This window comes from Taurulus bubalis (assembly GCF_910589615.1).
Source record: "Taurulus bubalis genome assembly, chromosome: 2".
In the NCBI taxonomy this organism is placed as follows: domain Eukaryota; kingdom Metazoa; phylum Chordata; class Actinopteri; order Perciformes; family Cottidae; genus Taurulus; species Taurulus bubalis.
This window is the reverse complement of record NC_136590.1, coordinates 9,075,966-9,147,217: the sequence shown is the minus strand read 5'-3', so window position 1 is coordinate 9,147,217 and position 71,252 is coordinate 9,075,966. Positions and strand designations below refer to the sequence as shown.

At 40.4% G+C, this 71,252-nt stretch overlaps 8 protein-coding genes across 8 annotated transcripts in view; 6 read left to right on the top strand and 2 right to left on the bottom strand.

The window, feature by feature from the left end:
- Positions 1-7,387, top strand: part of chatb (choline O-acetyltransferase b) — a gene marked incomplete at both ends in the record, with an annotated part of 9,296 nt that extends 1,909 nt beyond the window's left edge. Inside the window, 11 exons of the mRNA XM_079234899.1 lie at positions 1,370-1,423; positions 1,577-1,757; positions 3,266-3,443; positions 3,537-3,706; positions 3,783-3,883; positions 3,971-4,099; positions 4,553-4,675; positions 4,764-4,905; positions 5,166-5,228; positions 5,942-6,079; positions 7,121-7,387. Coding sequence (XP_079091025.1) covers positions 1,370-1,423; positions 1,577-1,757; positions 3,266-3,443; positions 3,537-3,706; positions 3,783-3,883; positions 3,971-4,099; positions 4,553-4,675; positions 4,764-4,905; positions 5,166-5,228; positions 5,942-6,079; positions 7,121-7,387 — 1,546 coding nt within the window. The remainder of the gene's footprint in view (positions 1-1,369; positions 1,424-1,576; positions 1,758-3,265; positions 3,444-3,536; positions 3,707-3,782; positions 3,884-3,970; positions 4,100-4,552; positions 4,676-4,763; positions 4,906-5,165; positions 5,229-5,941; positions 6,080-7,120) is intronic.
- A 14,581-nt stretch (positions 7,388-21,968) lies between these two features.
- On the bottom strand, positions 21,969-41,975 carry LOC306753449 (poly(ADP-ribose) glycohydrolase; the record flags this gene model as incomplete). The annotated part of the gene is made up of 17 exons (XM_079237314.1): positions 21,969-22,854; positions 23,142-23,270; positions 24,306-24,411; positions 26,177-26,285; positions 26,770-26,848; positions 31,356-31,503; positions 32,648-32,723; positions 32,894-32,954; positions 33,056-33,135; positions 35,125-35,279; positions 36,280-36,372; positions 39,550-39,624; positions 39,877-39,963; positions 40,484-40,606; positions 40,899-41,572; positions 41,676-41,764; positions 41,860-41,975. 17 exons carry the CDS (start codon positions 41,973-41,975, stop codon positions 22,679-22,681), a joined length of 2,376 nt encoding a protein of 791 aa, XP_079093440.1. The 3' UTR covers positions 21,969-22,678.
- Positions 41,976-42,841: 866 nt separating this feature from the next.
- Positions 42,842-50,406, top strand: adam9b (ADAM metallopeptidase domain 9b; the record flags this gene model as incomplete). The annotated part of the gene is made up of 22 exons (XM_079237313.1): positions 42,842-42,908; positions 43,220-43,326; positions 43,413-43,489; positions 43,602-43,680; positions 43,831-43,907; positions 44,163-44,352; positions 44,470-44,532; positions 44,869-44,940; positions 45,046-45,215; positions 45,319-45,409; positions 45,962-46,095; positions 46,458-46,629; positions 47,161-47,250; positions 47,356-47,557; positions 47,826-47,937; positions 48,113-48,293; positions 48,420-48,506; positions 48,597-48,702; positions 49,282-49,414; positions 49,521-49,620; positions 49,801-49,838; positions 49,948-50,406. The coding sequence occupies 22 exons, from the start codon at positions 42,842-42,844 to the stop codon at positions 50,069-50,071; spliced, it is 2,472 nt and encodes an 823-aa protein (XP_079093439.1). The 3' UTR covers positions 50,072-50,406.
- Positions 50,407-50,999: 593 nt separating this feature from the next.
- pstk (phosphoseryl-tRNA kinase) lies at positions 51,000-52,966 on the top strand (the record flags this gene model as incomplete). The annotated part of the gene is made up of 6 exons (XM_079214350.1): positions 51,000-51,221; positions 51,515-51,770; positions 51,993-52,194; positions 52,302-52,377; positions 52,468-52,561; positions 52,659-52,966. The coding sequence occupies 6 exons, from the start codon at positions 51,000-51,002 to the stop codon at positions 52,874-52,876; spliced, it is 1,068 nt and encodes a 355-aa protein (XP_079070476.1). The 3' UTR covers positions 52,877-52,966.
- Positions 52,967-53,582: 616 nt separating this feature from the next.
- LOC306733027 (zinc finger protein Pegasus-like) lies at positions 53,583-55,907 on the bottom strand. Its single transcript, XM_079214212.1, has 3 exons — positions 55,514-55,907; positions 55,223-55,411; positions 53,583-54,701 (listed from the first exon to the last, which is right to left on the bottom strand). The coding sequence occupies exons 1-3, from the start codon at positions 55,647-55,649 to the stop codon at positions 53,779-53,781; spliced, it is 1,248 nt and encodes a 415-aa protein (XP_079070338.1). The 5' UTR covers positions 55,650-55,907; the 3' UTR covers positions 53,583-53,778.
- A 367-nt stretch (positions 55,908-56,274) lies between these two features.
- Positions 56,275-60,904, top strand: acadsb (acyl-CoA dehydrogenase short/branched chain; the record flags this gene model as incomplete). The annotated part of the gene is made up of 11 exons (XM_079214312.1): positions 56,275-56,307; positions 56,644-56,809; positions 56,879-56,979; positions 57,094-57,300; positions 57,500-57,670; positions 58,125-58,250; positions 58,357-58,449; positions 58,567-58,656; positions 58,764-58,901; positions 59,524-59,623; positions 60,136-60,904. The coding sequence occupies 11 exons, from the start codon at positions 56,275-56,277 to the stop codon at positions 60,210-60,212; spliced, it is 1,302 nt and encodes a 433-aa protein (XP_079070438.1). The 3' UTR covers positions 60,213-60,904.
- A 2,755-nt stretch (positions 60,905-63,659) lies between these two features.
- Positions 63,660-64,804, top strand: hmx3b (H6 family homeobox 3b; the record flags this gene model as incomplete). Its single annotated transcript, XM_079214062.1, has 2 exons — positions 63,660-63,939; positions 64,215-64,804. 2 exons carry the CDS (start codon positions 63,660-63,662, stop codon positions 64,802-64,804), a joined length of 870 nt encoding a protein of 289 aa, XP_079070188.1.
- A 1,894-nt stretch (positions 64,805-66,698) lies between these two features.
- On the top strand, positions 66,699-70,795 carry bub3 (BUB3 mitotic checkpoint protein). The gene is made up of 8 exons (XM_079235300.1): positions 66,699-66,827; positions 67,787-67,981; positions 68,065-68,134; positions 68,272-68,423; positions 68,715-68,873; positions 69,053-69,230; positions 69,466-69,702; positions 70,385-70,795. Exons 2-7 carry the CDS (start codon positions 67,787-67,789, stop codon positions 69,684-69,686), a joined length of 975 nt encoding a protein of 324 aa, XP_079091426.1. The 5' UTR covers positions 66,699-66,827; the 3' UTR covers positions 69,687-69,702; positions 70,385-70,795.
- Positions 70,796-71,252: the final 457 nt, after the last annotated feature.

Below are 71,252 nucleotides of genomic sequence, written 5' to 3'. Positions count from 1 at the left end.
ACTGAGTGGAGCAAATAAAAATACAGCCTTATCCTAAATCGCTTCAGGTTATAGTGACAACATGTAAAACAAACAAAAAATGTGCAAGTGAAACAAAAGGTTAGCATTTTCAGAAATGATTTCAGTAATGTAAACTTCAAGAAAAATATGTATCTTGTGACTGCAGCCAACAGAACAGTATACGACTAATAGAACAAGTATCTGCATTACCAATTCATCTCACAGTTACCAGTTTGTCCAAAAAAGGTCAGGAAAAGGTCAGGAAATGGTAAGAAATGCGAGTTCCAAGAGTCCAAGCTGACGTCTTCAAGTTGCTTCTTTCATCCAACCAAAAGTACATAACCCAAAGATATTAAGTGAATCATCACTGGATGAAGCAGAAACCTATACAAAAAAAATGTTGCATCATAATTGAATTAAACAACTGATTGATTATCAAAAGAGTTGCAGATAAATATTTTGTCAATCAGCTATTTATTTCAGCTCTGTTGGAAACCTTTATGTGTGCTCTTTTCAACGTTTCAGTCATTTTGAGAGCTGGAGGCAATCTCAAGTTTTAAGTTCCACCAAAAAAAAAGACAAACACAATACTTCACATCACATAATAACTCCCAGAATGCACTGGACATCACAGATTGGTTGCAGATTGCTTGAGAGTCTGTGACAACCACAGTTTTCCAACCACGATGCAATGCCATCACTAACAGTACAAAGTACACAATATATCACTCAGTTCTGCAGCCAATGACAGGGTTTATGTTCTTCTCAGCAAGCACAGACTCAGATTAAGATCTGAATCACTGGCATCATCTCTTGGTTATATCTCTGCCCGTTATTAAATGAGCCGTGCTCCACCAGACATTACACCAGTCCACCCAGGCCTGTAACTCAACATTAGCTTTTGTCAGCTCTTGCCGCACTAACTGAATAGTTCCAGAGCACCCAAGCTGGTCATCTACGGACACAGACACTTACTATATTGGGAGTGACAGGGCTAAGCTCACCGCAGAGACTGCTAGTCAGGCTTCATTTAGGGGTGTGGTACACTGCGGCCGCCTCCTTTGTATTGATCTGGCTTTGAACGTAATAACACCAAGACAAATGACATTCAACATGAGACCTGACAGGGCTCTGTGTTTTCCCTGTTTGCCCACACCGCCCACTCACACATACAGACCGTCTCTCTCTCTCACAAACACAGATAAACACACACAGCTCGCCCACTGTATCCTAGTAATTTGCCATAATGTGATTACTGTTGGGCCTGTGAGAGATGAGAGCAGATATGATTATAATCACCAGCCAGTTCGCTGTGTATGTTCAGCGTTTCATGTTTTCTTTGAAATTTCAAACTTCTCACTCTTTTAAGATTTGCTGCTCGTCTCATCAGAGGAGTGTTGGACTATGCTGCTCTCATTGATGCGTAAGTTTAACCAGTAATGGATTACATGCCACCCTGCACCTCATATATGTTACTCTCAACAGAGTAAAGAATGCAAAACAAATGAAGTAAAATAATAAGTAATAAAGTGAGAGTCTAGATGTAATTTGATGTGTGTGTAATAATGACTCTCAGGCGAACGCTGCCAGTGGATTATGCTCGAGGGCAGCTAGCTGGGACTCCTCTGTGCATGGAGCAGTACTACCGTCTCTTCAACTCCTACCGCTACCCGGGGTTAAAGACAGACACGCTGGAGGTCCAGATGAAGGCAGCCTCCTCAGCGCCACAGCACATCATCGTGGCGTGCAAGAACCAGGTCAGCACGCCAGCCTCTGAAAAACATTTTACAGGGAAAAAAGGAAAGAAACCTGAGGGAGAGCAACAGAGGAGGATCCCTCTCCCCGGATGCACAGAAGCAATAGATGTCATGCAGTGGCGGGCCGTGGATTGTGTACCTACGCCTGCTATAACAGCTGATGCCTGAGGAACACAGGAGCTGTGCAATAAGAAAATAAGCTAATAGGGAGAAAAACATTATAATGCATGTAGTGAATTTGTGAAAAACAATTAAATTATAAAATAGCTATAACTTTTAATTCTAAAATATATATGTGTATATAAATTAAAAAAATTAATACAAAATTTAAATTTAAACTTATTATTATGTGGTTTTATGTGACCAGAATGAATAACGTAATGGAGTTACAGCACATTCAATTAACAATTACGACTGTATGCCACACCTACTCCACATCTTCCACACACTTTGAATAAAGGACAGGCCAAACAATGACATCTTTTAATAGGTATTCACTGACAGATTGTTTCTATAATTTCAAAAAGTCAAAGCCTAATACTATCTGGGTGACTATTTGAATATTTAAACTGGTGAGAATATGAAATTTGTAACGAAATCTAAAGAATACAATCATTGACAAACACTTTAGATACTAGATGACTAGATGACTCACATCCCAAAAGTTGCTCTTCAGTTAGACATTTGATTTCTTATTGCAGCTCTGGTCTTAGTTACTACTCTGATCAAATCAGGCAAAAGATTGTAAGTAATCGTTGACCATATAATCTTATGCACATACATGGTCCCAGTCTTATCTTATATTGTGTGTTTCTCTACTGATCATAATTTAAAATTTAGGTTTTACTCTAGTGTTTACAGATGTTGTGGTTGTCTTTCTTTCTTTAAAACCACACCAGCCAACTTCCCATGAGGCCCTGTAACAAGCCAGCCTGCCGACAATTTGTAATCTGTTCCATGTTCCCCACTTTATGTTTGAGTCTTACTGATAATCCTCTATAGAGATTCCCATAAATGCATAAACCCCACACCACTAAGATGCAGGTCTTAGGTCCAAAGCTACTATTTTGATTACATTTAGCTCACGGATTGTGCCTTTAAATAACCTCAGAAAGCGGCCCAGCAGGAGCTCTCACCTGGAAATGGTTCTGGGATGTATCAGTCTGTGGCACATAAGGGCCCGTCCCCATGGAGATACAGGCGGTTAACTCAATCACTGTTGATTGAATCTGCCAGAGCTTCTTGAGGCGTGTGTTTAACCGATCGTAGTGGAGGAGCCTTATTTTAGGTAGCACTGGCCCATTTTCAGCCGTAATTACTAGCATCATATTTATCTCAGCTGTTTAAGTACCGTACCATAGTAGCAATAAACTCAGATATGAAGGACTTTTAGCAGACAAGGACACATGGAAACACACATATTCATCATTGAAGTTGCATCATGCGATGCAGTAACCGATGAAATAGTGAAGAAACACATTATTTCCATAATATCTTTTTCCCACTAGTTTTTCGTGTTGGATGTAGTCGCAAACAGCAAGCAGCTCATCGAGACTGAGATCTTATCCCAACTGGAGAAAATCACGACAATGGCAGAAAACGCAGCAGAGAGACTCCCTCCTGTTGGTATCCTGACATCTGATGGGAGAACAGAATGGGCACAAGCCAGAGATGCACTAACAAAAGGTCTCGACTTCAAACGTTTCCCTAATTTTCTATCAGAAGTTTTTGAGACAAACAAACTAAGACATATCTCATCTCCTTCCGTCGTCCATCCAGATAAAACCAACAGGGACTCGCTGGCCCTGATAGAGAGCTGTCTGTGTGTGGTGTGTCTGGATGAGCCCAGTGGCCTGGTGCCTCGGGACACTAACAGGGCCCTGCTGATGCTGCACGGCGGCGGCCGCGAGAAGAATGGGGCAAACCGCTGGTATGACAAGTCAATGCAGGTAGGGCAACATGCAAGGCACTTAAATCCTCCATGAATGTAGCGTTTGGGCTGTTCGCTCATCCACCTCCTCTCAGTTTGTTGTAGGAATGGATGGCACATGCGGAGTTGTGTGCGAACATTCGGCATTCGAGGGAATAGTTATGGTGCAATGCTCTGAATACCTGATGAAGTACATGTAAGTCAGCCCATCGCGGCAAGATATAAACACACACTGAATATTGTTGTCAATGAGTGAGGGATACACACGTGTTGTCTTGAACAGAACAGGGAGTCCCTCCAAGATGGCGAGAGCATCCAGCATCAGAGAGCTCCCTCCTCCAAGAAGGCTGCTCTGGAAATGCAACCCACACATCCAGGGACTTTTATCAGCTTCTGGAGACAGACTCCAGAGGCAAGACCATCACTTTTAAATAAATGTGTAAATAAATCACTGTTATATAAAACTGTAAAAGCTTGTTTTATGAAGAAGAAGAAAAAAGAGAGAATGTTCACATATTGTGCTATGATGTGTGTTAGAGTCAGACCTTACAGCTGCATCATTCCAAAGAAATAATCATCCTGAAAGTGCTTTTTTTCTAGGCAAACCTGAAACCTTTTCATTTTTGTTGTGTCATCTTCATTTACTCTTAACCAGTAACATATAGACTGATATGTACACATATGTAAACACTTTTATTATAATCAAAATTATTAAAATAGCCTTAGTGGTTGCAGAGATCCACCCTTTTTAGTTTGGGTATGCAATTTTCAAGCAGAGGCCTAAAAATAGGTTTATTTTAACATATCTACAAATAATTCCTTCTATCGACATCTTGTCTCATGTCTTCTGCACTTTCTCCTTCAGGCTGGTGAATAATCTTGACATGGATGTTTTCAAGTTCGACGTTTATGGGAAGGAATTCATAAAAAAACAGAAGATGAGTCCCGATGCATTCATACAACTTGCCTTACAACTTGCATTTTACAAGTAAAGCACATTCAGGATCTCGATCTTCAAATGTTGGCCACCAAAATGCCCTTTGAAATATACTGATATTGTCTTGATCGTGTCTCAGATGCAACAGGAGGCTTGTTGCCACTTATGAGAGTGCGTCCATTCGGCGTTTCCAACAAGGTCGGGTCGACAACATTCGCTCGGCCACCCCTGAGGCCCTGGCCTTTGTGACGGCAATGACAGATGAGAGGGCCACTTTCTCCGTGAGTCATTTTTCTCACTTTGACCCCAATTACTGAGTGACTCCCACATTACTGTTTATCACGCCTGCTTAAATGAAACAGGTGCGACCAGCCACCTCGCCCTGCCAATCCCAGTGTACTCATCCAAACAGATGATCTCCCTCTAGATTTAACCGCTCAAGGAAAATGGATTTACTGGCTGCACTGCTCTCTTTTTGTACAATGTAAAAATGCCTTGTGTTTACATTTTTTCTCAAAATAATGTTTTGCTTCTCCAACAGGATTTGGAAAAAATGAAACGATTGATTGATGCAATTAATGCCCAGACAAATTATACAATTGCAGTAAGTATTTTAAAAACAGCCTTTGTCAGTATAATTAATGTGTAAACTTTATATCTTTATCTCAAAATATATTTTGAGTATCAAACATTCACTCCATGGACACTTAAAAGAACAGTTTGACCTTTTTGTAAATGCACTTACTCGCTTTTTGCTGAGAGTTAGATGAAAAGATTGATACCAAGCTAATGTCTGTATGGCAAATAATAAACTCCAGCTCGGGCACGGCAGCTTAGTTAAGCATAACGACTGTAAGGTGAGCTAACTGGAGTTTCATATTCTACAGACGGATATGAGAACAGTAACGATACTCTGATTTAACTCTCAGCAAGAAAGTTAATATTAGTATTTCCCAAAATGATTATGTGGAGTTTGTTTAATCATCTTTTCGGGAGGGTGGCAGCTACGATCAGCTTAAATTGATGTTTGTTACAATACTTTCCAGTAGTGACCACCTTCAATGGCAGAAAAACTGAATAAATGTATATACTTTTGGGGTATAATTTAAAGAAGACTGACTATATAGGTGTTGAACTTCTATTCCAAGTTAAGATAATTCAGTGAACATGGTCTGCAATCTAATGTGATGTGAGGTGGTTGAAAAGGTGCTGAACACAAAACAAGGACTGGACTGGAAATAACTCATTTTATCATATATTCATATTGAGATCTTATTGAAAATACTTCCTTAGCACTAAATAAAACATATTTCTCAGGCTATTACAGGAATGGCAATAGACAATCACCTCCTCGGGCTTCTGAGGATCGCAAAGGAGCTCAACATGGAGAAGCCAGAGATCTTCTGTGATGAGACGTATTTGGCCAGTAACCAGTTCATCCTGTCCACCAGCCAGGTAACATGAGATCCCACTATTCTAACATAACGCTCACTTTAAATGATTGCTTCTGGATGAAGATAGAGAACACAGAGGAGATACTGTTGGTGCATGAATCCATCCTCACTTCCTCCTCTCTTGAGCAGAGGTACTTTGACGTCACTGAAACCAAAATAGTCACATACTAATTGCAAAAGGAGATATACTGTTGTTGTCCAGGAAGATCAAGTTCATCCTTTTTTATGACCCGGCCACAGATCACAAGAAGGTGCTCTTGAACGTCCTTACTGAATTTTAAACTAACCGGCTAACGTTTCCTGCAAATTTAACACGTTTGTTTGGATATAATTCAAGGTGAGAAAAAGAGCCCAGGATCCACGAGCAAACACTGTAAAGTCAGTAAATGGCTGAGGCAGAGGCCTGCTATACTCTAATGTAGTCAGTTAAATAGAGATTGGGGCTACATAAGTGCACTTGCAACGCAACAAAACTTCACAAAATGCACAAAACTAAATTAAATATAGGTTTTGCTGGTGTTTGGGATGCTCACAGAGGACTCTGTGCTTGCTGCTATATTACTTTATTATTCAAACATTGAGACATTATTTAATTAGTTTGACTAATCTCCATTGCTTGAGGCAAAAAGTAGGCCCTGCATGTGGTGATATGTAAACAGACACCACAGTAATACAACTCTTACTGGTTAGAAAATATTTTTTGTTTACTTAATTCATTGATCAACTAAAAAAGTATTGATTCATTTAATGATCCATTAATCATTTGGGTCACTTATCAAGATGAAATGGCTTGGTTCCAACTTGTCAAATGTTAGGATTTTCTGTTTGCAAACTCAATATCGTTATGTTTTGGACTGTTGGTTTGGTAAAAAACATACAATGAAGATGTAATCTCGAGCTCTGAGACCTTGTGATTTTCTGCCAATGTATAAATGAATATTCCAATAAAAGAGTCAACTGATTAAGCAATAAATCATGAATCTTCCCGTGCTCTTGACGAGCTGAACTGGTCTAACCCCGACGGTGCTCTCTTGTGTATCAGGTCTCCACCACAGTGGAAATGTTCTGTTGCTACGGCCCGGTGGTGCCCAACGGCTACGGCGCCTGTTACAACCCGCAGTCAGAGCACATCATCTTCTGTGTGTCTAGTTTCTGGGAGAACACAGAGACGAGCTCGGCCGTTTTTGTCAAAGTCCTGAACGAGGGCCTGCTGGAAATCAGGGACCTGTGCAATAGAAGCAGTGCTGCGGCTCCCAAACGGGCCGATGTTGGCCAGGGAGCTGGCCAGCGTCCCAAATCAGGGAAGTAAGCCACACTGGGAGAGCACGCCCACTCAAGCTGCTCCACTCAACACTCTTAGACTTAGACTCGGTAGTTGAGATGCATTTGTGTGTCTTTGTTGTCTGTGCAATAGTGTTCCTTGAAGAACAAAATACAAAGCCTTAAAGTGCATATATAAATGTGATGTGAATGAAAACTATATATATATATTTTTTGGGATGTGTGGATAATGATTTTGGGTCCAACAATGACCCTGTTTGACTCGGCAGACTGAGATTAACTGGTCTGCTGCCTTTAGGAAACTGAAGCCATGCCCGCTATGTAGCACTGATGAGAGGCAACTCCCCTATCAGAGCGAATCAGCTGAGCGATCCCAATGTATATTTTACAGACATAGAGTAGTAATGTAATATATATATGAGAGTATTCTGTAAAAGTATTTAAAAAAACAGTATATTTAAGATACTTCTAAGAACCGTGACATCCTGTAAATGTGATCCTGTTTCACTGTGTGTGCCATCATGTAACAACAAACTAGATCAGTTATATTATATACTATACAAGATCTATTTTAATGCGTGAAAGTTATGTAATGGTTTATTCTATTGACACCATGTGGTTTCCAAAGAGGTGATGTACATGTGAAGCATGTCTGATGAGGCACTTTAAGATATTTATATAAATGAATCAATAACTGTAAACACAGAGGACTGGTTAATAATAATGTGCGTAGAGGGGAAACTGATGTGGTTTCAGTGGCACATGTAAGCTCATCTAGATGTACTTTATGTACGTGTTCCACGTTATAGCAATAGTTATTAAGTGTAGAGTGCATTACAGTGCCACTTTATAAGTATAATGCAGTCCAGTGGTGATTGAGGCAAACAACTGTGCATATATGTGCTTTTTATTTGCAATTAGAGGTAGAATGAGGGATGTATTGTTATACTGTAGTGCAATACAACAATAGCAAGTGCAGTGAGGGTATATGTGCAATTTACCAAATCAACGCATGGAGTTTATGTAGTATTATATTTACTATTTTTGATAATCAGAAATAATGAATTATGGCAATCTACATTGTGCATGCCGTTTGGGTGAAAACATATTGGATTCAAAGTGTACTGTGACTCTGTTTCTTCTCCAAATGTAAAATGTCTTTCAATCTGTGGTAGTTCATGTAAACAGATAATAGAATCAGTGATCTGTAGCGTTGAAAGTGTGAGGTTATTTGTTGTCCTGTGACAACACATATGTATGAGACGTGTTATGTATCAATCATTAGCCAAAGTGAATGTGAACCATGTAGATTTATTTCAAAATCGATGTCACAAAAAGACTATAAGTGACACACATTGCATGTTTATTCTTATATACTATATGTATTTTTTTTATGTTCACATGAAAAGCTTATATGATAGAGAAAACATACTAGTAAAGGGTACAAGTAAGTAACAAAAAGGCCTTAAAATAAAGTGATATAAACTGTTTTCCTGACAGATATAATATTCTATCAATATTGAATGTTTTACCTCTAAAGTTAATTTGATTTGTTGGTGAGTGCCGTCTAATCGGAGTGATACATGTTAATTATGTAATATTTGTCATGTGTTGTTCAGTGGGTTTTCCCTTTGTAAACCATGGGAGTGACTCTTGCTGTTATATCCATTGAACCACTGCATAGCATTAATGTGGATTAATGTTACACTCATGTTCCATGATATTTATGAATGGCAAATAATGTGTAACACATCTTTGACAGGGTGCTTTATTAAGTCATTTAATATTCAATGAATGTTCAGTGAAAACTTCTATGTTCATCATGGAAAAACAAAACAAAAGGCTGATTTATTTTTTTAGGCTACAACAATATTTTGTTGATAGAAAACATTGCTAATTTAAGATGTAATACAACTGTCGTGTTGCAAAAATACTTTATTCCAGAAATAAAATGAACTCTAAACTCTCAAGTAGTGTCAGTGTTTACTGTTAAAATGTGGCTGAAATAAGTGCTGAATTAAATTTCTCGATTTGGATGGTGACGGCACACAATTACAGTTCTGAATTCTAAATGATGTATTGCCACAATTAATACAACCACAAATTATGGACACTGACTTTTTTTAAATTGTGTCACAGTTTTAATCTTAATTATATGGAACACAAGCACCAATTTACTCACTTTAATTCTTGTTTTTCACACTATAGCAAGTTAACATGAGCATGAATTAAACTGACCTTGATGGTCAGCCTCAAGTACAACCGTAACCGGAGAAACAACTGGACTCATTTGCATCGGGTTGTCTGCTTGCAGCATGGCCACTTCACTAACACACTCCCAACAGATGGCCTCGTTTTCACCGGCATCTGATAAGGTCTTTTGGGAGAGACCTAAATTTAATCCTCCAACGGTTAAACCACTGAACCAGGTCGATCAAGTGCCCAAAAAACATTAAACATTTAGTCAAGCTCCTGTGAATTGGTCCAATTAAATTCGGAATACAAATGTGGGTGAAAATGAATCATGCAGACTCATTTGGATTAAAACAGTTCAGTGGGTCAGTGGCAACAAGCACAACATAATCCACTTCCATGATATTGCTAATCATTGTTTCTTTGTTTTATCACCATATCACTGCTGAACTAAGATGCTGATTGCACTAAAATTTAAAGAAACAGGATTACACAATACACTACAATAATTCAACAAATTAATTCCCAAGCATATGAAAGACAATGCCAGCATGCAGAAGACTCCATTCCATTTCATATGGTTATCAAAGTAGACACAAATGGAAAATGGGACGTCCTAGCCTCCCAGCCACAACCTGCAGCTCCTTCTGGAGGGTTCAAGGCCATCTCAGACAGTGGGATCTGTACTCTATCCCTATGTGTCCTTGGTCTGCCCACTGGTCTCCTCCTGCTTGAACATGCCTAGAAAACCACAGGAAAATATCTAAGAGAGATCCTGATCAGACACCTGAGCCACGTCCACCGGCTCCTTTCAATTGAAAGCAGCAGCAACTCATTTCAGACATCTGCAATATCAATTTCTCAGTCACTACGCAAACCTCAGGTGAGGGTTAGAGCACAGATTGACTGGTCTTTACAACTTGTCTTTTCTTATGAGAATAAAGCAAAAAAGTGGCATACTATTTCAAAGATCTTAAAGAAGTTTTTCCTCATACAGTATGCTTTATAAAGTAATCAATATGTGCATTTTAGCAGCAACTCAGACCAAACTTAACTTAACTTAAGCTTAAGGGACCAGTAAAACATTAGATATGACCAAGGGTGTCCAGTTTAAGTCCAGATCCTGTGTTTAAATGTTTATCAAGAGACAAAACACTTCGGAGTGATATACGTATAATGCTTACAGACAGGATTTTACGACTCTGGACTATTTTATCTTTCGTCTCGACGATGGTAAACAGAAATACGATTGGTACATTTGATTGGCCAAGGCAGCGCCTTGCCAGATGACGTCACATTGTGTTGCAGCAAAAGTCGAGCCAGGTTAACCTTTTTTGCCAAATCCCTGTTTGCAAATTAATTAATTAATAAAAGGATTTACGAGTATGTTCCTATTTCACTCTATTACAAGAGTCCATTCTAATTAAAAGAGAATAGAGATGTAAATGTTCCTATTTCCTATTGAGTGATATCATCGTCATCATCATAGAAAATGTATCTTAAATCTCATGAACCTCTGTGGCTCATTCTGTATTGAAGAGCATCGTGAGGAAAACATCTCACACTGCTGCAAGTCGCCTCGCTGCTCTCATACGGCTGTCCAGAAGTGAGTCTATTGACAGAACATTAAGCTCGGTCATCTAAAGCCAGTGCTGGCGGCGACCAGCGCTTTCATTCGGCGAGGTGCAGCTAGTGACAAGTCTTGGCCTTGAGATCAATGACGGAAGCCCACCTGGAGATGGATGATGGGAGTATATTACCACTAATAAGTGTCTGTCACGCAGCAGACGGAGACAGAGCCTTACCTGCTGGCGGCTATTGACTCGAGGCGGCAGAGCTGTCCATCCTGCCACTGTGGCTGGATTTCTACCTCAACTGGGAACGACAAAAGCAAAGCGGAGGCAGTCTATTTAAGTTAAGACCCTCATACTCATACGTAGTACGTAATATTTCACAATTTATCAATTAGTAAAAACGTAGCTACCTGTCTTGCGTCTGACCAGTGAACATGCTCAACAACCCATGAGCGCCTCACAAATCATGCGATGTGCTGTAATCACTAATCACCATGTAGTCTTAATGAGCCTGTGTAATTGAACATAACTGAACATATCTCAAAAACAACAGCTACCAGATTACAATCTGACACTGATCCTGTCATCCAAATGTGCTCCATACACTATTAATCTATTAGGTAATACAGAAGCCATGAGCAATGGTGCAGCCATCTTTGAAAATTAAACTGAGCTTGACATTTTCTCCCTAAAATGGTATAGGAAAAAAGAAGAAAAGTCCCATTGTCTTGTGTCAGATATTGACATTTAAGGAGGAAATTGAAAGATCGCACCACTGCCATTCCTACAATCTTTCAATTAAGGCGAAAGTCTATATTATAGTTGTCCGTTTTCACTCACAAAGGAATTCTGATAATGGCCATTCTGACATTCATGAGGAAAGTGCTCCCAGGGCAGACACTCCATTTACACACCATCTTGGAGCCTAATTGGGCAAGAAGTGAAGCCCCATTAAATAAAACGCCACAATATAGTACATGCCAAGAACTGAAATGCAGTATTTCAATGGAACGTTCCCCATTAAGTTAGATGTCCATAAATATACAGATACTGCTATGACAGAATTCTGCATATTTCAGCTTCGTATAGTGATTGACAGGCTTCCATTATGGCTTTTCAGAATTAAGAGCTGTGTGAAGAATTTGTTTCCGTCACATAAAAGAAAAATTGCTAAAATACAGCATGAACTATTTCAGCTTGCTGAAGAACTGCAGTATAATAATATCAAAGGCACTGCAATTATTCTCAAATGAAAACATTGAAATCACTGCAGCCGTAATCACGCGTTGTTGCATATCGCCACAGTAGCCAACTTCAAGCTCTTCACGTCGGCGACTGTCAAGAGTTTCCTCAGCTGTTTTGATATGTTATAATGAGGCTCTGCAGGATGACAATATGACACCTATTCATCTCCAGGTAGACTCCTAATTTCTTTTCCTATTTACTCCCCGCTCCGCGCAGGTGCTTGTTTTCTCATAGTTTCAGAACAATACTCAATCCTCAGGCTGCATATCAGCAGTAACACGAGCGACGCTACTGTAAACGCAGTACCTAAAAACAGTGTTGGCAACGTATGATTCATTTTTGTGATCGGAAGATCAATAAGCAATTTGAAGATGACCTGGTGGAGAGGGTCCAGATTGTGGGGTTGTGCTTCGATGTGCAGCGTAAATCTCGGGTGGTGGATGTGCGTCCAGGCCTGCCACAGCTCCTGCTCTGGGCAATGATTTATGCCTCGGTCCTGCGACATCTCCTGTAGCGTTTGGGCTCGGACCGAGTGGAGCTAATTTGAGTGGCCTCAGTGAAAGAGCTTTGCTGAATGAATAGTGGGGATGTTAAACGAAAGGGTCAGGGTGTTACAGTGAGAGAAAGTGGAGTGGAGGACAAAAATATTGGTGGTCATTTATCATTAGCTTTATCATCATAATCACTATCATAAGCACACTGTTCATCTCACAGCATCGACTCTCACGCACACACGTGGACTCACTAGATCTGAGCGGAGACAAACAAAGAGAAAAAGAAGGAGAAAGTGAGAGTTCATAACTGGATGAAAGTTGAGAAGGTAAACGGTTGTGCAATCGTCTTAAGATGGGTCGATCGTCCACAAAAGCACAGGAAAGGAAGAGACAAGCGCTTCAATGCTGTCCTCACATCGGAGTAACAACCATTCATTCGTCCGCCTGCATGGCCTCTAAGTTCAGCATGAGAGAAACTCAGAGCCGGTTGCGTAAGTGAATGTGAATGGATACAAAGCGACAGGAGGGATACAAGTTAGATGGAAGGAGCTCATTAAGAGCGCTGCGTTCTCCTTTACAAACCCCTCGGTAAAGCATAGAAATGTGTGAACTGGCCATGAGTTCTGAAGGATATCTCATAATGTTTGACAAGTGAAAACCGCCACCAGGCAGCTAATAGCTCTACTGTCATGAGGGCAAATAAAAAGGCATGAGTTTGCATAGCATGTAGGCTTTGTGGCTCTGGTCATGTGAGACACACTTTGCAAAAAGAGCGGTTCTGCTGCCATGCCAGATGTGAGATGGAGGGATTGTATTGTAAGCGTTAGGAAAAGTTAATTGAGGAGAAACAAGAAAAAAAAAGGTGTGCTTCATTAAATGCAAAGCTCCCAGGTGGCCATTTGCCCCAGTAGCATTGTCCCTGTGGAGCAGAGCTGTGTGGGGTGGAGATGAACAGCGGTGCACGAGCAGCAGCAGCAGCAGCAGCAGCAGCAGCATCCTTGAGCTCACAGCTGCCAACAGCTCCATCGCTCTCAGGACTCCAGTAACTAAACCACACGCCAAGGAGCAGCGCCCGCTTCCTGACTCCGCCAATTACAGTGACCCATTAAGAGGAACCAACGCAGCTCCAACAGATGGGAGAACGGGAGGTGTGTTCATTCGCTTGTTTGGTGAAAGGACACAAAGCTTATTTTGATGCTGATGGGATTTTATTTTGCCTCTGGACACAAATAAAGACTTTTTAAAGTTTCCATAAGAGATCGTTCATATTTGTCTGTGCATTTATACGGTTTATTGTGTTTTCCAGAGTGTGGTTTAAGTATCAGGTGAGAGTTTCGTGATTTTATCTCGCTATACAAACAGTTCGACTGTTTATACATTGCTTTCAAATAAAGACATGTAATATTAGATGTTCTTGATGTTTGACCTCACTGTAAATACACACACACCATACACAGTCCAGTTTAAAATTGCCTTCACATTATTTTATGTCCACAGATATTCCATGAAAGTTTAGTTATGTTCAACAAACTGAAACTAAACAACATACAATGAACAGGAGAGTGAAAGGGCATTCCCTCAAACTTAAAATCATACTTTTAAATACATCCACTATTTCACAGTCAGAAATCATCAAACGACAACCGAAAGCAGTTCAGTTCCCCTGCTGGTGAAGCAAACAACACACAGGAACTGCATAGTTCACAGGGGAGTTTCTTCAGAAGTAAACTTAATCCCACCACTAAGTGATGCTATGAGAAATATGGTGAGAGGCATTAGGAATGTAATGGGCCACAAAGTCGAAAAGTAATACTGTACAGCCAGCTTTCACAGGTTGGGCTTGTGTGCTTTCTGTACAACCTTGAGCTCATTTGTGTCTATTTACTTCCAGGGGCCTGTGAAGGCGGATGAAGGAGGAGCAGAGAGAAGCGAGCCGGAGCTGCAAAGTAATGGTTCCGTCTTTAATGAGCGGCTGGGGACCGCAATATGGTGACAGAGAGGCTCCCTCGGCCGAGCCTCTGTCACAGCGGAGAGGCTCATCCTAAATCTCGCTCTTATTGCTACGAGCGGCGCGACAATATCTCACTCTGGAGACACTTCAGGTTTTTATGGATGCTTGGGTAATTGAGCAGCGGCAGGAAAAAAAAAAAAAAGGTCTCATCCACTTTTCCGTAAAGGAAGTGTAGCCAACCTAAATGACCGGTAAATTGATATTGGTGTTCTCTTTTTACCCTCTCTCTATGTTGCCTTTCACTCCCAGTAGTTTATCAATGAGATTTGTTTTTTTGTGAATTGAATCATCTAAGCTACTCGTGTCCTGGTGCAAATAAGCCTGTCCGTTTAGCCACTCGTTCATATGTAACAGAGCAGCGGTCCCCAACCACCGGGCCGCGGCCCCGCTACCGGTCCGTGGGTCCCTTGGTACCGGGCCGCACAGAAAGCATGAATGAAAAAAATGTTGATTGCTTATCAAGGTCGGAAAGATGCTCTATTTTGAAAAATGACCGGATACTTCTCAGCCTTTTGACACATAAAAGGTAAAAGTATGTTTTAACTCTGCCGGTGTTCTGGATTAAAATCAAGACAGAATATCCTAAAATTGCCAAAAAAAAAGCTCTGAAAATCCTGCTTCCATTTCCAACATCCTGTCTTTATAAAGCGGGTTTAAGTTACGGAGTAAACTGTACAATGAGGTTTAAATTAAGGAGAAGACAGGACATAAAGAACACACGTCGGGTGTCATTGCAGAGAAACATGCTCGGGGATCCCACTAATTCAGCGTAATGGTGAGTTGTATTTTTATGCACTTTATATTTGTTTTTATGCCGGTCGTATGATTTTATTACGGCATATTTATCGCCCACACCGTGAAGGCCGGTCCATGAAAATATTGTCATATACAAAACTGGTCCGTAGCACAAAAAAGGTTGGGGACCGCTCCGGATAGCACTGAAGAATGGAGGCACTCTCGCCCTCATGGCCCCCCAAACCACACTAGTCAGGGAAACAGGACCAGGTGAGCAGGACCCACAAGCAGACACAAGGTGAGGCAGTTGCTTCAAAGACAAAGTTTAGTACAGGCAACCACTCACGGACATCAAAAGACAAACTGGCACAGGACAGGGAGTTGAGACAGACTAAATACACAGGGAAGGAGACACAGGTGGAAACAATTAGGGCGGGGCTTGCAATCACACAGGAGGGAGGAGTCTGGAACGAGGGACAAGGAGACTGACAGACAACACAACAGAAACAGACAGTGAACACAGAACTACCCAGGAGGTCTGGCGTAACACCCACTAGACAGCTCGGATGGCACTACAAATAGGCTTCGTCTCTGTGGTTTACAATTACCCAACAAAGAGACACACTATATAGCATTTTCAGTATCTAAACTGACTCAAGAGAAATATCCACTGACACAGACTCACTGTTGCTTTTGTCAGTGTGACAGCAAACGTTACAACAACTGTAAAGTCAGACTTTTACTTCCTCAATAAAATAAAATACTGACTGAGGTGTAGAAAGCAACAAATTGTGGTCGAGATCCCAATACGGCCGTCAAGGTGTTTAGGCCTCAATACGATACTGTTGGACATCTTGAAATTTTGCACGCATACAGTGGCTAAATATCATTAGATTTACATCTTATTATGGGAAGAACATCTAAATGTTATCCCAGCAGCAGTTAGATTTTATCATTATCACACAGGCACTGACACCAAATCATTCTTTTACTCTGTCTTTTCTTTATTGTTGCTGTGCTTTAATATATCCTCCAATCCCAAATGAAGTACTTGATCATTGATACGATATGAAAGCAGAGGGCAAAGATAAAATAATGATCTCAATTACAAGTCATTAATCCCTCAGCAATATGATTCTTGGAATCATTTTAGCATTTCTCATTTATGTTTAGATTAAAAAGGATGTCTGTGAGGACTGCAGGGCTTCCACAGATGAAAACCAATTAACATTCAGTAAAAAGGCCAGCAGGGATTTACTTTCTAACCAGGAAATCCTCAACCCCCTGTGTAGCCTTGCTGGCAAATCAACTATGCTTTCAAATCACTGTAATTACTATTTTGTCACAGGAAAAAAAAAAAAGACAAATACTAATCGGTTATTTCCTTAAATTATCTGTGAATAACAGTAAAGGAAACACAGGCTTAGGTGTTAACAGAACTCATTTGCGTGTGCTTTTCCTTTACACTCTAGATGCATTCTGTTCAAACTTCCACAAAAGGAGCTGTTGCGTTGTGTGCTGCCACCCCAACATTGACAGATCCATAACAAGCCCCGTCCACGGCAGAGCCTAGAGGTCCACTCTGCCAGAGCTACTCCGGAAAGCACTAAAGGCACATGCAGACAGCTCCCTTCTCTCTACGGACAAACGCACACAGAGTCAACCTGCGACATCTGACGGGTCCTTGCCTCAAGTCGCTCTGTCCCGCTATCCCCCACAGGCCCCTGTCACAAAGCCCTCACATACATGCAGCAAACAACATAGCAAGCACTTTGAAATGTCGGCTAGTTCCGGTTGAGGTTTCAGTTCTCCAAGTATCGACTACTAATTTATAGGCCTTTAGTTCAGATTTGATTGGATTAATCCTTTTTTTTATGATTAGGTGATTCAATGTGTTTTAAGTTAATGTCTCTGTATGCATGTTTGTTCGACTAGCAGTCCAAAACCCTAAAAATATTATTAAATTCACAATGCTATAAAACAGTTGAGTGCAAGAAATCTTCACATTTGAGAAGTTGAAAAACAGTCACTTTTTTGACATTTCTGCTTGTTAAATTATGTAAACAACTAATCCATAATCAAAAAAAGCTGCTGATTTATTTTCTGACATGTGGCTAATCAACTAATATACCAATTGATTCAGCACTATGTCCAAGGTGAAGTGAAAACACTCAAACTTATTCACTTGACTTTGTTTTTCTCCCGGGTATAATGACTGCTGCCATGTGTTGGGATCTAATCATATCCTGAAAATGATCAAGGCCAAAAGCCAGTAAAATGTCTCCTTTGAAATGTGAGGGAAGCATCTGTTTCGGGCACCTTTGAAACCCAGAGAGAGAGAGACATCTGTCGGATGTGGCAACATAGCCTAAGAACCGTAAGGTCAACATATATGCGTACATCTTTACATCTCATCCACACAACACATAGTCCTCTGCAAATAACAGTGTACCATGAAATATGTATAAGTCAAATTCCCTCAAACGTTTATTGTAGCACTATGAAACCTTTGCCAGTGAATAGAATATATTTTTATCTTTTTGGAAATCATGATTGGTCGTATGCGGACACGGAGCAGATGGTGTTATCTACCTCGTGGGTGGAAGGAGCAACAAGTGTGCAATTAAAGGCCTGAAGAGATGCCTTCAGTTCACAACACATAAACTCAGGAAAGTAAACCAATTCAGCAGTATATACGGAAAAATCATTAGATCCTACCTAGTGCATTTGGAAAGTAACATTTGACAACCAGGATCCTAATATATGGTCAAATTAAACCAGAAAGCAAACATGAAAGCTAATGAACAGTTCATGAAATTTTAAGTGGTCAGCAATATGTGGACTATCCCTAAGTTAACGGTTTTTGCATACACACTTAGTGGTAATGATCCTTCCACAATTGCCTATCCAGCTGTTTTTTTTGTGTGTGTGCTGAGGTTGTCAGTTTTGTGAAGAAAAACGTGCCGTTAGAACAAAAAGAAAATGAGAAATGATGCAGCACCAGTAGTTAGCTAGTAATTGTATCTCCTTTAAGGGCTTCTTCTGCCCAAGTTGCCGAGGCTCTTGTGTGGGAGCAACAATGGCCTTGCTCCATCTTTCATTCAAGCCCAGTCAGTATCAATCACATGACACTCCGATGATAGATAGGCAATCTAATAACACTAGGAGCAAAAATAACTTCACTCACTCAATCCTTGACCTTACGGAGCGAGCAGTCAGTTTGGTTAAAAGCTACAGCTTTCACATAAAAATTGATTTTTCTTTGGGATCAATTGCAGTGGAAACAGTTGAACTAAAATGGCCATAGAAAGCTGTCACTAATAAATAATTGCTGTTGTTAAGGATTTATACACCGCCTCCTCTAGATCAGCTCATATTAAGAGTGTTTTTCGACTGCAGGCTATTTAGACCGAATAAAGAAAAAAAAGACAATGCAAGCAGGTTTTCAGAGCATTGAAGGAACTGCCTTTGGACGAGGAACCATCTCAGCATGTGTAGACCCGCAGGACAGACCCAATTACCATCAAACGGTTGCGACCACGACACCGCTGAGGCGCCACACAGGACACGGAGGAAGTGGTGCAACATCTAGGTCACACCGAGTTCAAACATGCTAGCAGCTATACAGCAGTGAGAGCCCAGGACAATCACAGATGATGCAATATTTGGTAATCGTGATGGCCCAGAATTGATTTGAAATAAGGACATGAGCATGACAAGGCACACATCCTGTCTGCAAAGGAACATTATGCTTCACTGAGACTTGCTGATGGCTGGAAAAAAATACTGATGATACAGAATATTGTCTTTTATCTCAGTGGCTGTAATTTGTTGCAATAACAACGATTAGTGTTCAGCAGTTTGCACCTTTCAACCGTTTTTCTGAACCGCAATCACATTTTGCCTTTATGTTGCACATAGTTTGTTACTACAAAAAGGGCGTCAGATTTATTAAGCTCGATTGACTGCGTTCCACTTCAGCAAGCTAGCTCATAACAAGGTGCACCTGTGCTGAGGGTATCACCAAATAAAAAAGCCCTTTTTTAATTAATCCCTTGGAAAATGGCAATGCACAAATTAATTAGAATGGACAAGAAACATAACCACAATAATCAAGCTCTTTGAGGTAAAATTATATTTTACACAGGTGACTTCTGTAAAAGTGTTCAAAAATGTATTTGACGCTAGCTTCAAGTGAAGGAACACATGGAAGGAAAACACATCGGCCGACAGGAAGACAGTGAGCCTCATGCAGGAATTGATTTACAGACAAAGTTGGTGAACCTAATTTGACATTTATAATAGTTTTTGTTTGTTTCTTTTGATGTTCGAACTGAATATTTTTACCAATAGCATAAAATGGTAATAATTCATGACCAAGTTTGAAAACCATTGCAAATAAGCTGTATGTACTCCAATGCCCCGGGATGTATACGCAGTACATGCAGCATCTATCTGTTTTTCATGAAAGAAAGATTTTTGTCATGGAAAGGACAAGTTATGAATAATTACCAAACGGCAGATCATGACAAGGAATCATATTTTTGTCTTATGTGTTCAGTCCAAACAAATGTAAGCCACAGCTCCCAGGGTTCCATCAAACATATCAATATTCAGCTGATTGTGCCTTTAATCTGTGGCCAAGAGATCCTCACATTACTCCTCCAAACACTGCAGGGAGTTTCCACTAATGATCAAAAATAATAAGGATGTATGAAGTAAATAGCAAATAATGAATTGAAGCAGGCCTCCCCATTTATAATACAGCACCCTACATTATCAGAGCTGACCTTCTTGGATGGAAACAAAGCAAAATTGGAAATGTTATTTGGCAATGTTGTTAAATCTTCAAAAAGAATCTAATGACGAACTTTTTGATTACATTTCTTTGTTCTCTGGGGTGCATTGATAATTCATTCAATAGACTAAGGAAAACTTGGCATTACTGTAGCGCTGTATGTGTACGACTACTAAATTACAATATACGACTGAACTGTATACCTGTTAAATGTCTAATTCTTCACACCTCAAACACAAATTTGACATATACGGCAAGATTCTCTGTACCAAAAAATAAAACTTACAGAAGGAGATAATCAAAAGCAAAACAGGTGGATAGATTATAATAAAATCATCAAAACAACATAAAATAAAGATGTAAACTTGTGATCACTCTTTTGCAATTACCCCTCGGCATGAACTTATAAAGTTCAAAGTCTCATCTACAAACTGCATCATTTATCTAACGTTTCCAGCCCAAACTGCAGCAGTCATGTGTCACGTTTCAGACTAAACACTGTTTGTGGCTTTATGACAGATGGTAGCCAAAAGGTCAAAGACACGCATGGGGCTCACTGCTGGGGGATCAATTCAGTTGGGTACCCCTGTGGGTCTATGATGGATCCCCTTAGGAGAGACGCCACCAAAGCCATTTTTTGAACTCAGCGAGACACAAAGAGAGACCCACCTACCTGAGTCCTGATTCCATGAGAGCAGACGGTACAGAAACCTAGCGATGCCTCCAACTCGTTCATTCACTTACAGGCTTCCAGGAGTCCATTCAGGGACGTACACACTCTGGGCACAAAACTGATTTAACATTCAACTACAAATATTCAGTCACTAAACTCCTGTTTAATGGAATCTGTAAATATATATACTTTATTAATCCCCAAGGGGAAATTTCTTGTCATAGTAGCGCCGTACAACTTGAAGATACAAATAAACACAAGATAAAATATATAAAGAAGCAACAAGGATGAAAGCTATATACAAATAAAATAAAATAAAAAAGTAAAATATATGTAATATAATGTTCATATCAACTTACATTTTTTATATTTTGAACCCAGTCATTTATGTAAAATTGTGGTGTGGGCCAAGATTATTTCTACATGCCTCCAACTCCTACAAATTCAAACCGGAATAGAAAGTGCCAAAGGTCTAACCTCTGAAACTTTGCGTCAAGCAGCTCCTCCTTGATGCAAATGAGGCAGTGTTTCATCCGACACAGACAGAAATCACCCAGGAGCCCCACTGCCTGACTCTCGCCTCTGACTGGATGTTCTATGATCTACTCTTTACTTAATGAGGTGTCATGGTCAGTTTATATAAAAGGTATGACCTTATTAAACTGTGAGTGAAAGAGTGAAGCAATAGCTGGGGAAAGATAAATGGCCAGGCTGTATAAAAGAATAATTGTGCCTGTAACATCCATGGGACAAGAGGCCCTCATTCTGATTGTCTGGTGATGTATTACTGACATTTGTGGCTCCCTTCAAACAGTGCTTCAGAATACAATGTAGGCAATATAAAAAAAATTTGAACATTGAATTTACTTTAAACTGATTTTATTCAAGCCATTTAAAAAAATGAAAGCTGTCAAATAACAAATGACACATTCTCATTGAAATTAGTAGTTAAATACAGAAACAAACCAATCAAATACATATTTTAAGTGCAACTGGGTTCCTTAGAGTGCATCACATACAGCAAATAATCTAAAAAAGAATTATCACCAAACCTGTGATTCGACTAGAATTTTGCTGTGTGTGCAGAAGAAGAAAAAGAAGAAGAGTCACGCTGCTCTTCAAAAAAAATTTAAAAAAAATCAAGCCAAGCTTTCCAAACCCAGTTCTTGTTATTCTTTTCCTTTAACTTGACTTCTGACAGCGAATTCAATTAGGCTGAATATGTGTGGGTGTGAAAAAAAAAGGCAACACGACAAACCCAGAAGATGGATGGCAACCTTTGCTTCACCATTAAATTCACAATTGCGTCGTATTGAAGCTCAATCCATTGGCGTAATACCAGCAGCAGCAGATTGAACACGGCGCCAGACGGGGTTGTGACTAATCACCCTCTGCAGTTCCATTGGTTTTGAAAAGGATCTGCATGCTAGATTGTCATTTTCGGCTACCAGTGATGGAGATCGCATTTGGTTTATCCACCACTGTTGATCAAGTTAAATAAAAGGCAGTCGGAGAAAGGTTTAAATCGTTTTTTTAGAGGGAGGGGGGGAGGTGTTTAAATTAAATACGGCATGGTGGCTCATCAGCCACCTGACTTTAACGGGAGTCTGCAGGGACGTGATGTCTGGCCGAGCCCCTGTCGGAGTCATCCGGCACTGGGGAGGAGCTGACCTGTTGGTAGATGAACGAGTAGAGGCTGACGTCAGGGCGCCGACTGAGGCAGCTCCTGCACACGGAGCTGTAGTACCGACCCAGAAGATCATACACCTCCCCTGTGACGGAGACAAGGAGGTTGGGTATGTTATCTAGTCTCATATCGCAAAGAAAGAAAGAAAATGAGGAGTTTTCAGGAATAATAATTAGCCACATCATTGTTTCATGAGATCCCATTGTGTACAACAAAATCTGAAAAAGGAAATATTCAAAAGACCCAATTAATCAGATTGTTATTTATTTATCATCACGCCCTTGGCAGTGAAATCTAAAAGAGCGCAACAAAGAAAAGCATAATCACAGTTGCATACAAACAGGAAGCAGACAGAGTGGTTGTTTTCCTTACCGACAACGATGTTCCTCTGAGTTAGGAAAGAGTGCATCTTGTGGACATCCGTCATGAGCTGTCTGTCACCAAAGGTGAAATAGGCCACATCTCGGCCCGCCTCAGCAGCTGCCAGCATCTGGAGCAGAGCTGGAAGAAAAGAAGTCCGTGTTGAACCTCATCCGTGAGAGTGGCACAACTGTTTCATTACAGAAAAAGGATTGTTTTTCTTTGTTTGTTTTTTGCAAGATTCTTCCTACATTCTCTTCTTCTTAATTGTAAAAAATAAAGAAAAGTTAGCCGATGTTACCATCAAAGTGTGTTGCACCAGCCTCTGTGGCATGTACAGTACAATGGAAGTAATCTGGGAATAGGTCTCACCCCCACTGGGAACTCTGGATTAGTTACAAAGAGACCAGGTCTGGCCCCGGGAAGCTGTGAATATTTCAAGAGACTGGAAATATGTCTGCTGATTAAAGAAGGTTGGGACAGTGGCAAGTAAACGAGCATAACTGAATGAACATTTTCAGAAGAGGGTGAAGCTGAATGTCTACACTTCCGCAGTTACTCTACCCTGCTCTGTTTCAGCTGCTTTTCCCAAGAAGTATCTGATGATTAAAAAAATAGGTGGCTTTCCGAGGCCACAGAAGGTAAACCCAGGAGGAGGAGCGCATCTGAATTACAAAGCTCTTCCCAGGAGGAAGGTCATTAAGAAAACAGTGGGTGATTGTGCCTATGGAGGAATGTACCTTGCTAATTAACAATGTATAGTTTGCAAGCACAGTAGCTCGAAAGTCAGGCAGAAAGTAAGAAACAGAGGTGGCACTGCAAACGGTTAGCATAAACTCTCCAGAAGCTCCCTGCTCAGTGACAGTGATACAAGGCTGAGACAGAAAGCTGTAACGGATTGATGGACTCGAGCGGGCGATCAATTTCACTATTAATGAAACATATTAACTTTGTCATTTGATCAATAGAAGGAAGGCGACGAATCGGGCTTAACTAAATGAACGTATTCCCGGAAGACAAATGGATGCCCGCGGTGATCTGCTGGAGCCTTTGAAGCTGAAATGTATTCCATTATGTCCTGGAAGAGAGTCCACTTAGACTGCCAAGTGCAGCAAGATGATGGGAGCACATTTGCCCACATGATCTACTGAGGGGAGCGTTACGTCAGTGCTTTACCTTTCAGATGCGAGTCACCTCCAAAAACCCCACAGCCCCAGTTCCCTGTAGCCACGGCTGCAAGGTTTTGGCTTTGTTCTTCGGGTCGAGCAAAGCCACAGTAGGCCTGAAAGAAGACAGAGCACAGGGAAGACCAACGACAACATGTTAGGAGAGGAAATGGAAAAACACAGAGCAAAACACAAGTCGGTATGATAGGACAAGTGTTCTGTAGCAGATAGGAAGAGATGTCGGTCATCATTCACTATTCTCTATGGTCTCTCGTGAGCAGTGAAGTGAGGTTTTTAACACCTAAGAATCATCATTGTTATGTAGTGTTGTCTACATGTTACTAGAAGGCAAATCGTTGCACAATGATATACAAAAAGTAGTATGCATGCTGTGAACACTTTGTATTTGTTCAGATGTGGGAATTTTGGAGGGCTCATGGTAAGAAAAGCCCTTCCGTCATCAACATTAACAAATGAAACCGGTTTTCTTCGGATGACATTACATCAAGTCGTCAGCCACACAAGGCTGGGCCGCTCAAGCAAGTTGGGAATGACGTGTCATTTAGTACATAAACGTGTAATCAGCTCTGATGAGCCTCAGGTTCCTTGGGATCACCTTATTGTTCCAGATGACTGGTGTGTTTTATAAGAACCAGGCCTACAGAACGTCTCCATACTATTAAACATACATGGAAAGCAGAAAAGTAATTCTATTTGCCTGCTGGCTTGCGCTTGACACATCATTCAATGCATGAACACATAAAGGTTGGTTGGCCAGGCTGAACATACAGATTTAACATTGTGTCACTTCACACATATCCCCCTCAATTCGATTGCCATTGGTGTGAAATGGGCGTGGGTTTAACATATTAATAACGGTACATAATGGACTAAACCCATGTGCATAAATAAGAGCATTTGACATGAGCGCGTCAGGTGGGATGTGTCGTATGATGAATAATTTCTAAAAGCAGATGTTAAATGAAAGATCTGAAGGAGCTCTGGGGATTCACTTTCACACTGGAAATGAAGTGAATAGTGAAAATTAATTGTGAGCGCCCACCCTCCCTCTGACCAATCATAAATTCTTCCGGTGAAAGGGCAGATGTGACAGATAGCTGAACAATATTCGAAACATGATTGATCTATACATATTGGTGCATTCTTCACACCCTTGTCAGAGCTGTCAAACTCCTACATGCTTTCTTCTTGACAACATCAACATCTTGATTTTCTAATAAAAACAGACATCTCTGACTGCAAAGATTGCACACATGGTAGGATTCTGTTGGAAAAAAAAATCTGTGACGTTCATTTCATAATTGTGATTAATCACCCTGAGGTCAATTTGTGTTTATTAAAATTCATTCTGGGCCTAATGGACAGTGGAATGAATAATATTAAGCATATTATCTACAAATATGACAAATCCATCAGTCTGTATTACACATAAAATGCACTTGGAACTATAATTCAAATATTTACTGAGAGAAAGGTACACGAGTCAATGTGATCTCAGCTGACATTTGATATGAGACTATTTCTCAATTATCAACCAAATGGATTGGCAAAGTCATTAAAACTGTGCAAACCCAAAATGAAGTGGCAAATAAAGTTAAAACAATACTGCAGCCATAGACTGATCTTCCATAGTCATGTCTTTTTTACAAAGTGCATCAAAGAACATTGGTAGATGACAGATTTCCCCTACACTTCAACTGCCATAAATTATACATTGCATGCTTCTTTACAAAGGCACAACCCAGCATTAAGGATTTGTGACATGTAGGACAAAGAAACTTAACAGAAATAAAATAGAGAGAAACACAAACACTCATATAAAGTCAGCAGTAATAACAGATTAAATAGATAAAAGATGACCTTGTTTAGTTCCCGGTTTAATTTCTCTGGTTTGAACTGTTCAAGAAGGTTCTTGAACTGCAACGCATCGATGGCCACAATCTCAGTGCATCTTCTCTGCCAGCCATCTCTGAAGAAAAAAAATAAATAAAAAAATCCAAGAAATGGTTTTATGACGTTCCACAAACAACCGAACAACTGGGCTGAAGTCAAATTAGGCAAATTAGGCAGTGATTGTTGTATTGCCACGTCGACCACAAAAATAGGAAGTTCCACAAAATAAAGTCAATAAAATAGACAGAAAGCATGCTTTGAGAGATTAAAAAAGATGCCTAAATTTTACATGATGATGATGATGTTGCTAGATGAAAGGTCGGACATCACCTAAATCTATTACAATTCATCCTGAGGGAGACATGAATGTCTGAACAAAATTTGATGGCAATCCATCAAATAGTGGTTGATATATTACAGCCTGGATCAAGGTGATGGACCGACCAAATCGCCCTACCATGAGCATCGCCGAAAATGATTCTAACGATGGGGTCAAACATTGCATGTTGTTATTATTTATGCATTTTAAGATCTTTAAAGCAGCTAAGTGCAATACATACCTTGGAGTGGTGTCCTGGTGGCTGCCATCCCACTGGTAGGTCTGAGAATAGCCTGTGTATTTACTGTACTGCTGTGTACCTGGAAATAGCAAACAAGGACATTAGTCACACATCACTGCAAATCATTAACACTCAATCAATCTTCATTTTCAAACATGGCCAGTAGGGGTGGGGGAAGAATTCTGTATGTAAAAAAATAAAATCAATATCTTCTAAGATTCTGGCCAGTTTAGCCACCAGAAATTCTAAATAAAAAAAACAATTGTTTAAGGTTCATGGTGTAATAATATTTATGGAGCAAAAATCTGCTTAAAAGTGGTTTTCATTCAAAAGGGATTTACAAAAGCTGATATGACATTCACATACGATAAGTGTTGGATAAATGATTGTAAAAAAGCACATAGACAACACACTGTAAAACCAACCACAGGCTCTTAAAGAAACATCTTAATATATTTCAATATATAATATATAAACAATCAAATAACAAATAGACAGTAAAATATACAAAGAAAAAGGATTTATCTGCAACTGGTTACTCTTTGTAATATTTGCATTGACATCCAATATTACTAATTGCCTAAACAAAATTAATTATCATAACAAAAGGTTTTCAGAGGATGTAGTGATTCTGCCTCGTGTGATCGGAGGAAACAAGAGAAGCTGTCTCCTGACGAGAGGAAGGTCAAGTTATTATCCCCCTTAAAACAACGTGAGAAGCAGCGACTGACCGCCAACCCACAGGGGAACACTCAGCAGCAGTAAAAGGGGGAGTGCATGGTGGTGAGGCAACAGCACAGTCAAACAAATGAGGCCTCAAATTAACTTCCCATTCATTAGCGCTCATTAGTACCTGGCTGTTAAGAGCACTCGCTGAGATGCTTCATGCTGCAAAGTGAATAAACCAAGTGATTAGTGGTGGGGCCTTGGTCAGCAGGTATTAGGAGGTGCACACGGGGGGGAGGGAATCTCTAGAGTGGACTCCACTTGACATTTCACTGATAATCAGCCTGCCGCTCATGTTTTTAAGTAATAAGCACAATGATTGGTTTGAAAAACAAACTGGAAACCAAACAGATGGACAAAAAGCAGAAAGGGCAAATATATAACACCAGACTTTATATTTCATACAACCACAGCAAAAGCTTTTTACAATCCAACGACTGCACATGAACATTTCATCTACCTGGGAGATAAAAAAAATAAATTGTATCACTAAACTGAGCGGTATTATGCTACTACTCGCACAATTTATGGATAAAAAAAGGAAAAGGAAAAGGAGGTAAAATCTGTTCAAAGTTGTGTACTCTTCTGGTTCCAAAGACTTCTGGACAGTAAACTGGCATAAATGGTAGGGATATCCTTATGCGGGTAAATATTCTGCACACACCTTTAAGTCAACTGGCAAATAAATCAAGTCCCCTTATTTAAAGAATCTCCGGTGAGAAAAACTGAACTGCATTTTATACTAATGCTTATTAAAAACAATACAATGACCCCTAATGCTGAGCAGCTGCAAAATAATAGTTACCGTAGTAAATAGTCACAAAGCCTGCTTATAAAAAGTTTAAAGAAAATGAATGGATGGTAAATGGACCCGTACTTGTATAGCGCTTTTCTAGTCTTCCGACCACTCGAAGCGCTTTAACACTACACTCATTCACCCATTCACACGCTGATGAGAGGAGCTACCATGCAAGGTGCTACATCAGATTATCAACCATTCATACACCGTAGGCGCAGCTACGGGAGACATTTAGGGTTAAGTGTCTTGCTCAAGGACACATTGACATGGGCTAGCGGAGCCGGGGATCGAACCGCCGATCCTCTGATTGAAAGACGACCCTGCTCACCACTGAGCCACAGTTGCCCTAAATAGGAGTTACTTCAAGAATATTTCAAAAATATTCAACCAATGTTAGAAATTACATATATTATAAATGTAAAGCATGTTAACTCCACTATGAAATACCACAGACATACATTTGCATACCTGATAATATTAACTATGCATACACATGACCTTTATTTGTCCTCAAAGAATATCAAACTCTATGATCAACCATATTTGCATTTGAAAGGAACAACCTTCAGGAACAATAGGGATTTTGATTTTTGACCGTTGTCATTCAAACATTATGTGCGGTGAGAAGCAGATCAATCTTGGCCAGGGAATGATATGTCTGGTTATTAGAAATGATTTATAAATAACACATAGGGTGTATATAAACCTGCGGGTATAATTCACGATGTTCCTGAAGGTTGTTCCTTTCATGTGTAAATACATAACAAAGTGCCTCATCTTTGTGGTGAACCAGAGACTATAAAAAGGTCAGAGGCGCATCTCATTGCCATGTTGAGGCTAAAGTGGGAAACTGAGAGTTTTACTACCGTACAACGGTCACGGTCTGCATGTGAACACACAGGGGTGACACCGCTCCACACCAATACAAATAAAACATAGCTGTGAACAATTAGAATAACATTCAATATTATTGAGCAAGATTTTGTGCAATCAAGAAGAGAAATGAAAAAAGAAAAAAATTCTACATCTTCTGGACCACATTTTCTGGCACCAATGAATCATACGGCTTCTCCGAGATACTGTGTGTACTTTTGACCGCCCCGATGGCAGCCACATATCTAGCAATCGAGGAAAATTAAATTAGGCTCAGGCACTTTTGAAAATTTCTGAACAGAGGTAACGTCCATTAGCTTCCCTACTGTATGCCAGAACGTAACACGGGGGGGGGGTATGATTTACCTCATGGCCACAACGCAGCGACGGCTTAAGACTTGGCTTTTACAACGGAGGACAAGAGATACGGGCAGAGTTTAATAAAGATGATGGAATGGAAGAGTCCATTAGCGGAGCAGGTCTTGGGCAGGTCTTCCAGCTATAATTAATTCTGGGACCAAGTAATAAAGTTAAGTGGCGTAAGTGGAGGCGAGGGAGAGATGGCGGGCAAGAAGTCTGAAGGTGACTCTGCCAGAGCGAGAAGACCTGGTGCAGCGGTATGATTGCTGATCAGCAGGGCGGTGGCTCTGTTGCCTCACTTCCTGCTCTAATCCAACTTGCTTGTTAATGCAATGGTAAGGCAGTTAATCTATTTACGGGTGGGTATTTGCTTTGTAACAGTGGTTCACGTCATGGACTTGCATATATTAAAATGTATTTTTTTGATATGCAATTATTTCTAAATATTATCCTAAATAATCAGGAGTTGGTACCTCTGCTATTTGCTGATAGGAGCATACAGACGGATTATGAGAGCCTTTTCTCTAAAAACATCTGCCTGTGTCTGAAAATGATGCTGATGAGAACGGTGGCAGTAAGCCAAAAAGATAAGAGCTGTAAAATACGATGAGCAGTAAAAAAGCATTGATATTAGCTTCTGTAACGCTGACCAGACCACAATGAGATTCAAGTGCATCTATATAGCCCAAAAGGATTTTATGTTTTACTTAACTGAGCCAGTAGTTTTGTTTATTGGCAAGAATCTGACAACACACATCATGATACACGGGGTACGATTCAATATATGGTTATAATATATTGCAATTCTTTAAATGTTATTTTCAGAAAACTGTCTTTGTATAAACACAGCACCATATGCATACATTCTTTTTTTTTTTTTTTTTAATCAGAACAGAAATCTCTCGATATAAACTATTAATTAAAAATATATAGGTTTGTTTTTTAGAACCGATAGTGTCGCAAAACATAATATTGCAACACCCAAGACTTATTTTCTTACACCACTATGTGCCAGAGGCTTGGGATTCATTACATTGTAATACTTACAAGGCAAAAAGCTGTCATTTGATTTTAATCATGTTATAACATGTATGCAGACATGACGGCACTTATGCCAGGCTCACTAGCTCCACTAAAATAGAAGTAGTCACCTTTTTTGTAACCCCGTTGTCAAATACATACATAACTGATTTAAATGATATGTTTTTATGGTAGAACGTCAACTAGACTTGTGTAGGCTTCCTTTAGTTTTGACTTTTAACTTAACGTTAGTTTTCTAACCTGTTTATCAATTGCAATCAAGCAGCTGCAACAGTATCGACAAACATCGACAGACAGATACAAAAAAGAAAAACTGTCATCAGACATCAGCCACCTGCTGGGACTCCTCAAGTCTAGCGCTTGTTACTGGGTCTACAGGTCTGTCCCGACCTTGTTTGTTGCAACCACTCAATCCTGAAGTACAGTTAGTGGGGATTACTCAACCAAAAGACACCAACAGAGCAATCAGGACAGTCCAATCTACCAAACCCGACTGATGAGACTCTCCCCTATGCAGCCAATCAAACAGGAACATGTGACGAGGACAGATACAGAAAACAGCGCAATTGCCACAAACATCCTTCAGCCCCTTGCTGAGCCGGGATGGGGTAAATTGAAGGTGTGTACATGCTGTGTGTCTGTCAAATTAAAAGGTCAAGCACGAGAGAAGTGAACCCGGGGGCATTATCGATTTGATCAACGGAGTAAATTAGGAATAATGGAAGAATAAGATTTATTCAGTGGAAATCATTTTCACAAAAGGTGTGGGAGAGTTTTGATCACTGACCTGTGATGATCAGACATTCATTATGATCCAGGGCTTCAGTGAAGAGGCGAGAAACAATGAGCTCAGGGTTGATTAGAAAACGGATTTCCTCTTGGACTAGGCCCGAACTGGTGACTCCTCCTCCCACAAAGTGATTGGCAAAATCCACCTGCAGATCAAGACAGAGGGCTGAAGAAAACACTGAGAAAAATACCCAAACTTGGGAAACAGGAGGAAAACACTACATGAAAGGTTCTCAGCCCTTTTTTATTTTTTTATTTGTGACAGAATCCCTGACAAGCTGATTGGAAAAGTGGCCTGGGGTGAGCACATCATTCAGACATTTGTCTCCCAAAGCCAAAGTGAGCTGCACTTAGGTGTGCGGCTGCCAGAAGCAAATATCAAAACAAGAGAGCAGTCCTGCAGTCCAAAGTAAACATCTCCCTCCAGTCACAACATGTTGCTAAATTGACTGCTGACTGTGACATATCTTGCTGCTTGTGTTCTTTAAAAATTGTGGGCAGATCTATAGGTGACGCTGATTTACTTGTTATTTTTGGTTTGTTTACGATTCAAAATAATGCATCTCATTGTTTCTGCTCAGACGCAGACGTGACAAAGTCATCGTTTTAGTCAGAAAGTAGCCATGTGGAGCATATAATCCCAATTCCGGACAGATAGTTGTTGCTCATTGGCCTATCGACAGTCCAGAACAACCCCGTCACCGCTCCCATGAAGAGGCGGCAACGGGGTGAGCAGCATTCGGAGGGTAGATCTCCTCAAACTGGTCACTCAACTCTGGGACAGCGGGCCATCCTCCAAAGTCTGCTTTGACAGGCTGTCAGCACCCCCCATCCCCATCTCACCCCCCACCCAGCAGAGCATCCATCAATCCGGGCCGCAGTGTGCCCCGGAGCTGGTCATGTGTGCACATCAACTGTCAGCTTGTGGCAACTGGAGGCAAGCAAAAGGTGAAAGGCAGAGCGGGCCGTCCTGACAGTGTACAGGAAGCATGGCCGACACAGAGAGCAGAGGAGGCTCAGAGGCCTCGACCCCAGTCCCAGTACACACTCCCTCCGACGTGTCACGGGCTCCCTCAAAGGCCTTTTCAGCCGTAGTAAGCATTCTGGGTGAAAGACTCCAGAATGGTGTGACTCAGTGATTGACTACAACAGAGGCAAAAGAGGATGGGAACCAACACAGGGTACATAATCCCTCAAACTAAGAGCTCCTTCAGGCAAAAAGAGTGTGATTCTGAAAGGTAAAGTCCTTCTATATAATGTTGTCTACCCACAAATGAGCAGACTTCTTACCTGAAGCATTCCATAACCATCATCCTCGATGGTCCCTTCACAAGTAATGTGGAGCTTTGTGAGTCGGGTTTGTGAGCTGAAACACAAAGAATGAATGTTTTCCAGGTATCAATACAGCTGAGACGATGGATCCTTGCTTGCTTCCAAACAGTCTGCTGGATTTAGCAAGCTGCAGGGATTTTGACTGAAACAATTGACATACTGGAAAAATATTTTGTCTTTGATTACAGTGTCAATAAACTACACCTTTTCCATGTGAAAGGTTTATCCAAGCTTTTTCGTGTGAATGTTACAAGTCCAGTAGGCTCTGAAAAAAAGAGAGAAAGGAAGTAAATGTTCAACATCCTATCTTATTTTACATCAATAATGTTTTGCTGCAACATTTGAAAATTAAATCTGAACACCTACTTTGTTCAGTGACACTTTTGAAATAGCACATAAGGGTTTTCAGTTTCTCAATCTTCCTTGAAGAGGACCCCTCGAACAGCCTGAAGGCAAGAAGAGATTATGAATTTAATTACATTTTTTTTATATAAGACTAGATATTATATTCCTCTTCTAAAAATGAAGCACACTTTTAAAGACGAGTCCGCTAACGGTAAAACAACTACAGCAAAGAACAGGAAATGTGACACATGACCTCCACTTTGGCCATGTGAGTTCAGTCATGCTTTAACTTTTGATATAAATCGGTTCATCTCTCACTCAGCTTCCCTTTCAGTCACTAGCCTATTATATAGGAGTTCCTACGCTGTTACGACAATGGAGTTGCCTCAGGCTTACCAGCACAGAGTTACACTCATGTGCCACTTCACAGCACTCACACACAAAAAATTAAACAGAAAGGGAAACAGGGCTCCCTCTCCTTGGGGGTACATTAGGAAGCACTGTGTCCCTTTTAAGCAACAGAGTCCTCAGGAGGCAAAAGGTTAAACCCCCTGAAAAAATATCACACACACAAAAAATAATTTGTAAGTGAGGTGCAGTGTGCGGGTTTGAATGAACTTTCAGCATTAAGCCCACCATCTCCATCAGTAGCAAACTCTATAAAGAACGAACGCCTCAGCTGGCCTCACATGCCACAATAAAAGAGAAAGAAATGACATGTGAGTGAAATGAATTAATGACAAAAGGTTGATGCACTGAGAGCCCTTCAGGGGCTGAGAAACGCATTCATCCAAGTCCGCTCCTGCATTCATTTCTACTTTTTGTAGAAACAATCGTGCGTCGTGTAGTCCTCAGGGTAAACATCTTTGACATAAGCTAGCCACTAGTGAAAGCAGGCTTTTAGTAACAAATTGCAAAATGGTCTTCGGGGAAGAGAATATACTCAATTATATAACATCAATATACCACCCATGGATGTGAAAAGGCTATGATGTAACTCAGAACAAGAGTATAAGTGACTACAGTATGTATAACAGCTGGGTTTCTGTATCATCAGTAGATGAAAACATTTTTTATTTTTTTTAAATAGGGTAAACAAGCCTGGAAACACTGTTTGAACGAAATAATAAATAAACTTGCTTCTGAAGAATATTTTGAATGACAGCGACATCTAATCCAGACAAAAAAATAACTCAATAATTTAATAGTCAGCTTTATCTGAATGCAAATAATGTATTAATGTCTGAATTGAGATAAAAGAATATTAGAAGATAAATGGGAATTGACAGGTTTATATCAAAAGTAATAAAACTAAAATAAATTAATGATACAAACATTTGTTCCATGGCTTGCACCAAATTAGTGATTGAGGACCATTTCCTGCAGCAGGCTAAAAAGATTACTGGCTTTTCTTTTAAAATCACAGCAAAACCTTTACGTGAATGAAATACTGATGCAATGGAACTCTGCTACAGCCTTCTGCAAAACAACCAATGGCCTTCTTGTCAAAAGCAGCCATCTGAGTCAAAGTTAATCCAATTCCCTCCTCCATTTAGATAATTACACTGTGATGCCAACAGAGATGGGAGACAAGACCTTTTATGCATTGCACCACCCAGACGATCTCCACAGTGAAAGCTTGCAGGGATTAAAATACGACCCTCCGGCCTTTCTTCTTGTCAAATTTGATGCTTTAACTACATGGTAAAACTTCCAGAGAAAGACAAATAGTATTGTAGTGTATAGTTCTGACAAGTATTGCAGCCTCAAGGAAGCACGTTTTAAAGCGCGGCATCTTAAAACAGATGATTGCACATTTTTTAAACGGAAAGTCTTTCTGATCAGTGTGTAAATACGTCAGAGTGATCACTGTCTGTGATCAGTATACTCAAGACAGTGTTTGCTCATGTGCAATTAAGTCTACAGACTGTGATCTTACACCCAGCCAGACGATAAAATGATGAATAAGGAAACATATACAGTAGAGCCCCCTCATGGAAATTAAACTAGTTGTCACAGCAGCGTCATTTACAAAACTGATTATGTGACTTTAAAACATCATGTATAAAACTACCACATCCCTATTTTACCTGACGAAGTTGATGTGTGGGTAGTTGCAGTATTCATTCCTTCTGGAGTTTCGTCGGGGGAAGGTGCAGAAGAAGGCGTTGGCGAGCAGACATGCCACCTGCTCCTGAGACATGGTGATGGAGTGGTTCATGCCTCTCTTGAGGAGGGGTATCGGCTAGAGGAGGAACAAAGGTACAACTGAGGAAGGTCAAAATAATTTGTTTTGCCAATTTGCCAAACGAGACTTTGAAGTATGTTACATAAATGTACTAATTTGGCACCACTGTGTGCTTCTTTAATAAGCCATCATAATCACAATCAACATCCAGCTGTGCTCATGAGAGATCCATACTCTTAGTAAAGGCTGTGGGTTGACAAATAAACAGTGCATTTGGATAAGCAGTTCTGTCACAACAATGGTGAGCGGGTGTTGCATTAAAACGATATCCACACAGGAAAAATTACTTTGTTTAGCTACATGCATGGCCAAAATGGTAACACAGAAAGAATGATGGATAGGGTGGATTAAATTCACTTTGCTCGCTGTTTAGCAGGTTTCTATGTTGCGTCATGTAAGAGCACATTCAGTTCACTTAAGTATAAATCTCTTAATTTCTTCAAACACAGACCAATAGAATTTTAGATTGATTTTAGACTAGCTACTCAATCCTTTACGTTTTTTTTACACTCCTCGAGAATAATCAATTTAAAAAGAAATGACTATAGAGAAGAGAAATGAACTCTTACACAGCAACACACAACACATTTTGATATGCTACTCACATGTAGACTAAATACACTAAATACTGATTTAGCGCAAACCGTTTTTCTCTGGTTGAGTATTAAATTAATCAAAAAGATATATTTAACAAACAGATGTATAAATAACATTTGATTACAGTCTGCATGGCCAAATTGATACACATAAAACACCTTTTAATGAGACTTTCTTTTGGCTGCAAACACACATTGCTGTCCCTCATCCACATGCCAGATGACCGAGAAAACTTTAAAACATCGTACAAATGACCATCAATAGCTACGTGACCTCAACATTTTTACTACTATTTCACAAGATATTTGTCATGTCGTGACCTTTGGGATCCACCTGCTGCGGTGATCTACGATGTCACAGACCAGTGAGTCCGTGTCTGTTGGTTAGTGATGGCTGTTACCTTGGTGCACAGCTCAGATGCTCTCAGTGCTAATTGCACCATGTCTGGCAGCAGGGAGTCAAACAGATGTTCAGCGGCATCAGGCTCCAGGACCTTGGAGAGAGCAAGAGATCTGTTTATGTTTGTTGTTTTGCCACAAAACTCAGCTGTGACATCATTTGCTGTTTGAGTTGATTAGGACAGATAGAGGACAGATCAAATTGAACAGCTCTGATCCATATTAAAATGCCAGAAGTTATGTCCAGTTTTACGAAGAAACAAATCAATGAAATACAAGAAATACAGAAATACTACTTTTTTTTTTACTATTTATAATTCCACAATCCAACCTACAATACTGTTCATGCAAATGTAAAACAATCACAGAGCAATTTCATCAAGGTTCCACGGCCATGCCAGCTGATTAAATAGTCTTCCAGGAACAGATGCAAATGACCAAGCGTTTGAAATGGAAAGGACAGTGTGTTCCCAGGACAAGAAGCCTCGGCTTGTGATTTAGCTAAGGACATTTATATTATGGCAAAAGAAGCCTGACTAAACACTGTCATAAGTAATGACCTGGTTGACATCATAAACCGCTCCTATGGGTGTAATAAATAAAGACAGTTGACAGGGCGAACTGGGGGATATAGATGAGGTAGTATAAGCTCAGCTCTTTAAATCAGCAGAAGACAGTGCATCAAATCAACTAAACTAACACTCTGTATGACTTGATACAGGTCTGTACATCACACCCAACTGACAAAGTAATCAAGCAAGATGCAGGCGTGTGGGCAGTGAGAAACCAGAGCTCCCATACAGATTTAACACAACTCCTGATGCTCCTGTTCCTATTCCCAAAGGGTCAGAGCAATAAAGCAATCTGCTTGACTGCGTTGTGGACGTTTGACCATGTAAAAATAAAACACTTGCTTGCTCATAACCGTAAACACAACACTGGTTTGCCAGAGGAAGAGAAATTGACCACACCAAAGCTGTCCGTCAACAGCTTTTCAGTTATTCATAAGATGTGCGTGCAGAGATGAATATTCAATGAGGGCGCCTGGCCCGTCACTCCGTGCCATTCATGTCTACTTTTCTCTGACACTCAAAATGAGTCTCCAATCTGGCATCTCCAGGGCAAAAGTAAAAAATGGGCAACATTACATTGAACTGTTTGCTATCCCCATTTTGCCTGTGCGTCGCACTGGAAATAAATCGAACGTCCTCGGTTATTGGTTTTAAAATGAAATGTGTTAAACACCAACACTATATTCTGTGGGCTGCTACATGAGCTGCTTTCTATCAATATTTTAAAGATATGAATGTGTAGCCTAATTGCTACTGTCATTTCAGCATATTCAACGACTAAAACACAGATTTATAACTCGGTCAAACTGTGAATAAATGATGTAAGGAACCGAAGCAATAAACAGTCTTTGTGGAGAGAAACTGTATGCGTCAACTTTGCAATAATACATAACATAAATAAAGCAAATGCCTTTGTGTGAGCTACAATGCAGTATTCAGTATGTGGCTCTCAACAGTTACATGAAGTATCTAACATTAAAACAAATATGTGACACTTTTCATTTCCACAATTTTACGGCCAAATATGCAACATTTACAGTGTTTACTGCCCTACCAATCATCACTGATTTTGACATACTATCTTCCCTTCAAATCAACAAAAAAGTAATCAAATGTTTAAGCATGTAATAAGCAAGTTTTCTTATTACATCAAACATTTGATCACTTGTTTGTTGATTGTGCCATACATGTTTGTATGTGGCACCTCAATTCCAAATCTATTTTAATATGTATTATTCAACCACAACAATAAAACGTCTTTGTATAAGGCCTCTCAACATCTTTTATCTAAAAAAAGTCCCATGCGAACATGATTTATGATGTTCATATGGCACACAATTGATTTAACATTATAAAGGTAGAGAGTAAAGCATTCTCTGGGATGTAATGTAGGCCGTTTTTATTTATGACAAGTTACTAAACATGACCTTTGGGCAAAAGATTAAAATATTTTTTCTAGACTCCTACTTTGCCTCTGAAGGGCTGCAACATTCTCCTGTGAGAAGTCCATTACTGTGCCTGTACAAAATGACAGAAACACATTTGACATACTGGCATTCATGAAAAAAGGAGTTACATGCACTTATTTCCTGAGATGCGAGATATCATAAAAACATGTAGCTGATGTATTCCAGAGGATACCATGGGTGAGTGTTCCCACTATAAAGAAAATAAAGCCCATTATTTGTCTAGTCCTACAGGCTCAGTATTTCTTATGAAAACACTTATGTCACAACACGGCCCATTTCTCCAAATGGAAGATTCCCATCCCCTTCATGAGCCAGACAGTAGTACAGCCCTCTCTGATTCTCTACATGACGCAGAGTGCATCCAGACAAAAGATGATGGAGGGCCTCCAAACGACACCGGAGAAGACACTGGCAACTCTGAGCAACAACCAATAAACCAACAGTGCTCTGGCCATCATGATGCAACTCTGGCCTGTTTTAACCTGGTCCTTTCAAGAAAATGAGCACGCTTGGTGCAGTAAGAAAAAAAAGAAACAATTTGAATTTTGTCTTTTTTAACATCAGCCATATAATTTGAGCTGCAGAACTCCAAACAGCCAGATCTCCCCACAAGAAGATAAAAATATATATCGAAATTAATTGCATTCTTATTAAGTGTAGTGACTTTTTATGTAATGCTGAAAAAATGTCTTGTAACAATACAAAACAAACCTTTTCACAGAACCTATACAACTTTCTTTCCACAGTAAGCCACGCATATATGAAATAAAAAGTGTTTTCAAAACCAGCAATTTGCTGCATGACAGGCTCATTAGACATGCATGTATTGTATTCAAGTGGTAGAGAAACAAACACAAGAAAAGAGGTAAAGATTCACAATGCCACTTAAATGCTGCTTATATCAAACTAAATCTAATGTGCTGTCAAATGAGACATCCGTATCACTGTGCGTCTCACAAAGTGTAGATATTATTCTAACTATCAGATGAGACATCTGTTATTTTTGTTTTTGGACTCAAGCTCTGTGAGAAGCACCAACTTTGGTGCAACACAGATGATGTTTCATGAGTCTACAGCTAACCCTCGAACATCTTCAACATGTGTCTTACATCTGTGTCTACATGTTCAAGCAAAACAAATGTTGAGCACAAAATAACATCATTCACTACTTCCGGGTTCAGTGACATTCATAAAACGATCAGTTATCATAACAAACATGTACATTGTTTACCTTTGTGCAATACAAATGTAATGCGGTGAAGTCCCATTTCTTGGCAAGTGAGACATTGTATTTCAATATTGCATTCTGTAACAAACAAATTAAATTATTATACAAAATTGAAGAGTAAAATTTATCTGAATTGTCATTTGCACTCATAATTACTATATGTGTAAACTCTCAAAAATTCACAATTCTGAGAGACTCTCCGTTTCTGGGCCTATGGCACCACCTTATGGCTTGGTCTAGTAACAACAACTACAATACACGGTGCCCCTCGTTTTATGAAGTGAAATACATGAGGCCTTGACAATAAAAGAACACAGATGGATAACTTGCCTTCAACTCGGTTGGACTTGAAAATGTGCTGTTTAAATTCTCCTTGATCAACTCCCACCGACTCGTATTCTCACGTTCTTCTGTTACCTGTAGAAGCACAAATGTATTAATTAATGTTGGGTCTCTGCAGGGTGATTTCCGTTCAGCTTTTTCATATGCAAAGAATAATAACGCTGTGTTGTTGTGCCTTTTTCTTGCAGTGATGTCATTATTTGATAAATACAGTACGTCTTTGGCCACTGCATTGTTTTTCATTCATGCATATGCAGATTTGAGACAAGAAAAGATCATGTGGATGGATAAGCATTATAACTTGTAGACACTCTTGAAGGTCTAACCTAAAGTGATATTTCAATACTTAATACTTATAAAATGTCATATCAGTAGGCTAATCCGATAATCCTCAATGGTAGCAATAATAGACTAAATATGCCTTCAGCCAGACATATAATGTAATAGTACTGTTTACAATACCTATATATTAAACCACTGATGTACAATCAGTGCAATTAAAAACAGCCTAGCACATATTTGAATGTGTAATTCATGTATTTTTTTCAACATAATGCATTACTGCAATTGTTCTTATAATTAGTTGGACCATTACCTCATCCTTTACAGGAAATAAGTTCAAACTGGAACAGGGCATCTTGACATGGACATTATCCCAAGTATCCGTAAACTTAGCAGGATATGGAACAGAAGCTTTACCACTCTCAAGAAGGTCTGTCTGTCAATGGGATTTAATGAAAATAAATGGCATTAGTAAACATACATCTGTGTGAAAACCAAATAGTCCTATTGACAATAAAATATAGATATGTGAGAAACTTAAAGAATACGCATCATTTTATCATCATCATGTTGATGCATGTTAATGCTTTGCATGCTTACAAATTATTCTGAGCACTCATAAAGACATCCCGTTATTGTACAAACCATTGCTTAAACAAGCATGTTCCCATAACATAACCACTTGAAGTGCTGTGAATACTAGTATAAAAGGAAAGAAGGTCTCAAACCTGTATCATCACAGTGTGCTGGCCAGGAACATTCCTCAGTGGAGGAAGCAGTCCTCCACATTCAGGCATTCTCTTTAGGTCGTTGATTGGCGTCCCCAGCCATTTGACCTTAGGTTTGACAACAGCAGAGGTAGTTTCCTTGTCTGCATCTTGTTTCTCTGGAGCTTTGTCTGGCCTACCCTTCCTCACAGGCAAACCTAATGATGTCGTCCCTGAAAAGAAGTCTGTTATTTTTGTATTGTGTTTGACAGAGCCCACCTCTGAGCTTTCTGAGCATGTCTCCGCTTCTTTTTTCTCTAATCCACCATGATTGTCAGACAGTGTCTGCGTTAGCCCACCTCCTGCAGAATCTGTGTCTTCATCCAGCTCTTGGGGTGTCAAAGGTTGGGTTTCTTCATCTTCGTCAGACAGACTGGACATCTCTACATCCTGTTGGGTTTGGCACACTTCAGGTGTACTTGTTTTTTGGGGGGGCTTAAACCACCAGAGAAGAGTATTTCTTGACTTCTGTTGTTGTTTGGGGCTGATTCTTTGACGGTCACCTTTTGTCTTTACACCTCGCAAAGTATCTGTTCCAGTCTTAGGTCGTATATCCATCTTCGTCTCTGTGTCGTTTCGCCTCCTTTCTTGATCTACTGTGTCATTATCTCTGCTCTGAATACATGAAGATGGGGCTTAAGAATACAACAATATTGTTTTACAAAGAGTAATATACTCACGTCAAGGACATATTTAATACATATACTCTGCCAGACAAATGTTATCTAAACAAATTACCTTGGAGAGAAGATGAAGGCGACGTTGTGGCACTGATTTCAACCCTAAGCCTCTTTGCTGAAGGTTCAAAGTCTGTCAGCGCAGTCATTCTACAAATGGAGAAAGTAACACAGACATATTATTTTGAGAGAGATGTGCATTTCTTGGCAGTTTAAACATGAAAAGACGCTACGTGTATACTCACAACACAACTTGAGCTGACACCACGATCGAGGTGTTATTTAGTTTTATCCAGACTTGTTTTTTAGGCAGTACTTTCTTCAAAAGGTGAGAAAATCTTAAAATATGATATGCAGCCATTCATGACAGGAACTGTTGTTTTATTGGATACTAAATAATACAAGAAATGATTTGTGATTTGAATTTCAATATTATTCAGACTGTTTCCTTCGGTCGTAGGTTGACAGACTGTCTATAACCGACTGTCAACAACAAACCATAGCTTATGTTAGCTAACGGTTCATTGCTAACTGGCGTTGGACGACAACGGATTGGTAAAACAAACGGAAAACCCGTTCAGGATGGCGTCACACCCTTGAAATAGGTCCAGGGTATACTACAAGAACATCTGTTAGTTGTTTTTGTTCATGTTAAATCGCACACTAGTACTTATAACGGTAGAGCATTGCTACAACATAGTACCGTTGACCAACACCAAAGCACTTCCGCATTCGAGTGACGTCCAAATCCCTAAGTAACGCGAGAACTCCATCGCAGTTCTCGTCCACGTTTAGAACGGCAATTCGCATTTATGTTGTAGAAAAGTTAACAACGGTTATTCATAAATTCAGATTCAAGCACAATCGAAGCACATCTTTATTTTATAGGAGACTTACTGTGTCTTTACAACGACGATGAACGGAGGAATGTCAGCAGAGAAACTCACCCATCTGAGACGTTAGTAACTTGGTAAAGCAGGTATTATTTAACTGTCAGTCAAAACGTGTAACGTTAACTGTTTTACAAACATTAATAGTTATTATTGTAACTCCACCTTTGGAGTTTGTTTGTTTTCCCAAGCCACATAGCTCACCTGTCGTTATAGCCACGCCCATCATGACGCACCTGACCAGGAGCAAGGACGCAAAGGCACGAACCTTGCGTGAATTAAAAGTAACATACCGTAAGCCTGATGGGGAAATAGTCTTGATACTTTGACCAGGATCATGACCAGGAAATACATCTTATTTTCTATTGTTTTTATGTCTTACGTCTCCTGGATTGACAACAAAGGTAAGGCAAAGGCATATGTGTTGTTCAGTCTTCCGATGGAGCCGAAAAATTGCGTTTTTTTTCGTCTTTTGTACACACTACAACACTGGGTGGGGGTTTTGACTGTTTTGTTTTCCCATCAGCCTCGCTTGCTGTCTACAAAATAAATGAATTGTGTATGCTCGATAGTTTCTCAGTTTTACAGGAAGGGATTCTGCGGAAACTCTTAGGAAAGAGGTTAAATATTCCACAATTCATTTGCCATTTTGTGTAGCTTGCCACATAATGCCTCCTCACTATTTACAGTTTCTCTGTATTCACCTTCCTTCCAGACATTTTCAATGGGCTGACGTTAAAACTCTCCAAGTACTCCATTGTAAATCCTCAGGTGGTTCACAGATGGAAAAGGAACATCAATACACCGCCGCAGTCAAAACACGTAGGAAACAACCCTAATTAATTATTTAAAACTGATATTTTAATATGAGAACTTCAAGAATGCGTTCTTGTTTTTACCCATTTCAGAAACATGGAGAGGAGACGGTATCATATGCAGTCAACATAAACAACAGGAAGCACCTCCTTCATCTAAAAAATAACAGGTATCCACAAAGTTGGAACTTAATTTGATGTTACTGCCATTATTGCAAGTTCATACCATTGCTTCAGATAAAATATCACCTACTATCATGTATTTTTGTCTCTTCTTGTCAGAGACTTTTTGCACCCAAACTTTGTTCAATACTCAAGTGACGCCACTGGAAACCATGAGCCATCGTATCCAAAACAGGATGTAAGTCGACACTTATTCATTCTTCTCTTTCTTTCTTTACGGTGTATTGACGGCTGGCAAACAACTGTTTGGTGCAACCACTTACCCATTCTGTTTTAGTCGGCTGGTTTAAACTTCAACCTCTTGAACTTGTTTTACATTTCTCATCAGGTGAATTGCTATTACCATGGAGAGGTGGAGGGATATAAGGATTCAGTGGTAGCGCTCAGCACATGCTCTGGCCTCAGGTTTGAACATCTCTCTCGCTGTTTTCTAGCTCCTCTGATTTAATATTGACTTCATGATTTTATGATTGGATCGAGTTATGGTGCCACAATATTTTGTCGTCCAAATTAATGAACCAGATCAGCAAAGGCACTTTTATTGAAGTTTTTAAATTTTTGGTTTTATCAAGTTGTGCCAGGTAATGCCACACTCAGGCATTGGCACAGACTGAAAGCATTTATCTAATGCTGTATCTCCAATGCACTACTTCTCTGTAGGGGTGTAATCCTCCTTGGAAATGAGACCTATGGACTTGAGCCTGTGCCACAGTCGGCCACCAACGACCACCTTCTGTACCTATTGAAGGACAGTGAAGGGCCTGTCACTTGTGGGGTCGTCGATGAGGCTTCATCAACGCAAAGCCATGAACCCTTTGAGCCAGGCAATACACTGACTTCATTGCTGCGGGTCAGGATGCTCAACACGTTCACCTGCAGTGAACACGTATTTAGTGTGTGAACTGGTTTTGAAACGGAAGGGTTGAAATGACCGCTTTTCCTTCTTTACTGTTTGTTGTTTAAACAGAGGAAGCGCAACTTACCTCAAACCAGTTATGTGGAGTTGGTGCTGGTTTCCGATCATCTCAGGGTGAGTGTGCATATCTGGTAATGACGTCACTGGTATGTAAGTGGAAATGAATTGGCTGCAACAGGTTTGTTTTTTACACTAGACGCAAGTGGAAATGAGCACTTTTACCATACTTAGTGACTCGTAAGCCGTAATAAGGAATGGGCTCCCCCCCAACACACACACACACACACACACACACACACACACACACACACACACACACACACACACACACACACACACACACACACACACACACACACGTTGCAGTGCTTTTCCAATGCTGTGGAATATAGTTCCAACTGTATTTACCTTAATCTGTTTGAAAATTATCTTTTTTATTTGTATTTACAGTATAATTTTAAGAAACAGAATGAGACGGCTGTTCGAGAGGAAATGGTGCAGATGGCTAACCTACTGGATGGGGTGAGATTTCAGAGTGTATGCTCAATTTCAATGAATTAAAATGTTTTTTTGGTGTTGTGCCATGCCTTATAATCTTTTTTTTTGTTTCTTTATGTTTTATTTTAGTATTACAAGAAGCTCAATATCCGTGTGGTGCTGGTGGGCCTGGAAATTTTTAAGGAAAGTAACCCCTTTGATGTGGAAGGCGCTGCAGGGGACGTGTTGGGGCGGTTTGTCCGTTGGAGGAAGACTGTTCTGTTACCAAAGCTCAGGCATGACATGGCGCAACTCATTGTGTGAGTAATGTGTGTTCTATTGTATTAGATATCCACATGTCTGAATCCTTCAGAAATGTAAAGTTAAGTTTGTAACTCATCTCTTGGTCCACTTTTTTCTCAGTGGTCGGTCTGGGGCATACAATAACGGTGTATTGGGTATGGCCTTCGTGGGCACGGTCTGCCACGTAGCGACCGCTGGGGGAATCAACGTGGTGAGTTAAATTTCCTTTTTAACGTCTAACACCAGCTGTCACATTGCTGCTTTGGCAGCATGAGCTTTTCAGCTGCAACTGATACTGTCTGCATTATTCATGGAGCATTCTATAAGTGCAGCTCATTCTCCCACGCTCTAAACAAGTCAAACAAGTTGAAATGTGGAATGGAATGTCACCGGACAACTTTGTTTGTTCTTTGAAGTCTTGTGATGCCCTAAAGTATTTTGTATATCCTTTAACCTTTACAATCCTTTAAATAATATAATTTAACTTTTGCTGGCCTTCTTTTCCCTTCAAATAAAACAAGTTTTCCTATCTATATCCATTTTTTTTTTTTACACTTTTAAAAGAACTCTTCATGTCCGGTCTCTTCCTTAAACATCCTGATTCAACAGTAGATAAGTCAAATGAATCAGACGAAAGGCTCACTGTGACTTAAAAATACTCTTCATAAGTAGCCAAAGCACTTTTTTTGATAATAAAGATTATACATTTGGATAAATTGACAATGAAGATTGTTAGTACTGAATGTAATGTGTGTTTCCCCAGTTCAGTGCGGACAACCTGGCTTATGTCTCCACTGTGGTGGCCCATGAGATGGGCCATAACCTGGGCATGAATCATGACACTGTGGGCTGCAGCTGCAATGGCACAGACTCATGCATCATGGCAGCCACTGCTGGGTAACACATCTTCCACAAAATATTTCTGAACCCCTTGACATGAAATTAAACAAGCAGTAGTTAAAGTGCTGCTGTACAATACATGTAGCATATTCTGTGCCTTTTATAACATCATCTAAAACAGACTCCTGAAATGAATGACAGCTGGTAGACAGCAGTTTTTTTTTTTTTTTATGTTTTAAATTAAGTTGAATGTCCATGATGATTATTATTATGGTTCTCAAAAGTCTACATGTTGTACCAAAATTAATGTTTCATTGACAACAAAAAAGTGTCCTCTGCTCAAAGGTCAAAGATTGTTTTAGTGCGAGGCCTGTTCCAATTGGACATCTCCATTAATGGTGTATCCTGCTACCTTGTAGGGGTTCAAACCTTTTCAGCGGCTGCAGTGAAAGATACTTTGAGAACCTGATCATACGTGGAGGAGGCACGTGTCTGAAAAACCAGCCCTCCGCATCCGATGTGGTTGGTGTCGCTGAATGTGGCAATGGCCGATTGGACAAAGGAGAGCAGTGTGACTGTGGCAAACCAGAGGTAGAGTACTGCCTCTCAGATGCACTGACACACATGCAGTTACAGATTGTTGCACCGGATAAGGATTTTAATTATAATAATATTTGAATACATTCTTCTGTAATGTAACTGGTGGTAGTTTTCACAGTTATTTGATGCTTTGCCATCATTTAGATCGAACAACCAATACTTGTGTAAGTTTCTGGTATACGTTGTATTAATGTATACCAGAAATGTACACAGACAGAAACTATGTAGAGTTGTGGAGAATATTCAGTCCATGAAGCTGAGAAGTGTGTGATATGTTGCAAACTAATATTTTGAAAATGAAAACAGACATTTGCAAATTAATTATGTGAAGAGTAATGATTAGTATTTCTTTGTAAATCAAGAAGAATTATTTGGTGTAACACATTTAGTTTTCAGTTTTACAGATTAGACACACTTCACCTCATTGGTCTTAGAATAAATAATATTCTCGCAGAGTTCAATTCTTGTACTTTTTTTTTATTTTTAACATGCATCGATTTTCTCTGTTTCCATTTCACACAGGAATGCAACAATAAATGCTGTGATGCCGCCACCTGCACATTTACATCTGGGGCCGTCTGTTCTCAAGGAGGATGCTGCGATAACTGTCAGGTCAGCATTATGTTGGACTTAATGCCAGAGTTATATAGCTTATGGCTGCACTGAATGGAGGCGATTCATTATACTTGTGTGTGTGTGATTTGTTTTTTGTTTTAGATCAGAGTTTCTGGAACACCATGCAGAGGGTCTGTCAACACTTGTGATCTTTCTGAATACTGTGACGGCACGACTGAGTTCTGTCCCGACGACTTCTATGTCATGGACGGCCTAACCTGTCAAGACCGTCAAGCTGCTGCATACTGCTATGAGGGCCGATGCCAGACGTATGATTTCCAGTGCAGTCATCTCTTTGCACCAGGTACGTTTTAATAATGCAGCTAATTAAACTCCAGAAACTGTGAGGTTTGTGTACTTAATGTGTTCATAATTTATGGCTGCAATTCATACCCTGTGTGCCAGTCCAACACGTGAGTTTTTATTTCTGTTTTTGTAAAACGCTAACGCTAACTCAGTCTACAATACATAAGCCCAAATTCTAACAGGAGGCCCATATCACCTTTGAAGATATTACATCACTTCTCTTGTCATTAATATTATATGTTGGATATTATTTCTCTTTTGGGCAGATCCAGCAACAAAGGCAGCGGATATTTGTTTTCAGGATATAAATCTGAGGGGAACCGTATTTGGTAACTGTGGAATGAACAGCAATGGACAGTATCTCAAATGTCCTGTAGAGTAAGTACTCTTCATAAGTAGTGTTGATACATCGTTTTTTCACAGTTTTTCTAATTAAATATACTTAAGGTGGTCATTTTAAACAGTTTAATTTATTCAATAAAAAGATGGATTTTCTTTTATCTTCCAACATTTAACTCATTAACAATTGTGTTCTCTTGAACCTGCACTGCAGAAATGCCATGTGTGGGAAGTTGCAGTGTGTCAACGTGGACCTCGGCAAGATCCCTCCTGGTGCCTCAGTCACCATCGAAGTACTTCAAGGGGAAACGTGTATTAATGCTAACTTCAACCTCGGCACAGATGTGCTAGATCCTGGCTACGTGAACTCTGGCAGCCCTTGTGAGACAGGAAAGGTAAGCAGGCCAACTATTTAAGGAGTGTAAAGCGGAACAACTGATGCTCCAGGACAGTACTGTCATTGTTCAAGATAAAATAATGACACCCAATGACATCATTAAGTTGAAAGTATTCTCTCTCAGACCTGCCTGGGCTTTGAGTGTGTGAACGCCTCTGTTCTGCGGCCTAACTTGACCTGTGATGCCCAAACCACATGCAACAGCAGAGGGGTGAGTCTGTATTTTATTTACTTTTGTTTTTACTCTGTTACCAGCCAATAAATACAAGTATGACTTTCCTGTTCTAATGTTTTTCTTCAGGTATGTAATGACCAAGGGAACTGCCACTGTGACAACGGGTGGGCCCCACCGACATGTAGCACGTCAGGGCGTGGTGGCAGCATAAACAGTGGTCCTGCTCAGATAGGTGGGTTCAAATGTGAAAATCTGAAAATCAGCAATGGCGTTGTCTCTGTGCATTCACAGTAATCTAATGCAGCTGTCCTTTTTTTTAGGCTTCATATGACTCTTAAATTAATCATTCTGGTTTTTTTGGCAGGTCTGAAGTAGGTGTGGGTCCTTATTATATCTGTTGTTGTAGCACCTAGATTTAAACAGGTTTTGGTCTTACTGAAAATGCATCATGCCAATTTGTCTATTTGCCCAACTGTATATGCTCGATCAGATCAAATTCACTATTTATCGTCTTCTTAGGCTGTTATGTCTCACATGATGAACTAGAACGAACCAGATATTTTAGCTGTTATACTAGCATTAGTTATATATTGTATATCTAAGTTGTCTTTTCTGCACCCTGTTTCTGTTCCTGATGTATTCATGGAGGTTATGTTTGTCATGATGACTTGTATTGTCATGTTTGGGGTGGGCAAAAATCACCAAACCACTGTTGTAATCTGCAAGGAAATCATGTTGACTGTTTGGTGTAACTAACGCAATTAAATATACTGTAATGTTTGTTATTTACACATGAACGTTTCTACCACAGACCACTCCCTCAGGAACGGATTGTTGATCTTCTTCCTGTTGGTGGTACCTGTTCTGGTTGTTCTCATTCTGGTGCTGCTCTACTTCTTCAGGAGAGACTCCTTAGACCTGTGCCTCAAAGGACGGCGCCTCAAGTAAACATCTCCTCACATTAAAAATATGCTAAATACTTTATGGGCTGCTGTGTTTTATATTTAGATTACAAGGTTATTTCTTCTCATACATTCTCTGCTTTCACAGGTCACGTAATGTTACGACTGGAAATGCAAATGAACAGCCAAACGGCAATGTTCAGAAAAGTGCCACAACCCAGCCTCCATCACAGGCTTCTTCTGATGAGGTAAATATGTGTGTTTCTCTTAGTGATCATCACTGCAGTGTAATGTTGATTTTTCAATAATAAAATCAGTTTTTCATTACTTGAAAGTTGTCACACAAAAGGAAAGAGGTATATCAAAAAAGGCACATGTTTTGTTTTCAGCATCGCCGATTTTAAGTATTTCTTTTCTTCTAATTCCAGCCCGGATATCCACCAGCTACCGAAGTTCCAATTTCTGTGTATGAACTTTTTTTATTTCACTCAATCCATATTGCCCTCTCACACAGATGGAAATTGAAACTTTCAATGCACAAAACTATATAATACAATTTGCACTCATCCTGTCAGTTTCAGGTATGGAGAAACGGATTATTGGAATGCAGATGAAATCGCTGCCCCTGCAAGACCACCAGCTCCCAAGCAGGGCCCTGGAGTCCCCAAACCAATCCCACCCAAGCAGCCACCTCATTGATTCTCTTTTTATACAAACGTTTTTTAATTGTATTGTGGATATAGGGAGTTTACTACAGCTGAATGAACACACTGAATGAAGAGACACGTTTAAAACACTGTGATAACAAAAGAGTTATTTTAACTTGTTGCCGGCATTATTCTTTTTTTAAAGGTGTATTGTAGTAATGTGGTAGTGGATGAGGCTTATAGACAAGTACATATTTATTTGAATACATGTGTTTATCTCTTTAAATATTCCCAAACATTTTGTATTTTATGTTACTATGTATTCAAATATTTAAAAAATGTTGATTTCACGAATGTGAACTGAATAAATAAATGTATCGGACAATGGATTCAAACTTCTTCTTTTTATTGTGAGTGTGTTTCTTGGAACTGTAGTAAAGCTGTACTGTCAGTGTAGTTTGTTGAACTCGTGGAATGTAATGATACATGAGGCACAAACTGGGCTTATGCAGGTGTCAGAAATGTTAAGCAAGAAAATGTTTTGGCAGTGGCTTTCCTTTTTCATTTAGTTGTATAAAGAATTATGGAAACGTAATTGGAATGCTTTTTGGGGGAGTTACAAATATAGACTAGTACAAAAAAAAAAGACTATTATATTTGGTGGAAAAGAAGTATCTAATGACCCCTGAATGTTTTTCTTAGAAGTATTGAGAGGTTCTGACTCCAAGGTTGGAAACTATGTCCTTTAAAAATAGCAGTCTTTGTGATACATATCCTACATTTTTAATATATATATATATATATATATATAGTTGTAGCTATCTCAAGCGTTCGCCCCTTTTTATTTTGAAAGGCTTGTAGCCGGACGTCACGTGACGCAGCATAACACGGAAGTAAGCCGTCAACTGTATACGAACCGCTAACCACCCCTTTCTACAATGTATTGAAATATGAGTTTTGAAGCGGCTCTCCGGCAGCACATGGCGGCAGAGGAAGCCGGAGGTGTCGGCCGAGTTGCGGCCTGTCTGTGTGTCCTCTGCGGTCTCCCTGCTGCTGGGAAGTCCTCGCTGGCCCGCGAGCTCCTCAGCACCGCTGCGCAGCGCGGATGGAGAGCTGGTGTGGTGCCGTATGACGACCTGATCCCCGCGCAGGCTTTTCAGACCAGAGTGGTGGCGGAGGCGGACGGTGCAATCCCTAACAGTGTAATTTGATGACATGTGTATCCAAAACTAGAATAGCATTATTATTTTATAAAATTATTTTAAGTGGACTTTTCTTCTCAGTAGGCTAAAATACTAATATAGGTCAGACAGAACAAGCCATAATGAGGACAAATGTATTCACTATAAGGGACCAGAGGCATTGACCTCATTTGGGTTTCTGGGATGTGTCCACAATACTATTTTGCCATACCGGTGTCAATTCAATTAAAGTTTCCCAGAATGCATTACAAATGGTATACAGTATTGGTACAATGTTTTTTTTCTCATCCTAGCACACTGAGTGGAAGTTGCATAGAGAAGCAGTTCTACGGTGCGTTGAGCAGTTCTTGAAGAAACCTCAAGTTTTGGCTGAGATGCCGGACAGCTGCCAGATCAACAGGGCTGCATGGGAACAATGTATTCAAGCTCTACGGCAGCCTGCAGCTTTGGACAGCTCGCAGGCGGACCAGGCACCACTTCTCTTCCTACTGGATGACAACTTCTACTATCCAAGCATGAGATATGAAGTGCACCAACTTGCAAGAAAGTGTAAGCACTTTCTCTTTACAGCTATTTACAGGCAACTAGGTTTCTACTTTGATAAATGTCTGATCCCAAGCTAGTTTGTGTTAGTATACTGAAAAGAAACTGTTCCGGGCTGCCTTGACAATTAGAAATCAGTGTAAAAACTATGGGATAAAACAAGCAAAACCACTTGTTTGCCATTGAAATTTCCCTTTGGTTGAAGTCATTTGTCTGTTGTCTTTTTAGATTCACTGGGTTTCTGCCAGGTGTATCTGCACTGTGACTTGGAGTCCTGCATCAGCAGAAACCAGACCAGGTCTGAACCCATTCCCACTGAGGTGATATTGGAGATGGTGAAGCGTTTGGAGTCTCCAAATCCACAGAAAAACTCATGGGAGACAAACAGCATTTCACTCAACACCACAGACGATTTGTCCAAATGTGACATGTAAGACAGCAGAATAAGCAGTAATTACCACTTATTACAGAAGGGCACACGCATAGATTAAGTATGTGTGTTGCGTTTGTCTTTTTCTCTTCCTGTGCTGTCCTTAGCCAGAGGGTGATGGAGTTGATCTCTTGTGCACTTAGCAACCCACTGAGCCCGGCTGAAGACAACACTGAACAAAAGGTGTGCCAATGCAGCTCCCCTCAAATTCTTTAATTGAACTTGAGGTATGCAACCACAGAACTTAATGTGCTGTTGTCTCATACTGTGTAGGAGGCGGACCGCCTTAAATGTGCAACTAGTATGATTCACCAGACTGACCAGGCCTGTAGGCGGCACATTTCTGATGCCATGAAGACTGCCAGAGGTCAGTTTTGAGCTTCATTAATACTAGACATTTGACATTTTATTAAGTTTGTCATTTAAAGTCCAGCTTTATAATCACTTTTTCCCCTTAACTTCAGAGAATCAAGTACCTCCCGAGCACATGAGGTGTTTGGCCGCTCAGCTGAATGACTCGAAAGCAGCATTTCTTCACAACCTGCGGAGACGGTTGTTTAAGGAAGCAACTTTCGCTCAAGAAGAGGAAATTGATGTAGAACGTGTGGTAAAAAGAGCAGTGGATGTTTTTGACCACGAGAAAACGGAAATCCTGCTGAGAGTCATAAATGAAAATAAATGACATTATTTTCACAAAGGCAGAACATCCCAAGAAAATGCGCGACGCTCTGTATTTCATTCAATGTAAATACAATGTACCTTTTCTGGTGATTGTGGCAAAGAAATAAAATGTATGTATAATATTTTATTTTGTAATTAAAAACATAAAAGAAATAGTTTTTTGAAAGCCAAACTTTTAAACTCTTATTTTAAACTCAAGATACTGTGATACAGTCGTGATCATTGAAAAAGTCTCTACTAAGTGTCAGAATACAGATTATATACTTAATCAATACGAGATAAGAACAAAAAGTAATAATTTTCTGTCCATAAAATAATCACATACAAACAAGTGAACCAACTGAATAAGTGCTTGCTTTACCAAGATTTACACAAATTAAAAGCTATTATTACAGTGTTTCAACCTTTGCTATTATCCACAGAAGTGTCTACAGTGAAGTCAGATTTAGTTTTAAAAAGTGGTACCCCAAAACTACTCACAGCTTGTAAATATAAAAAAGGAGATGTAAACGTTGGTGTATAATTAGACTAACAGGCCATGTACAGATGATGGAAGAAAAATACAGTTAACAGCCCCACAATGAATACTGAGCTGGTGATTTATTTTAATGTCTCGTGGATCCGATATGTCAAGCACAAGAAGCTGCATTGGCATAGAAGGAAGGATTCAAGATGTTTCTGTTGTTTAGTCCACCATTTTTATTTATCAATCCAAAACCAATGTGAAAAGATCAAAGCCATAAAAAAACTGCAATAAGGTAACACCATCTTATTCATAAACCTTTAAAGGGGATACATTGTAAACTGTACAGAACTAAAATATGAAATGCAATTTAGTGTCACCATGTTTAGATGCTGAAAACACAAGGATCAAAGACGTCATAACATCTATGTTGCTTGGAATCACTTTATATGTTGTCCACGAGCAAAATGGCATGAAAAGTTGTATTTGTCTATGCACATGTGACCACAGATGTTGCACTGGAATGGATGTTCGTAGCCATGACAGCCCATGTGAATGGTGTAGAGGATGTTATCCAGAAAGTGAATATCACAGTGTGGGCATTTATTTGAGAGCTGTTGGTCCGCTGTGGGCCGGGCAGGAGCGGGTGTGCTCGGCTGGCTGTTGCTGACACTCGCAGTCACAGTGTTCAAGCTGTTCTCAAAGCCGAGGCCGGGAGCAGGACTGTAACTCCCGTGGCCCGAGATGGGAGATTCATTTTTAGGCGGTGAAGTCTGCATTCCATTTGAACATATGGCTGCATGTTCTCTAGAGATCTGCTGTATGAGAATGGGCTTCTCGTCTTTTAAGGACTCTGTGTCTGGGGATGCAGGGGTCTGAGACTCAGGATGAAGGTCGGCTAACTGACCGGCGAGTGTAGACAGCTGGTCCAGTGGGTTAATAAAAGTAAAACCATTAGGATCTCTTTCGTTCTCATCTACCTTGGGATGGTTAAGTTGATCGCTGCTTTGCATATGGTGGTGGATCGTGTGAGAAAAGTCATTTAGATAATCCGACTTCGACATCCCATTGGAGGGAGGGTTGTAGTTGATGAGCATTCGCCTGCTGAAGCCCAACGAGCCGGTCCTCTTCTGCAGGGAGCTCAACATTCTTTTGTTGGAGAAAGGAGAGCGGACGGCCCTGGTGGGGAGGAGCTTGTGGCGGCGGCGGCGGTGGTGCGACAGGTTGCTGCGGTCACTACAGCAGAAGGCACAGAGGTCACACTTGTATGGTTTCTCTCCCGTGTGCGAGCGCATGTGGGCTTCCAAGTGGCGCTCATACGCCGAAGCAAATGGGCACAGCTGGCAGCGATGAGGCTTCTCACCTGGGTGACAATCGGGGCAGGGAATCAGAATCAGAACCATTTATTTGCTAGGTATGTTACACATACGAAGAATTTGTCTTGGCGGGTGGTGCATACATTCAACAAACAACAACAACAATCAACACAGTGCAATAGAAACATATTACATTTATATTCAACATATTCATATTAAAAAATTGTAGCTATAAAATTCATATTACAAGCATATTTACTGTGAAAAAGTAAACAGCTACTATGAGGCAGTAAGTACAATGTAGTGTGCAGCACAAGAGATTATACAAAATGGACATGATGAGATAGACAAAAAAAGTACATGGAATTTACAATATATTCTTCCAATACATCATCCTTAATTTGTGAGAAAAAAACAACTGACATGTAGTTGATTATTGGTACAATCATAACAGTAGTTGATTAGGAAATGTCCCCGTCCATTTGACTGGGAATCACCTTATACTTCATGACCCTGAGAGTCACTGGTATGTATGTGTGAACTAATGAATGGCACTGTGAACACTGACCTGTGTGGATGCGGATGTGCTCTATTAAACGAGCCATGCCCTTGTTGGCGTAGCTGCAGTAGCTGCACTTGTACTTCCCCTCGCAGGTCCTCTCCAGGCCGTCCATCTGGACATCTGAACCATCCTCCATCGGCAGTCTCACCTCCACAGACGGGGGGTCCATGCCGTTCTGCTCACTCCTGGGGACAACTTATAAAAACCAAAACGCACCAAACGACTGTCATCAAATGACTCTCACGTTATCAACGACACAACATATCGCTGTAAATGTACCGTACTCCCAATTCCCACCCGCTTGAAACGGCTCCCCTGGCTCTTTGTCTCCGCAAACAGAGCCCGAGATCATGTTGACATGCTGGGTCTGCTGGGTCAGGTATTCTTGAAATTCCTTCACAAAGTCCACAGGCTCGGTCTTGATCTCGTCCATACTGTGTGTCGAGCCGAATAAGTTGAGTCTCACTACGGACACTTGCAACCTGCAGTAAGTTATTAGCGAATGGATGCCTGGGAAATGTGTGTATTGGTTAGCTCGCTAGCTCGACACCTAAAAGCAGTTTTTATTATTATTAACACCGATTATCTAGCACCACACTCAACGCAGTTCATAGCTCACCTTTTCAGCGTCTAAGTAACATTATCGCTAAGCGGAAACAAGTGTACAAACGGGGCCCCGGGGATAAATTGTCTGACTCGGACTGTTACCAAGAGAACGCTTCTGTTTTTCGCTGACGCGTCTGTGTTCCGTATTCCTTCAAACGCAACTGTTGCGTTCGGGGACTGTCGTTAAAAGTTATTATGTTTTTCAATTTGGCACATGAACGAGTCTCAAGAACGCTTCTCAAATCAGTGGTAGATTTGTTTTTATGTTAACAAGCATGCAAGAGCTTCACTACTGGCGTTTTTATTTAAGCTGTACTCGATAGCTGTACTCAATAGCTTTAGAATTTACGCTTCAGTATCAAGTGTCCAATTCGCTCAAGGGGCACGTGAAGGCAGCATTAAACCACGCAGGCCGTGACGTATTCACGCATGTAAACATTTTGTAACTAATGATGGCTGCACCATCTGTAAGGATGTTCTCAAAGGTGAGATTGAATACCACTGTCAAAGTTATTGCAAATCGTCCGGTTTTGGCGCTGCATTTATTAAACGTCCCACTGCAGCAAACCTTTATCCTTGAACTACGTAGCATTCACGTAACGTAGCCCCAGCTGGCTCTTGTTGATGTACTAGCTAACACATAGGTAACGCTAGCATGAGGGCACACACGAACTTGTAGTACTGGTGAATTACATTACAAACCCGGAGGACGTGAAGAATTGATGAACCTTACATTCGTGGTGAATGATGGCCGACATGACCGTGTGTGTGGCACTCTTGTTCAAAGTGTGCATTTCCACTGTTGCGTGTCCTGTTTTTAGTCGTGCAGACAGATCTGTCGACCATGGGGTGCATCATGCCAGGCTGGATGGAGGAGCAGGTCATCCAATCCTGCCCCAGATGTGTCCTCAGACCAACCAGCTGGTATGGTCTCCTTTCCTCCACTTCAGACGTATTCAGAGGAGGAGAGCATGATGAGGGAAGCAGGTGAGTTGGAGATAAATATGGTAGAATGCTGGCAGCTGAACACTGAACGTATGTCTTGTTCTTTGACAGTTAAAAAATATGCCCAAGAGCGCATTGCTCCGTTGGTGTCAAAGATGGATGAGAACTCTGCCATGGACGAGGACATGATCAAATCTCTTTTTGAACAGGGTGTATGTAAATCATTTAATTGTGAATGATCAAATATGTCTTTTTTTCCGACCCAGTGACTCTGATTTAAAATGTCTCTCTTGTTTTTTCCTTTTTTTTTTTTTTTTTTTTTACAGCTCATGGGCATTGAGATTGACCCAGAGTACAACGGCACTGGCTCCACCTTCTTCTCCTCCATTCTGGTCATTGAGGAGCTGGCGAAGGTGGACGCCTCTGTGGCTGTGCTCTGCGACATCCAGAACACGCTGATCAACACGCTGTTTGCCAAACTAGGTACAACAGCTCAGAAAGAGCAGTACCTCAGCCGACTGTCGACCGACATGGTGAGCAATTTAGCATACTGTCTCGACAGTGTACGGCGTAAAACGCTGCAAAATGAAACCAAACGGTAACCTGAAGATGAAGACGGCAAAGACACATAATACTGTAGATCTCTTGACTGGTTTAGCCTATTGTGCACTGTATTTACTGTAATGTTTCCCTGCACTTCCTTTTGAACTGCACCTGTGTCACGTCACACAGATCGGAAGCTTCTGCCTCTCTGAAGCAGAGTCGGGGAGTGATGCCTTCTCTCTTAAGACGCGTGCTGAAAAACAAAAGGACTATTACGTCATCAATGGATCCAAGATGTGGATCAGTAATGCAGAGCATGCCGGTGTTTTCCTAGTGATGGCAAATGTCGACCCCTCTTCTGTGAGTAGCTGCTCAGTTCTCCAATCTTTGTTTCTCTTGTCAGTTAAAAAAAACAAAAAAAAACACAATCTTCATCCTTAATCTCAAAAATAGTTTGCAATATAAAAGTAACATCTGATTAACCCTGTTTCCTTAAATGCAGTTCAACTGTTGAAGTGAAATTAAATAATTGGATGGGTTTATTACAGACATGTGACAGCCAGAGACACTGGATTTTGTCTTCTTTTTTATTCATTAATTGCTGTGAGAATTTTAACAAAAATATAAAAAGAAATGTTTTTGAAGAAGATTACCAACTCTGCCTTTACATACCACACATATGTAATCCAAAACGACAACATCAGAAATTGTAAACTCAAAATTTGTTAAATGAAGTACTCTCTAACTCAGTCTTAACAAAAAGTGTGCCTGTGTAATATACCAATGAAAAGACAAACTCGCTATCAACTGACAGGGATACAGAGGCATCACCTGCTTCATAGTGGACCGGGACACGGAGGGGCTCGAGATCGGCAAGAAGGAGAACAAGCTCGGCCTGCGCGCGTCCTCCACCTGTCCGCTCAACTTTGACAACGTCAAGGTAACGCCTCACACTGCGCCGGACGAATCACAAGTATTAATGTCCTCTTTCAGGAAAGTTTAATTTGGAGCTGTGACTTTTACCAACTTCCTGCTTTTCATTGTAGGTGCCAGAGAAGAACATTTTGGGCCAGATCGGTCAGGGGTACAAGTATGCTATCGGAATGTTGAATGAGGGCCGGATTGGAATTGCCGCTCAGGTAGAGCGGTCTTTATATAAATGATCTACTTAAAACGAGCTAAATTTGCTCTATTCAGGAGTACAAAGTGTGAGAGGGAACTGTTGCATGTGCTAACTTTGTCTCTGCGTGTTTCAGATGCTCGGGCTGGCACAGGGTTGCTTTGACAACACTATTCCTTACACCAGGCAGAGAGTGCAGTTTGGAAAACGCATCTTTGACTTCCAGGTTAAGATCCACAGTAGACTCCACTCTTTCACAGAACATGTCAGTGAAGATTCACATTATTCTGGGGACCAGTGTGTTAACGGGGTTCTTATGTCGTTTCGTTTCAGGGCATGCAGCACCAAATAGCGCACGTAGCGACGCAGATTGAAGCCGGCCGGCTGCTGACGTACAACGCGGCTCGTCTGAAGGAAGCTGGGCGACCTTTCATCAAGGAGGCCTGCATGGCCAAGTACTTCACTGCAGAGGTGAGCTTCCGTCAGCATTTTCTATGTGCTGCTATCGTGGTGAGGGAACTCCTGTAAAAACAATCTAAATTTTTAGACTTTGTGAAAAATGTTCCTCGTTTGATTAAAGTCATTATAATATCAGAATCAGATTTATTGCCAAGTAGGATTTCACATGAAAGGAATTGTAGTATATAGAGATATATTCCCAAACATGTGCGTTAAAGTAACGCATGTAGATGTATGGAGGTGTTAATGTAACATGTCGTGTCTCCGAGGCGGGATAAGAGTCTGTCACTCCCCTTCACACTTCATATTTATTTATATATATATATATATTACATATATATTTACCCGCAATTTCCCCACTGAGGGACTAATAAAGGATTATCTTATTTTATCTTATATTTAAATACACATGTCACTCTAACAGTACACTTTAACATACACTTTACATGAATGTTATCCGTTAGTCTGAGCACTTTATCTTGTACTTAATTTAATATCTATTGCACTGTTGTTGTCGTTGATTGTTGATTGTCTCGTCTAATGTTATCCACCTTCTGCCAAGAAAAAATCCTTGTTTGTGTAAACATTCCTGGTAAATAAACGGATTCTGATTCTGATGTTTTATTTTCCTCAGGTTGCGACCCTAACCACATCTAAATGCATCGAATGGATGGGAGGGGTCGGCTTCACCAAAGACTACCCCATTGAGAAATACTACAGAGACTGTAAAATTGGTGAGCATGACATAAACAGTGCATCAAATATGCACCACTAGACACACATGGGCTCGTTGGCTCACTGTTTGTTCAATTGTTGCTGACATTTAGAGCTGGTTTAGATAACTACAATGCGGAAAAGGACACAGCTCATGAGGGCTGTGGGAAGGTCAGGTGTAGCTGTTAGTCATTGGACCAGAGTGGGGCGAAGAGGACGGCTGATAGCAGCGGCTGTAATCGGACTCCACAGGAATTCCCCCCGGATGGACCCCTCGGGGTGCCATTATACCATCACACAGCCAAGGAAGCTACCGCGGCAAAAAAATGTCCCTTTTCCTGTCATCGCCGCCGTTTCGGCTCCCCAGTCCTCCAGCAGGAGCACCGGCATTCTGAGCTGCATAATAGGGCCCCTTGTCTCCTCATAGGGAACGCTGCAGGTTCATGTACTGTGCAGGGGAATAGGACAAAGTTGACCTTGTTTTGTACGGCAGGAAGTGATACTAATGCTTTGGTTTGTCTCCCATGTGCAGGCACAATTTATGAGGGCACAACAAATGTCCAGCTGTCTACGATGGCCAAGTTCATCGATAAGGAGTATGATCACTGACAGCATCTGACTGGAGCCTGATGGATCCCAAACCTGTGTTACACTCCATATTCTTCCCCTCAATTGACTTTGTTGAGTGCATTGCTGTAGATCTGCATTCATGTTTCTAGAGTTTTGTTTCAATTCTAGATGTTTGTTACAAATATCACCAATGTTTTCTCTTGTTAAGTGATTTGCACTAATGATGTCACTGATGTTGGAGTTAAATTTCTCCAGCTTTTGGTTTCAAGTTGCTCTGCTACAATGATGATTTTTTTGTTCCTATTGCTTTCTATCAGACCTTTCCAAAAGTCTAGGAGTAACTCAATGTTTGTAGAGCTGTACCACTTCCCTCTTGTTCATACTGTTTCTTCTTCTGCTTATTGAGATATGGTGATTAATCATGACAGCATAACATAACTGATCCATACGTTTCAATATTAGAGTCTTGAAAGATATTGATTTGGATTTTCTTTGAATGTTTCAGTGCCTTCAGAGTCAGTTATGACTGAGCTCAATCACTTAATAGTGTGTTGCTTACACTGGCTCTAACATAGGTTAATTCTAATATTTCACACACTTATAAGCTCCTTTAATACTGTACAGTTTCTTGTAAGGGGAAATGTGGAAATCATTTCACATCATATATAGACATATTCTGCATAGAGCAATATATCAATAACTTTGGCAATACCAATAAATATGAAGTATGATGTAGTGCAATTGGCCGTCTTTCTTTGGTGCGACTGAGGTAGATTAATACGGGGCACTGACACTAGATGGCAGCATTCTCCAAAGTGACCACAGCTCTTTGAGTTGAGGCAGCTTCTCACTGAGAGACTCGTCTGTTACCAAGTCGTTTAACAGCCTGTCACCTCTAATGACATTTTATATCAGTTTAATTATGCCGGTGCTTCAGATGAACAGGGTCTGGCTTGCATAATCGACTCACTGATCATTTTTCAGGTGAGATTGATTACAAATCCACGGCCTACATGTGCTGTGTATAATGAGGTCTGTTTTACACAACACAGACAGGCTGTGTCCAAGTATACAGACTAGTAATAACCATTATGACTCCACATATAATGAATCCTGCAAAGGTATCAGTTTAACAAAAAAAACATGAATCACTGACATTATTTAATGATATTTATTAACGGATGAAAACCTGTCGCAATGGAAATTGTCACGACTGTCATGATGGAGATCTCCATTAAGTTAATGGGTAACATTTGCCGTTTTGCTGATGAAACTTTATTTTAACCAGGAAATAACAAAGCTTTATTTCTCTTTTGTTGTCCACCTTATACACTATTCAAAGAGAGAAGGGAAAAGGACACTGCTCTATAAAAACTTAAAAGACAAATATGTGGACATATCTGTTAAAGTGTTCTCCCAACAGCTACACATTTTCCATTTTCCTTTTGTTAAATCATTTAACTTACAACAAAATATGTGTAACGTTATTCTGTTTTGTGTTGTCAACATAATATATTATACTGATATTCAGTGTTGCCTGTTGACACCAGATCAAACACAACAGATGTTATTATAAGACAAAATACAAAGTGTCATTTAGCCGTGGAGCATCACTGATAGAACAAAAAATCCAACATGGCTAGTTTGTCTGGGTGGTGTAATTATATATAAACATGACAGGTTCCAATTAAATGAACACAGACGGAGAACAAAATGTTACTAACAAGATCAGCACCATGTTTTGCTCAAACATTTCCAAAATGACTAAAACGACAAAATTGAAAACACAGGCCTGCGTTTGCATCATTGATTAAGCTCACTTTGTTTGCCCCTCTGATCCACTCTGACTTGTTCTGTCTTTGTGAAAACCCCTCTGTTTAATGAGCATAATCTGATGGAAACACAGCTATCTGCTTTGCACTTTGCATTGGCAAACTCAGCTCAACCAGCCTCTTTCTCCGCCCCCATCTTTAACACGGCTATGAGACCTCTAATTATGCAGGGATTCAAGTAGCTTTTCACAAAACACAGTGTTGTCCTTTAGAGCCAGAGAGCGCTCCGTGAGCTAAAAGGACAGGCTGGATGTTTGTAGGTTGAGCAAATTCAATTTTCTAATTCACTTCTCTGCATCCGCTTGGAAGTTTGATGTTATTGATGAATCTCAAATGCATGGTGTGTGGTTATTTTGTATTTTATATTTCATTTTCTGGCCATATTCTGAGCCAAATGTTACCTCAAATATATATTCCAAACACTGTGTGACAGGCATACATTTATGTGTGTTTGCTTTAGGATTGTCTAAATCAGTTGTTTGATTAAAAAAAAGAAGCAATGATTCATTATACCTCTCCTGGTGAAGATTGTTTCTTCAATATTAAGATAAAACAATTCTGATGGCTCAAAAATGTGAACATAATCTCCTTATTGTTTTGTTTTTATGAATACCTCATTACACATAAATATAATTCGCTGCATCCAAGCACCAGCCCTATTGTAATATTTGAGGGAACCAAGACTTGTTGTGTCATCCTCATGGATTACACCACCTGCTGCCCCTGTGGGTTTGCAGGCTTTTGTAAAAAAAGCTGATTTGAAAAGCCTTTATCAGTTGTGAGCATTCAATTTGATGTCTGCTAGCACTTCCTGACTAATATAATTACATAGAAGTCAATGGGCTCTGGTGCAGGAGAAGGTATACATAATGCTTTCCGGTTGCACACATGCAGGTGAAACAGAGGATATTTGAAATAACAGCTGAATGAGGTTGATCCTCTGCAGGTCAGTGCAACAGCAGCTGCAACAAGCCAACGTCAAACTAAAGACATGTTCTAGCATCTTCTATAATAACATGTCTTTAGTGTGCTATAAGAAATAAATATAACACTGTTTTTAAAGTCGAAATCTCCTCTTTTTTTAATTTTTGGTGGTTTATAATAGTGCGTAAAATATATGCGTAATTTTCTTAATATTTGTGCCGAGGCCATGCTGTTTACAGCTCCTCTTAGAGGTGTGATAATCCCTGCACCGTTTATTCAATTTACTGACAGATGATTGCGGCTCGTGCACGCCCCCCAAAACCCGGAGACGTTCCTCTTTAATCTAATTGGATGATAAGTGGGTACGCACTGTTGAGCCTGAAGCCAAAAAACGATTGCCCGGCCTATTTCTCCGGAGTCTATTCTCGTCACAACCCCTCGCGGTTTCATCTCAAATCCCATTTGCTATTGTACCTGCCCAATAGCAGGGAGCGAGCGCGTTTCAACTCGGATGGCATTTTTTTTTTTATATTTCATCATTGCAATCCAGCGCAAGTTTGACGCAGTGATCTCTGTGCTCTCCCTCTGATCACCCCTCCGGAGCTGCTTCTCTCATCTCTCGCTTAGTTTGAACAAAAAAAACGACCATCTTTTTTTTTCTTCAGGTGTTGTTTTTATTCGCCTTATATATACGTTTTTGATGGTGATCCACATCGGACAGTGAACGGTGATGGCAGACTCTGACGCGCAAGAGACTCGCCAACCTGCAAAAGACTCTCCGTTCTCCATCAAGAACCTGCTGAACATTGAAGACAAGCCAACGAAGCCGAGAAGCTTCCTCGGCTCGTCCAAAGGAGTGTTTGAAGGCAGCTTCTTCTCTCGACTCGGGGACTTGTCTTTCCCTCGATTTGAGTTGCCAACGCAGAGAATCGGACTATCCGCGCAGTATTTGGAGAGAGCGTCCACCTGGTGGTACCCATACACGCTCGGGACGCACCTGAGGACTGGAGGTAAATGTAGGAAATGTGGTGTTTTGGTTTGGAGAACTCTAAAACATGTATACATTGTATAGGAATTAGGTTATATCAAGATGGGATACCACAATGTGAGATTTGAATTGATTATCGGGAATCATGTATACCTAAATAGCAATATTTCATCAAGGACCATGCGTATATTCCACCAATAAACTGGATGTATATTAATCAAAAGGTTTTGCCTTTGAAGGCCACACGTTTAATGGCTTAGCCGGTCATATTTGATCACACTTTTCTTTTCTTAGCAGGGTCTGAGAAGGTCAACCTGAGGGAAGCATCGCCGGCCCCGGACAGGCGCTCCCCGGATCCCCCAAAAAGTGACCATGATGGCAAAGAGGAAAGCGCCGACGATGATATCGCGCTGGATGACAGTGACTCGGAAGAACCGAGGAAAGAAGTAGACCAGGAGGAAGACTGGAGGAGGAAAACAGACGAGCTGGACTCCGATAAGAAGCCCTGTCGGAAGAAGAAGACGCGCACGGTGTTTTCCAGAAGCCAGGTCTTCCAGCTGGAGTCCACCTTCGACATCAAGCGCTACCTGAGCAGCTCGGAGCGCGCCGGCCTGGCCGCGTCGCTCCACCTGACGGAGACGCAGGTGAAAATCTGGTTTCAGAATCGGAGGAATAAGTGGAAAAGGCAGCTGGCCGCGGAGCTGGAGGCGGCCAACCTGAGCCACGCGGCGGCGCAGAGGATTGTGCGGGTGCCCATACTTTACCACGAGAACGGGGCCACAGACACGGCCGGGGGCCCCGCTGCTAACTCCCCGGGAAGCCAGTCCCTCCTGGCGTTCCCCCACCACATGTACTATTCACACCCGGCACTGCTGAGGCCCGTGTAACGCGGACCGCGGCGTCTGTACATAATGTTTTTAAATGAGAGTGACCTTCATTGGAAAAAAATACAATTTTGTATATTTTGTAGATTCAACGGACACACTGTTAGGTCATGTTATTATTATTATTATTGTTATTATTATTATATCCTATGTAATCATCGTTTATCCTGCTGGAGCGTCCTCGATCAAGTCCATATTGCAATTACAATTGGTGTTACAGAAATTATTATTATTATTATTATTATTATTGGTGAAACTGTTGCAGGCTCAAAAGTGGGTGATAATTTAATGTTTTCAATTTGAAGAAAAAAAAGGTTTTTAAACAGGGTTGTCTGTCCTTATGTATCTTAGATATTTGTGTCAGTGTTTGTATAGGAAAACATGTGGAATTTATTATTTTTATATTTTCCCATATTGTGCAATAACGCTGGCTTCACATTAAGCTGCCAGCCTTTGTCACCTATATACAAAAAAATCCTGTTTCTCTTTGTAATAGTGCAGACAATCACGTGATCCTTCAGAAAAAACCCGAGAAACTGCAGGTGATAGCATTTGTTTGTATGACGCAGTGTTTTGCAGATAATTTGAAAGCCATCCAAAGAGCCAAAAATATCCTCTGTTTTTGTGCGTTATTTTCTTTGATATTGTTATTGAAATTATGTCTATTATATGGTCTTACACTCAGTAAAAAAATCCGTTCCCAAAAGAAATGTATTTACATCCTTAATATATTTATGATGTGCATTGAACATGAATCATTCAATTAAGTTGTGTGCTAAAGATCTTGGTTTTAAAACATTTGTGAGGATGGAGTGATCTTTCCCCCCGATGTTTTCTTCTTAAACCTGGCATAAAGGCACACTGAGTGTCTGCAGAGATGACCGGGGTCTCCAAAATAAAATATTAACATTTTAACAGATTGCCTAACAAATGAAGGCTATCATTGTGAATCTGATGATTTGAAAAATGTTGTGCAATGCCTTATTTTAAACATAATTTAAGAAACTATTATAGCCGATAGGCTACACACAAACAGTTTGATCTCTTGTTATAGAGCTGTGCATTTTTCTGCATAATCTTCTTAAAAAAAACAATTCTGCAGATAGCTGCACACAAACACTAAATCAAGTTGGGCACAACCATGAGGCAAAGGGGATAGAATTGAGTCAGTCGTTCAATTTGCACAAATGTTTATGACATCGATGTTGAGAAGGCTGAGTTATTTATTTTAGTTTGAATCTGAGACTGGCCGAAGGCACAGTTATTATTTAAGTACACTGGACCTATTTGGCAAAGTTATCCTTAAAACACAACACACATAATTTAAGGAAGGCACAGATACAGCATAATATACGCGAAATGAAATGTAATAAGCCATAGGCACGCTGATAACTAACTCCACTTCAGTTGATGTAATAGTTATACGATTTTCATAGTTTGTAATTGGCTTCAATGGACACATTATACTGGCTTGTATTTTTAACATCAGAATCAGAATCAGAATCATTTATTGGCCAAGTACGTTGCACATAAGGAATTTGACTCTGCAGGTGCAAAAAAAAACAATACACATAGTGCAATAATAGATACATATGGTAAACATGGTGCAGCATAGCTTTAAAATATAGATTTTTAGTATTGTATCAATCTTAAATGAAAGACACAATTAGGCCTACTGCTCAGAGAGAGAGAGAGAGAGAGAGAGAGAGAGAGAGAGAGAGAGAGAGAGAGAGAAAGAGAGAGCGCGCACAGAGCAGTCCTATGACATGTGATCTATACTGAGACAACAGACGTATCAGCGTGAGGTTAAATCAACCAATCATATCGCAGGCGGGAATTTGAAGATTTGTTTCAACCAATCAGCATCCACCGGGGCTACGGCAGCGCTTGTCCAGGAGTTAGCTTCCTGCAGCCACATTGCCTTGTAGCAATTACACGTTATACATTTTATTGGATATCAAAGCATAATATTTAGGCTCGTTGAAGAAAATAATCAGCCGCGTGGGAAGAACACCAAACCTAAACGGTAAGTGAAGTGAAACGGCTAACACCAGGGCTCATAGCGATGCTAACGTCACAGTTAGACGCGTTAGCAGATAGCAATGGTAGCGGCATGGGCTCTCGGCTACGTCTAATTCCTGGATTCGTTTTGTCAGTGTGAAACAAGAACAAATGCGACCGAGAACACCCAAAGTAAAGTTGCTTTTCCACCAGCTCTCGCACCAGAAAACCATGTTTTTGAGCATGTTATGTTATGTTAGCAAGCTACGTGCTCGATGTGGCTAGTTAGCTATATCCGCAACCGCTGTCATTGAGCTAAGCTAACAAGCTGGGGAGCTATTGATCCACTAGCGTGCCAATTGCTTCACATTACACTCTCGAACATCTACGTTGATTTTGAGATCAACAGATCAAACTCTGTAACGCATGTTTTATACCTTGTGCAACGAGATCAAGACATAAAACGACTGGCTTTTGCTTTCTGTTTGCTCAAAGCTAACTTTTTTTTATTTCATAAGCTTTATGTTATGGATTAATCTAACATTGTGAATGGTAAAGTAATTGAATGTACACGTACATTTAGCAGTCAAGGATCCTGAACTGTAGAACTAACGTTAACGTGTCATTTTGACAGTGGCAGCAGCAGTTCCTCTAGTTATGATTACACAAATACAACTGAGGGGATTCAGTGTGGTGCATGTGTAACAATTATTAGTATTCTGAAGCATATTATGTAAATAAGTGTGTATGTTATCAACAGAGAGATGATGATCAAACTCTATGGACAATTTTAAAGCTCCTGTTTGTGGTGGTATTGTTGAATTTGATTGCAGTGTACACCCATGTATATTGCTTTCTATAATGAAGACATTTTTATATTGAAAGTAGTCATTTATCCCTACCTTAGGTCTCATTACAGTCACATTTGAGCAAAATGTAGTCTACATTTCAAACTTTGTGATATGATACATTTCCTCTTTGCAGATGACGGGCTCGAACGAGTACAAGCTAAACCAGGGACCAGAGGACAGCATCTCTGCTGTCAAGTTCAGCCCCAGCGCAGCCCAGTTCCTGCTGGTTTCCTCCTGGGATGGCACTGTCCGTCTCTTTGACGTCGGAGCCAACACCATGCGGATGAAGTACCAGCACTCAGCTCCAGTTCTTGACTGTGCTTTTTATGTAGGTCACAGATTTTTTGGGGGATTTGTTGAGGTTCCTTATCGTCATGGTACACACAGATAACGTTCCTCTTTAACTTGCAGGACCCAACACATTCTTGGAGCGGAGGCTTAGATGCACAATTAAAAACGCATGATTTGAACACAGACCAAGGTATGTCCCAAACCTGTTGAGCTCTAATAAAAGGTTTCAGTTACTATCGCCTAAACCGTTCACAGATCTTCAGAAGTATGCCATGTGTTTGCTGTATGTGTTCATTTATGCTGCTCTTCAATATTATCCTGAAACAGATACTATAGTCGGAACACATGATGCCCCCATTCGTTGTGTGGAATACTGCCCAGAGGTTAATGTTATGGTAACGGGTAGCTGGGACAGATCAGTTCGGCTGTGGGACCCAAGGACGCCCTGCAACGCTGGCACCTTTACTCAGCCTGAAAAGGTAGACACACAGTATAGTAGCATAATATAGTACGACAAATTCAAATATATTTTTCCAGAGCATCTTTCATTGATGCCCAAAGCGGTAGCTATTAAAGATGCACTGTTTTTGAGGAAATGCTATGATTAGATTGGGTTTTGACCTAGATATGTAAGAAAATTAAGACCATATGATTGTGTTTGTTGTCTGTAAAACTATTGTAGATTGCATTGGCGAAGAAAGCGTTAATTTGCAAGTGTGAATTAAGACATTTCTAGTGTTGTCTCATCTTGTTTATCGTCTTTGTGAAAGGTGTATACCCTCTCTGTGGCTGGAGACAGGCTGATTGTTGGCACAGCTGGAAGACGAGTACTGGTGTGGGATTTGAGAAACATGGGCTACGTACAGCAAAGAAGAGAGTCCAGTCTCAAGTATCAAACCCGCTGCATTAGAGCCTTCCCCAACAAACAGGTACCCTCTTACTTATAATCTACCCATTTTTTTAAAAATCAATTTAAAGTGTGCACCATTCTACTGAAAGACACGGACCACAGATAATTTACTCGGGGAGCATTCTGTCACAGATATAGATTCCTGTGTTAATGTAAAGAACTTGGATGGTAACTTCATATTTTCTGACTTGGCTCCAGGGATACGTCTTGAGTTCAATCGAGGGACGTGTAGCCGTGGAGTACCTGGACCCAAGCCAGGAGTTTCAGAAGAAGAAGTATGCCTTCAAATGCCACAGGCTGAAGGAGGAAGGAATTGAGCATGTTTACCCTGTCAACGCCATCTCATTTCACAGTATTCATAACACCTTTGCCACAGGTACGACTGGCTAGTTGCCGCTTGACAATATATATTAATTAGTTTCCTATTACATTTAGTTTGTTTCTGTAATGTTTCTATAATTTGTTCTTCTGAGTGTCATACATTTTCATTTGACTTTTAGCCTCGCACTGTGAAGGTTGCACGAGCAACACACTGTTATTATAGATCTATATCTCAGCAGTAACACAGCCTAAGTCTTTTGAGGTTGACCTTGAGCGTCCCCTTCTTCCAGGTGGCTCAGACGGCTTTGTGAACATCTGGGACCCCTTCAACAAGAAGCGCCTGTGTCAGTTCCACAGGTACCCGACCAGCATCGCCTCACTGGCCTTCAACAACGACGGCACCATGCTTGCAATCGCCGCCTCATACATGCACGAGAAGGGTGACATCAGCCACCCAGAGGACGCCATCTTCATCCGCCAAGTCACAGACGCTGAGACGAAACCCAAGTGAGTCTTCTTCACCCCTCGTGAGTCTTCTTCACCCCTCGTGAGTCTTCTTCACCCCTCGTGTACTCGGTACGACAGTTTGCCACTCACCGAATCATGTATGCAGCTGCATTTACAAGCCGCACGTCCAGCTGCAGTCTATGCTGATCTCTATCTCTGCCCGTCCACTTTTCAATATCCGACGGTTGAAAGATACAGATGCGAACTTGAAAATCCTCCCACCGGTTTGTGTGTCTGTGCTGTCGTGAATATACACCCAGTGAGCAGACATCTGCTGTACAGTGTAATGCAATTCACTAGCCATGTAATAAATACCTTTTGTGAAACTAAATCAATGTTTGTCCAGGAACTATGAGTATTCCTTTTAATATATGTTTGTTTTCAGTATATTGTTTGACATATTGGACTTAAACTGTAACGGTTTTTAGCTCAGATGGAATTGTGATTGTTGACTTAGATTTCATGAATGTTTTATGAAGATTTTTTTCTTTTTTTGTATCAGTACAAATGTCACACAATAGCAACTTTGTATTACATTAATAAACTTATAAAATGTGTATTTTTAGCAGATCTTTGTGTGAACCTCGGAAAGCAATAACACTATGCAACAATATTCAATGAATTGTCTCATTGTGCATTGGCTTCAGTCAGTAGTTGCTCCAGAGTTGATTGAATCCATTTTCTCCTGTTTTTGGTTTACAGGTCAACCTAAGTCCACCTGGTTCCCTCTGCATATGAAGCCTTTATCACATTTGGGTTATGTGCTGGCGTCCAGTGTACCATTACCAAATTGTTTGCCGTCATGTCTTCCCATTCCAAAACCATTGTTTTCTCTCTTGTAAGTAATAGTTCTGAAAACCTTTCTTCTCGTTTGTGTCTCTTGTTAAATATTTCATTGTTTCATGTTTGTTCTGACAACCAACTACTGTTTTTCTTGATTGAAACAATTTTAAATCCTCCTTTTTTGCCATTTTTCTGTCATCAATCGTTTTGTTTTTACTCTAATGGTGGCATTACATTTCAAATCATACTGAAGCTGCCCTTGCATCAGACTTGTAACACCAATTTGAATTTGAAACTTTGACACTCCTAATAAAACTTTTTTTTTTTATCTTTAAAGTTTCACTAACAGCATGAAGTTTTGTCACATCTACTTGTGAAAGAAAACCCATGAAATGCTAGGAATGTGTCCGGGCAGAAGAGGCCGATTTCCTTGATGATGTGTTGAGGGAAAGCGATGATCCCACTCGTCTTGCCGAGGGCTCCACTTGCCCCCAGACAGCGACCTGTATTGATAGACATCGGAGGTCTGCGGCCTAAACCAGATCCTGCGTTATTATTCGGCAGAATTAGGAGAAAATGACTAAACTGGATGACCCGGTTGCATCTGGCAGACTGAGGGCTTCACTGTGCGGTGGGATTGTTTTTAACTCCTTGATAAATGTGTCATGCATAAAACATCCTACAAATTGTTTTATTATAGAAGATAAAGGGTGATAGTTTTTTTTTTTTTTCCAGTGAGCTTATACCCTTTTCATCTATATCTCTGAATTTATCTGCTGTTTTTTAA

Coding starts and splice junctions, on each gene's coding strand:
- bub3 (XM_079235300.1), top strand. CDS start 67,787: ATGACGGGCTCGAACGAGTACAAGCTAAACCAGGGACCAGAGGACAGC. Junction 67,982..68,064: donor TTCTTGACTGTGCTTTTTAT/GTAGGTCACAGA, acceptor TTTAACTTGCAG/GACCCAACACATTCTTGGAG. Junction 68,874..69,052: donor GAGCCTTCCCCAACAAACAG/GTACCCTCTTAC, acceptor ACTTGGCTCCAG/GGATACGTCTTGAGTTCAAT.
- LOC306733027 (XM_079214212.1), bottom strand. CDS start 55,649: ATGGACGAGATCAAGACCGAGCCTGTGGACTTTGTGAAGGAATTTCAA. Junction 55,412..55,513: donor AGGGGAGCCGTTTCAAGCGG/GTGGGAATTGGG, acceptor GGTTTTTATAAG/TTGTCCCCAGGAGTGAGCAG. Junction 54,702..55,222: donor GCACATCCGCATCCACACAG/GTCAGTGTTCAC, acceptor ATTGTCACCCAG/GTGAGAAGCCTCATCGCTGC.